At 43.1% G+C, this 72,089-nt stretch overlaps 1 protein-coding gene across 1 annotated transcript; it reads right to left on the bottom strand.

Annotated features, from left to right (window-relative positions):
* Window positions 1-42,333: 42,333 nt before the first annotated feature.
* Window positions 42,334-66,489, bottom strand: LOC115376428 (V-set and immunoglobulin domain-containing protein 1-like). The gene is made up of 4 exons (XM_030076000.1): window positions 66,452-66,489; window positions 43,576-43,628; window positions 42,876-43,238; window positions 42,334-42,527 (listed from the first exon to the last, which is right to left on the bottom strand). Exons 2-4 carry the CDS (start codon window positions 43,619-43,621, stop codon window positions 42,391-42,393), a joined length of 546 nt encoding a protein of 181 aa, XP_029931860.1. The 5' UTR covers window positions 43,622-43,628; window positions 66,452-66,489; the 3' UTR covers window positions 42,334-42,390.
* Window positions 66,490-72,089: the final 5,600 nt, after the last annotated feature.

The following is a 72,089-nucleotide window of genomic DNA, read 5'->3' as shown; positions in this document are numbered from 1 at the left end:
TGATTGCCTGTTTTTCAGTGGCAGGGGATGTGACACAAGTTGCCCGTAAAGAGAACAGCTCAGCTTTGTTCTCATCAATACGTAGATACTCTGGCCAATTCTCAGGAATGGCACTGGATGGCTCAATGCGTCAACAAATTCCCTTCCCTCTCTTGCCACGTTTCAGCCTTCAGTGTTTAGTTAACCAGACAATACCACACACAATTTCCCATCAAGAGAAAAAAAACTCCCTCTAATTGGCTGGCCTCCAGTCCAAGAAAACTCCAAGTCTCAACAAGAACATATCTTCCCTGAAGAATGACTATTCCTTGGAAATCTGGATGAATTGTTTGAGCATGAAAACCAGGCATGTCCACCAGCACTGCCACAAATGGGCAAGCTGAGAACTGGCACCAAGTCGGACTTGGTGGGCTGTTTGATGGACCTGGTTCCTTCACATGAAAATGCATCCATTCCCACTGTCCAGGTCATCATTCCTGATGGAGCTGCGATCATGAACATGCTGCGACCTGGTGCTGCAAAGACATCTTCAGATTATGCACAGCAAGTGTTCTTGCCATACATCCAGTCTCAGCTGGAGCATTTCTGCAGAATCGATGTGTGGGAAGAATATCTCCCTGAAAGGCTGAAGGCTGAAACACGCAGCAAGAGAGGAAAGCTTTATTTTGTACTGTTTAAGTCAGTGAGTTTTTATTTTAGCCTGCTATAATGTCTAGTTGTTAAACTGGAAGCCTGAGTAAAGGAAAACAACATTATCTTGCATGTTTGTATCATAAAACTGGATATTTTTTATACTTTGTCACTTGTTGCATTGACTGAACTCATTTTGAACCAACACTTTCCCCCCTCCAGCTCTTTCTAGTTCGTTAAAATAATTTTGTCTTTCATTGGGGAATCATGTCTCTGTTTTCTTTTGGGAAACAAACTAAAAATCCCAGGGTCTAGAAAGCTGATTTTTTTTTTTTTCTAGCACATTCACTGAGTTTGTTAAGAGTGCAGCCTGTGCTGAATTCTGAAGTCTGTCACGGTATATTCTTCAAAATATGCAATAATAAGGGAATGATACCCAAATGTTTACAAGTCTTTATTCAGACGCTCCAAATGGATCAGTCAAACAGCAAGTCTGCAGTGACATTCAATAACATTCAATATCTTGTCACCAAATTTTATTACTGTTGTAAACATTTTGCGTTTTTCATTGGAAAAGGAACAGGAACGCACATTTATGAAAAGAGAGCTGCACAGAGAGGTTCCTGGCTAGTAACAACATTCTTATAGAAGCTGAACTAGGGAGCACTGGAAATAATATATAAAAAAAATACCAATAGAAGTGTTGAGATTTGAATAGCGCCAGCACAATAAACAATACAAATCAAAACAACACCAGGATTTTCACTCAGCGATCCTGGTGTATGTGGAAAAAACAATAAGGACAAATGAGTGATGTTACATTTCTACGTCCTTCCTCCTAAAGGAAAAGTCCCTGCTGGCAGTTTGCTTAGTCAGGGAGGAGGGGCCAACTTTGAGTGTTGTGTTTACAAACCACAGCTGATAAATCAGACTCATTCTGCCTTAAATATCAGATCAGAATCACATAACCATAACACAAATATGAAGGAGTGTATTAAGAGTAATAAAGTGACAACAGCTGTATGCTGTCAGAGCTGAAGCACTTGACTTGCACTCCAACCTGTCATAGTAATGCTGTCGTTTGGCGGCATCTAATGGCCATTAACTGGTACTAAATTTGATTTTTTTTTTTCTTTTTTTTCTTTTTTTGTTTTTATTTCTCTCCCACCAAGGTCACCCTGATGATATGGTAGATAATGTAGAACTGTCAAATGGTATCTAGCTACTCAGACAACAACAACAACAAAAAAAAAGATTATAATACTTTCTTCTCTGTATCAAGCAAATGATAATAGCTGACGCCCTGTAGCTGACAAAACCTGGGGGCTGTTTCACAGACTCGGGTTCACTGAGTAACCCTGAGTTTGTTAGCCCCCACTTAACAGAAAGCTGGGTTAGCAAACCTGAGGGCTGCTTCACAAAAGAAGAATTAAGAAATTCAGGATAACAGAACAAGTGAGGCTTGACCAAGTCAAGTCAGTCCATCCTGGCTTCGTGTGTTTTCCTGGTCTGGAGCCGGCTAGCTGCCCAGAATAAACCTCCATGGTAACTTACATGCCACTGCTTTTGGGAAACCCAGTCAAGGTGAAATTCAGCCAGGATACCTGAAAAATCTTGCATTAATCCCCTATCTCGGTTTTAAGAAACAGCCCTCTGCAGAGAAAATTTGGCAACCAGCTGTCAATGATTTGGTTCATATTAGTGTCCCTGAAGATTAGGAGCAGTCATCTTTTGGTCACATTCATGAACACTTGTGTGAAAAAAAAGGGTGAGGAAACACAAACATTATTAGAAATAAAATTGGTTAAAAAAAAAAAAAAGTACAAGGTGTCCACAAAGTCTCTTTACAATTTAAAAAATCTATCACAAAAGCAACTAATGAGATATGTTATTCAGATTTGTTCTCTGTACTCAGTGGTTATCAAAGTTTTTAATCACATTGCATTTGTGTATTTCAGGTACCCTGTTGTTGAAATAGGTTCTGTTAAATAAACCCCTAAAAATGGCTCCTCCTCAAGAAAAGGCACAATGTGTATCGTGGTTTAGTGAAACAAAATCAAATATGCAGACTCAGCTACAGGGTTATGTTAAAGATATGGTGTATGGAACAAAGATACGGGACATCAGCGACCTGAAGCAAAAGATCACTGATGCCGTTGCCACCATTGATGAGGCTCTGCTGCAGCGAACATGTCAAGAAATCGAGTCCCGTCTTGATGTGCTTTGTGCAACTAATGGTGCCCATATAGAGGTGTATTAAATGAGGCAATCAAACATCAATATCTACTCCTCATTTTGTAATTCCCACAGATTTGTCTATTCATTTGCTTTTGTAATAAATTTGTTCAATTGTAAAGAGACTTTATGGACACCCTGTATATAGGAAATGTCAACATACTTCCAAGACAATGGGCTCAACAAACTACTACGACTGCTGCTGCTACTACAGCTACTACAGGAAGGAGAACTGCTTGAGCTGCTGGTGCTGCCCCGAAGACAAAAGTCCTTCCACCTTCTGTGGGCTCTGGCTCCTCTGGTGGGAATGTCGCAGCTGTATGGAGAAAACATGACAGATTATATATACATACTGTGTAAAATACACAGTATGTCCACTCAGCAGGGGTGGACAATCACTGGTAGAACATTTACTACAGCAGTACTACAGAAACATATCCATTTAACTATCTATACATATACACGTCTGAGCTGCCCTCTAGTGGATTTATTGCTAAACATCCATTACAATGTGAAGGACGCATGTAGGCATGTTGGCAGTGATGGTTACATCATTTGAAACAGACATTTATTTTTGTACATGAAGGGAACATAAAATAACTTCATCAAATAAACTTTATGACTCTGAAACCTCAAACACAGGTACTAAGATTTCCAGCAAAACACTGAAAAGTGATTTTAAGCACTTTAAGGTTTTGGGATTTTTCTGCTTATCCAATTCCTTCTCACAAAACTATTTCATACATCACTACACGTCTCTGATGTCTGGATTTGATGTGGTAAATGTGGTGCGATATCATCAATCTGAATTTACTGGCGTCTCCACGGTCTCATCTTATCTAACAGTGTGACAGTGATGTGTAAACTGCCCACACCTCCACAGCCACTACAGTGGTTTGGTGACAGGCCCAGCTTGCTGTAGAACTGTAGTTGTAGCCATGGTAACCGACATCCCACAGTAGTACTGCTAGGAATGGGGATCGAGTACAGGTTTCAGTTGAGAACCGGGTCCAGCTGGTTCGATCCATCGACATCATTTGCATTTAATCTTAACGATTCCCGTATCGATGCTTTTGAACAACACGGTCTGGAGAGAGGCAGTCAGCGAGGAAGTAAACATGGCGGACAGTCACAAGAGACAAAAGTGGTTGTAAGTGTGTCTCGAAAAAAGACACTAACAGCGCGACATGCAACATCTGTCCAGCTGTGATTTCGTTCAAGGCTGGATCAAATATCAGGAGTCACGTGTGTCGGACGCTCTTCACCGCCAGTCGACCAGAGCTGCTCTGTGTCAGCACACTGTGTGCCCGTCACTGACTCTGCCTGCAGGTGGCGCACACCTTGTTCAGGGTTCAGAGACTCAATGAAATTTGTTTTGTTGACAGTGGAAACCTGTACAGTCTACTTTCCTCAAAAAGAAAATTCACAGGAAGGGATCAGTAAGGGAGTCTATAAAGAGTCGAATCAATAAGAATCAATAATGGCATTGATATCAATAAAATTTGATGAACTTGATTGATTAATTCCCATCCCTAAGTACTACAGTAGTACGTGTGGTAACAGTACTGTCCAGCAGTGATTCAGTGGTGCAGTTTGAGAGTTACACTGAGTTCTACTTACCAGTGACGTTGAGTGAAGATATGGTGGAGCTGTATCTATTAATTCCATGTCCATCTCTGGTGTGCAATCTGCACCGATATCTGCCTGAGTCGTCAGTCCTCAGGCTGGACAGATGAAGTCTGATGTTTCCTTTTCTCAGCTCGTCTTTGTCCACCTGAACTCGTCCTGTGAACTGCTCAAATTGAGCTTCTGTGTACTGCACACCGTCTCGCAGAAAATATATATGCCACCACTCATTTTCAGATCCCCTTTTTGAAAACCAGATGCTGAGGTAGGTGAGGGGCATGATGGGAGTGAAGGTCCACTCCATGGTGATGTTACTGTTCTCCTCTGCCTGATAGACAGCCTGGCTCACATTCACCTGTAATTCTCCTGCTGAGAGGTAAAGAGACACAGACAGACTGAAATGATTCCTGTGCACGACCATCATCTGATCTTCAACACTCTGCCTATGTCAACTTTTTTCATGGAAACTTGTGGGCGTGTGAAGCCCTTTGACACTGGGCTTTAAATCAAGTTGAAGGTGAACTTTTTGGAGAGTTGTAGTGTCCCATGATGGTCTAAATCTCTTGCATTCTCTTGCTTTTGTAAATCTGCTGATAGCTGTATAACCAATAAGCTATATATCAGGGCAGTGCAGTCACAATATGTGTGTTGTATGTTTTAGTTTGGCTGAAAATGGATTTTGATGGTGTCCAATAAACTGAAGGTGTGAACTCACCACAGACAGAGGCTGTCAGGACAACAAGCAGAAGGATGATGATCATCTCCTCTCTGTGGAAGCAGAGGACAGACAGACCAATTAATCGGTTGGCTAATATCTGACATTTTGAGACAGTTGCACCGGCTGATATCTGCTGTCGTGAGGACGATAAACAAACAAACAAAAAACAAAAAAAACAAACATGTCTGCAGACAGGCAGGCAGCCTATCAGTGTGGCTGCTGCTGTCCCCCTTTCTCTCTGCTGTCTCATTTTTTTCTCATCATTAAAGTGTTGAATTTTATTAGATGCAAAAACAAACAATCCAAATAAGAGCAGAAAACAAAACATGATATCAGCATTAGATATCTGCTCTCTAAATGTTGGCATTGAAAAAGCCACAGGGGTGGAGCAGCTCAGTGAACCCTGTTCAGTGGATGAATAGTGGGGAAACCAGCTTTAGATGCATTTCCTTCATTACATCTCTGGATGGTTTCAAATGCATATGAATATACATTTATGTGTTTGCTGCTTTAAAACACGCCGCATGTTAAGACACATTTCCATGCTCTTGAGCGCTGGCTAACTCAAACTGTCTCATGTTGTGGAGCCCCAAGTTGTCCGTCATTAAGCCCCGGACCTCCACTCCAGACTCTCAAGGACCCCTTATGAGTCCTGGACCCCATTTTGAAAACTCCTGGTCTAATGGCACTTTTCCACTAGTACCTACTCGGCTCGACTCTACTCGGTTTGAGAGCTTTTCCATTACGTGGTAGTACCTGGGACCCATTTTAGGACCTACTCAGCCGGGGTTCCAAGCGAGCTGAGTCGAGCTGAGTCGAGCCAAGAATGTGACGTAAACGCCGCGAAGGACAAAACGAAAAAAAAAAAAAAAAAAAAAAGCAACAGTGACCGTGCGTATTGATCATCGCTGAAGTTGGCAAAGTCAGAAAATGGCAAGCAAACCAATACGGTGGTCAAATGAAGAGGTGGAGACTTTTCTGTACTTGGTGGCGGCCCAAAGAGTCCAGAGGGAGCTGGACGGTGCGCCGCGTTGCTATGACGACTCCACCCACAGTGAGGTGCTACTCAACTGTAATGGAAAACCACCCAAACCGTGTAGAGGCGAGTAGAGTTGAGCCGAGTAGGTGCTAGTGGAAAAGCGCCATAAGTGACTGGTACCTAGGACCATTAATTCAATTCAATTCAAACTTTACTTGTAGAGCACTTTTCATACATGAGATGTAGCAAAAACACCCCCTGCCCCCCACCCCTACCCCACGATTCTCTCTCTCACACACACACACACACACACACACACTTGCAAGCACACACGCACACACACACACACACACACACACACACACGCACATAATGTTGTTTGGCTGAGGACAGAGGAACTAGGTCAGGAAGCGCTGCCCTCTGCGCTGGGGGCTGCCCACGGCCCTTTTACCCTAAATAACTGCAACCCCTTCATATGAGACAGGGGGCAGTGCACACACAAATAAAGAATTCCATGTTTGTTCTTTCATAGTGTTAATGTCTTCAGTACTCATTAGTAATAAAAGTAATAAAAAGTAGTAAAAATAAAGAGAAACCATTGAATGAGAAGTTGTGTCCAGACTTTGGCTGATACTGTGTTTAGACTGCACTCTCGTCTGCTCTCGAGTCAAACTCAAACAGGCCTTGTAGGAAGTTGTGCTTTCTTTGACAACAGAGCAAGAATCTGAGCTGAGGTCTCGCTTTTAAGATCCCCTCATGCACTAAAAAACAAACAAACAAACAAACAAGCAGTTGTTTTCTCATTTCTGCTACTTTCAATTTCAATTAAAAAAACACACACACATTGTTTTTAATATACATTTCAACAGAGAGAGAAAAAGGCAGCTTTCCACATTTTTGGGATGGCATTTAGAGTGCATTTAAAGCCTAACCGAAAAAAGAAAGAATCTCTGTTGAGATTCAATCAACATGCAAACACACATTAAAAACACCTATAACAAACCATATAGAAGCAACCCACAGAATCACATGCCGGAAGAGACAAGAGGGTCTAGCTAAGGATGAAGTTACAATTTCCACAGATTTTTTTTTTTCTCCACAGCATTTGCCTCAGAGAGTGAGTCCACCTCTGGCATATAGAGATGAAATGGTGAGTGAGAGCTTTGCAGCCTGCGATAAAACATTTTTTCCTGACAGCACAGGAACAGCAGCATTTGTTTCTAAAATAAAAACTTACCTCAGGGCTTCAAGTTGTCAGTGTGAGTTTTAAAAGTTAAACGATCATCAGTTAAAACGCCTTGATACTTGGAAAGAGACACCAGTTCAATGTGACTGCTCTGTTAAGAGGAGAAACTGATGTCTGCCTGGCATGAGAACAACAAGTCCAGATTTGGTTTAAGTATTGCTCAGCACAAGTTTCAGATCATGCTAACGGCTGACTTCAGATCCTCAGATGACTGGACAGGGGTGACATCATTTTGTGGTTTTATACTTTGCATAAGGAACATGCTGAGCCCTGTTGTTAACATAGATAGTAAACAAAAGTGGGCCCAAACCAGAACTTTGTGGGACCCCAGCTGTACTGAAGGCTTTAGAGAGATTGATAAAAGGAGTTGCGCAGTTTTTTTGTCACAACAAGTGACAGTGCACTTAAATATGCTTGATAAGGATTTAGTAATAAAATCATCGGCAAGTTTTTAAAAAGAATTATGATCTGGACCAGATTACCTGGACCTGCAGGAGTTTTTGGGTTTCCTGTGAAAGAATGACGTTCAACTGTGTTGCGACACATTCTTGTGTTCACAGTTAAACACCATTTTTGCAAACTATGTCAAAAATGTGTGTGGAAACAACACAGTTCATTGTGTCGCAACACAATTCGCTCCCATTCCCGGACTGGTGAAGTGTGAAAAATCAGCTAAAAAGTCATGTTTGCAGAAATGTCTTTGTAGCCTGTTAAAACATGATGAGAATGGCAATCAACTGTGTTGCAACAAATTCTTGTGGTCACAGTTGACCACCATTTTTGCAAAATGGGCTCAGTCATGCTGGGACAGGAAAGGGCCTTCCTTCCCCAAACTGGTCCCACAAAGCTGGAAGCAAAGAATTGTCCAAAATGTGTCGGTGAGCTGAAGCGTTCAGATTTCCCTTCAGTGGAGCTGAGAGGCCGAGGCCGAGCCCAGAAACACCAGCCCACAGCGTGACCCCTCCTCCAGCAAACTGCACAGTCGGCACAATGCAGTCAAGCAGGGAACGTTCTCCTGGCGTTCCCCAAACCTAGACTGGGAACCTTCTCCTGGTGTTCCCCAAACCCAGACTCGTCCATCAGACCGCCACACAGAGAAGCCTAATTGGTCACTCCACAGAACACGTTTCCACCGCTCCATGCTTTACGCCGCTCCGTCTGCCACTCGGCGTCGTGCTCGGTGACGTGAGGCTGGCGTGCGGGCGCTCGGCCATGAAGCTCCCGGCGCTCAGTTTCTGTGCTGATGTTGATGCCAGAGGAGGTTTGGAGCTCTGCAGGTACTGAGGCGGCAGAGCGTCAGACACTTTTACACACTATGAGCCTCGGCGCTCGGCGACCCCGCTCTGTAACTTTACGTGGTGCTGCCCCCTGGTGGCCGAGTCGCTGTGGTTCCTGAACGCTTCCACTTTGAAATAATCCCACTTCCAGCTGATGGTGGAATATCTAGGAGGGAAGAAACTTGCTGGAACGCTGGAACTCAGTGAGCTCTCCAGCGGCTACGCGCAATATTTTGATGGAATCCTGCACTTTACGATAAATGCATGAAATTTGGCACACTGTTAGAGCTGCCCTAAGGATAATTTTTGGCTAGAGGGCCATCGCAGATTTGTCCCGTGGTAACCGTGGCAACCATTTTTCAAAATGGCTGCCACCTGCTGTGATTTTACCTGTAACTCAGGTTCTAGACCACCTAGGATCTTGATCCTGGTGGCTAATCCTACATTTTCAAGGATGAGGAATACAATGGTACTATTTACAACATGCTGGCAACTACCTAACTACATTTTTCCGGCATTCAGTTAATTAAATAATAGTAAAAAACATCAAAATATGTATTTCGGTAGAGTATACTGTACATGTTTTCTAAGATGTTGACAGATATGCCATGAAATGCATGTGTGTTATGGCAATGGCCAAAGTGGAACTATACAGCAGTACAGAGACAGGATACCATTTAGCCTAAAGGCATTTTTAATAAAGCCAAAGAGGAAGGAAAGTGTGACAACACAAAGTTACGTATGATGACACAGTCCACCACAGTAGCAAAGGGCAGTGCACTGAAATGCTGCCTTGGCACATTTGCATCTTCCACAACACCTTTTTGCAACCACAGTGGAGGAGGTCGCGACATGCCAGGCTCGCTTCTGGTCGTGTGTTCCAGTGAACCTCCCATCCACCTGTCAGAATCAGAATCAACTTTATTGTCACATGACACATTTTACAGGTGTATAAAAATGGGATAAATTATTCATTCATTCATTCGTTCATTCATTCATTCTGTGTCCTTCCTCTTCCACCCCCAGTCACCTGGGGAAGGGAGTTCAGGGACTGCAACCATGGCCTGTCCCCAGCAGTGACCAGCTTGGTATGCTGCCCTCTTTGTATGTAGTGCTGCTTGTGTTGGCGGACTCCATCAATCGTTCTACCTTTTTGGGTGAACAGCTGCTTCTGTGATTCCTGGCTGCTAGTGCAGTCATACAGAAATACCACAAATCACTCAAGAGTCCATCCAGTCATCTACGGTGTCTGGTGTGGTGGCCAAAGCGCAGAAGGCACAAGTCACATCACTGAAGTTCTTCCATGTATCCCATGTCGTCTTCTTGAGCCTGCCTCCAAATGATGACAGTGTCAAAACCAGTAAAAGCAAGAAGCATGATGAGTGTTGATTGCCTGTTTTTCAGTGGCAGGGGATGTGACACAAGTTGCCCGTAAAGAGAACAGCTCAGCTTTGTTCTCATCAATACGTAGATACTCTGGCCAATTCTCAGGAATGGCACTGGATGGCTCAATGCGTCAACAAATTCCCTTCCCTCTCTTGCCACGTTTCAGCCTTCAGTGTTTAGTTAACCAGACAATACCACACACAATTTCCCATCAAGAGAAAAAAAACTCCCTCTAATTGGCTGGCCTCCAGTCCAAGAAAACTCCAAGTCTCAACAAGAACATATCTTCCCTGAAGAATGACTATTCCTTGGAAATCTGGATGAATTCTTTGAGCATGAAAACCAGGTATGTCCACCAGCACTGTCACAAATGGGCAAGCTGAGAACTGGCACCAAGTCGGACTTGGTGGGCTGTTTGATGGACCTGGTTCCTTCACATTAAAATGCATCCATTCCCACTGTCCAAGACATCATTCCTGATGGGGCTGCGATCATGAACATGCTGCGACCTGGTACTGCAAAGACATTTTCAGATTATATTAAGTGTTCTTGCCATACATCCAGTCTCAGCTGGGGCATTTCTGCAGAGTCGATGTTGTGTGGGAAGAATATCTCCCTGAAAGGCTGAGCAAAGGAAAACAACATTATCTTGCATGTTTGTATCATAAAACAGGATATTTTTTATACTTTCTGTCACTTGTAGCATTGACTGAATTTATTTTGAACCGACACTTTCCCCCCTCCAGCTCTTTCTAGTTCCTTAAACTAATTTTGTCTTTCGTTGGGGAATCATGCCTCTGTTTTCCTTTGGGAAACAAACTAAAAATCCCCAACCTTGGGTCATCATAAAAAATCTTATTTTTCAGAGATTTTATACTCCAAACCTTGAAAAAATCATTACACTTAAACAACGGGTCCCAGAACGCTGATGATACAAGTATTGACTCAAATGCTCCAAATGGATCAGTCAAACAGTGAGTCTGCAGTGATATTCAATAACATTCAATATTTTCTCACCAAATTTTATTACATTATTATTAAACAATTTGGATTTCTAATTGGAAAAGGAACAGGAACACACATTTATACAAAGAGAGTTGCACAGGGAGGTTTCTGGCTAGGAACAACATTCTTGTACAAGCTGCATTAAGTAGCATTGAAAATAACATGAAAAAAATACAAAAAGAAGTGTTGAGATTTGAATAGCGCCAGCACAATAAAAAAGTAAAAATCAAAACGACACCAGGATTTTCACTCACTCATCCTGGTGTATGTGGAAAAAACAATAAGGACAAATGAGTGATGTTACATTTCTACGTCCTACCTCCTAAAGGAAAACTCCCTGCTGGCAGTTAGATTAGTCAGGGAGGAGGGGCCAACTTTGAGTGTTGTGTTTACAAACCACAGCTGATAAATCAGACTCATTCTGCCTTAAATATCAGATCAGAATCACATAACCATAACACAAATATGAAGGACTGTATTAAGTGTAATAAAGTGACAACAGCTGTATGCTGACAGAGCTGAAGTGCTTGACTTGCACTCCAACCTGTCATAGTAATGCTGTCGTTTGTCGGCATCTAGTGGCCATTAACTGGTACTATATTTGACTCTTTTTTTTTCCTTTTTCCTTTTTTTTTCTCTCTCCCACCAAGGACACCCTGATGATATGATAGATAATGTAGAGCTGTCAAATGGTATCTAGCTACTTAGACACAACAACAACAAAAAAGATTGTAATACTTTCTTACTGTATCAAGCAAACGATAAGAGCTGACACCCTGTAGCTGATCATTTACACAAACAGGAAGACTGATAAAACCTGAGGGCGATTTCACAGACTCGGGTTCACTGAGTAACCCTGAGTTTGTTAGCCCCCAGTTAACAGAAAGCTGGGTTAGCAAACCTGAGGGCTGTTTCACAAAAGAAGAATGAAGAAATTCAGGATAACAGAACAAGTGAGGCTTGACCAAGTCAAGTCAGTCCATCCTGGCTTAGTGTGTTTTCCTGGTCTGGAGCCGGCTAGCTGCCCAGAATAAACCTCCATGGTAACTTACATGCCACTGCTTTTGTGAAACCCAGTCAAGGTGAAATTCAGCCAGGATACCTGAAAAATCCTGGCTTAATCCTCTATCTAATTTTTATGAAACTGCAGAGAAAATTTGGCAACCAGCTGTCAGTGATTTGGTTGATATTAGTGTCCCTGAAGATTAGGAACAGTCATCTATTGGTCACATTCATGATCACTGGTGGTAAATCCCCAGGGTGGGGATTGTCTGAAAAAAAGGATAGGGAACCACAAACATTATTAGAAATAAAATTGGTTTAAAAAAAAAAAAAAAAGAAAAGAAAAAGAAAAAGTACAGGGTGTCCACAAAGTCTCTTTACAATTTAAAAAATCTATTACAAAAGCAACTAATGAGATATATTAATCAGATTTGTTCTCTGTACTCAGTGGTTATCAAAGTTTTTAATCACATTCCATTTGAGTATTTCAGGTACCCTGTTGTTGAAATAGGTTCTGTTAAATAAACCCCTAAAAAAATGGCTCCTCCGCAAGAAAAGGCACAATGTGTATTGTGGTTTATTGAAACAAAATCGGATATGCAGACTCAGCAAAACTACAGGGTTCTGTTAAAGATATGGTGTATGGAACAAAGATAGGGGACATCAATGACCTGAAGCAAAAGGTCACTGATGCCGTTGCCACCATTGATGAGGCTCTGCTGCAGCGAACATGGCAAGAAATCGAGTACCGTCTTGATGTGCTTTGTGCAACTAACGGTGCCCATATAGAGTTGTATTAAATGAGGCAAACAAACTTCAATATCTACTCCTCATTTTGTAATAATTCCCACAGATTTGTGTATTCATTTGCTTTTGTAATAAATTGGTTAAAAGAGACTTTATGGACACCCTGTATATAGGAAATGTCAAAATACTTCCAAGACAACAGGCTCAACAAACTACAACGACTGCTGCTGCTGCTACAGCTACTACAGGAAGGAGAACTGCTTGAGCTGCTGGTGCTGCTCCATTGAGACCAGTGCTTCCTCTTTTTGGCTCCTCTGGTGGGGGTGTTGCAGCTGTATGGAGAAAACATGACAGATTATATATACATACTGTGTAAAATACACAGTATGTCCACTCAGCAGTGGTTGACGATCACTGGTAGAACATTTACTACAGCAGTACTACAGAAACATATCCATTTAACTATCTATACATATACACGTTTGAGCTGCCCTCTAGTGGATTTATTGTTTAACTTCCATTACAATGTGAAGGACGCATGTATGCATGTTGGCAGTGACGGTTACATCATTTGAAACACACATTTTTATTTTTGCACATGAAGGGAACATAAAATAACTATCAAATAAACTTTATGACTCTGAAACCTCAGACACAGGTACTAAGATTTCCAGCAAAACACTGAAAAGTGGTTTTCATGCACTTTAAGATTTTGAATTTTTCTGCTCACCAATTCCTTATCACAAAACTATTTCATACATCACTACACGTCTCTGATGTCTGGATTTGATGTGGTAAATGTGGTGCGATATCATCAATCTGAATTTACTGGCGTCTCCACGGTCTCATCTTATCTAACTGTGTGACAGTGATGTGTGAACTGCCCACACCTCCACAGCCACTACAGTGGTTTGGTGACAGGCCCAGTTTGCTGTAGAACTGTAGTTGTAGCCATAGTAACTGACATCCCACAGTAGTACTGCTAGGGATGGGGATCGAGAACAGGTTTCAGCTGAGAACCGGTTCCAGCTGGTTTGATCTGCCTCTGCCTGCCTGTCCAGCAGTGATTCAGTGGTGCAGTTTGAGAGTTACACTGAGTTCTACTTACCAGTGACGTTGAGTGAAGATCTGGCGATGATGCTATCTTCATAAACGAAGCCATCTTCATCTATGGTCCACACATCACACCCGTAGCTGCCTGAGTCGTTGGTCCTCAGGCTGGACAGATGAAGTCTGATGTTTCCTTTTCCCAGCTCGTCTTTGTCCACCTGAACTCGTCCTGTGAACTGCTCATGTTGAAAGTCTGGATTCTCAACACCATCTTTCAGATAATATACATACATACAGGTCTCATTTTTAGATCCCCAAAATAAGAAACCGATTCTGAGGTCGATGAGGGGCACGATGGGAGTGAAGGTCCACTCCATGGTGATGTTACTGTTCTCCTCTGCCTGATAGACAGCCTGGCTCGCATTCAGCTGTAATTCTCCTGCTGAGAGGTAATGAGACACAGACAGACTGAAATGATTCCTGTGCACGACCATCATCTGATCTTCAACACTCTGCCTATGTCAACTTTTTTCATGGAAACTTGTGGGCGTGTGAAGCCCTTTGACACTGGGCTTTAAATCAAGTTGAAGGTGAACTTTTTGGAGAGTTGTAGTGTCCCGTGATGGTCTAAATCTCTTGCATTCTCTTGCTTTTTTAAATCTGCTGAGAGCTGTATAACCAATAAGCTATATATCAGGGCAGTGCAGTCACAATATGTGTGTTGTATGTTTTAGTTTGACTTAAAATGTATTTTGATGGTGTCCAATAAACTGAAGGTGTGAACTCACCACAGACAGAGGCTGTCAGGACAACAAGCAGCAGGATGATGATCATCTCCTCCCTGTGGAAGCAGAGGACAGATAGTTAATTGGTTGGCTAATATCTGGCATTTTGAGAGAGTTTGCATTGGCTGATATCTGCAGTCATGCGGCCGATAAACAAACAAAACAAACAAACAAAAAAAAAACATGTCTGCAGACAGGCAGGCATCTGCAGGCAGCCTGTCAGTGCGGCTGCTGCTGTCCCCCTTTCTCTCTGCTGTCTCATTTTTTTCTCATCATTAAAGTGTTGAATTTTATTAGATGCAAAAACAAACAATCCAAAAAAGAGCAGAAAACAAAACATGATATCAGCATTAGATATCGGCCATCGGCCGCCTCGCTCTCTAAATGTTGGTATTAAAAAAGTCACAGGGGTGGAGCAGCTCAGTGAACCCTGTTCAGTGGATGAATAGTGGGGAAACGAGCTTTAGATGCATTTCCTTCATTACATCTCTGGATGGTTTGAAATGCATATGAATATATATTTATGAGTTTGCTGCTGTCATGGATGGAGGTGGTGGATGGACCCAAATGCAGGAATATGGAGGCACGGAGCTCAGCAAACAACAAAATATTTCATAAACTCACAGGGAACACATGGTAGGAAAGACAAGACAAAACAATGGACAGACAAGGAAGAGCACTGAAAACAGGACTTCAATCCACAAGAACTAAAGAGCAAAAGGGACACACCTGGGGAAGGGGCTGGAGCACAAGACAGGAGAACACAGAGGAGAGGCTGAGGGAAACTCTGGGAGGGATCAGAACAACCAGAGCTGAAACACAAGACAGGACAGGTGAGGAACTGGGAGGGGCAAACAAGACTCAGGTGAAATCACTGAAAGGAACCAGGCAAGTTGTCCGTCATTAAGCCCCGGACCCCCACTCCGTCAGCTCTCTGATGTCTTGTGTTTGTTCAGACGCCTTCCACAAACCACAGACAGAGGTTACTGTGAGTTACAGGGACGTTTTCTGAAATTTGTCCAGGACCCCCTGGAAGACCCTCAAGGACCCCTTGTGGGTCCCGCACCCCATTTTGAAAACTCCTGGTCTAACTAAGCAGTAACTAGGACTATCAGGGATCCCCCTCATACCCCTCCATGTGAGAGAGGGGACAAATCATCCACATGGTTTATTAGTTTAGACAAGCCTTGACATGCAACGACAACAGAGCAAGAAGAACTCATTCCTGCTACTTTTGATTTCAATCAAGGCACACACACACACACACACACACACACACACACACACACACACACACGCACACACACACATACACACAAATTTAAAAACACTGAGGAAACGCCCTCTTACACTCGCTACTCTGAAGTGAGGAAACACCAGGGAGAAGATAATCGATACTATAGAGATAAGATGACTGTATAGATTAAAATTCAGTAAATATCTAAAAAAATAAAAGTAATAAAATAAATAAAACTCAGTTAAAGGCCATAAACATAATAAATAAATAAAATTTAGTAAAATAAAATTTCGTTAAAAGCCAGACTAAAAGGGTAGGTCTTGAGTTTGCTTTTAAAAATGTCCACATTCTCTGTTTTCCTCAGGTCCTCAGGCAAACTGTTCCACAAACGTGGGCTGTAATGGTAAAAGGAGGCCTCACCACATGTTCTGGTTCAAACTTTTGGATGAAAGAAAGAAAGATGTGAACAAGAAATAACTTTTTCAAACATTTTCAAACCTCTATCTACAGTTTTTTTGGAGACAGGCCGCTGTGTTACACACTCACCTTTAGCCGCAGCATCAGAAACGTGGCAGAGAAGTTTGACGATGAAAAAGTGTCGCTGACCTCCTTAAAGTCCAGATGCCAACATCTGTGGCGTTAAAACAAAAACCTTGAAAATAAAGCAGAGTGTGTGGAAGCAACGATGCTGCTTTCTCTCCTTCATCCACTTCCTCCTTTGCAGTGGGCACGTCTCAGAATATATAAAAAAATTGTTGGGTGTGACTCATCAGAGCCCCAAATGATTCTTTCATGTGTTTATTTCCCCTTGGCTTGTCATGTAATTAAACAGGTACAAACATGGGCACAGAAACAGAGCAGCAGCAAAACAACAGACTGCAGTGAAACCTCACCAGAGCTTTGAAAAGAAAACCAAAGTGTGACACAGAAGTTCATCTGGTCTCATGTTCAGGGTTCAAATCTGGTTTCTGATTCCAAAAGTGAAGAAAACAAATCTCCAGTGCAGGCTCACTTGATTTATTTTTGGGTTTTTTTGTGCCGAAATGAGGCAGAATAAGGCACCAGAAGAGGGACAGGAAAGGGCCTTCCTTCCCCAAACTGGTCCCACAGAGCTGGAAGCAGAGAATTGTCCAAAATGTGTCGGTGAGCTGAAGCGTTCAGATTTCCCTTCAGTGAAGCTGAGGGGCCGAGGGCGAGCCCAGAAACACCAGCCCACAGCGTTACCCCTCCTCCAGCAAACTGCACAACTATCTGTAAACCAGTGGTGTACCTGCTTCTCTAGTGTATCTCTGCTTGATGGTTCACTGTGTTTTTAGTATTTTGCCTGGAGGCTGGGTGCCACCTGGAGGCGTCAGCCACTTGGGTGAGTTCCCTTCACTGCATGCTGTGGCCAGAAGCACCGGGCGTCATTTATGAGGTTGGGTTTGCTGTGACTGTGTGTTTGACTGTGGTGAGTATTTGCACTGGCCTCTTTAATATCATTCAAAATCAAAGTCAATCACACATAGCCATAATATTAAATCAATTCAATTTATTTCACTTGATACTGAAAAAACCCTACAGTGATCTACGTGCCTCAATCAGGCCCAGGAGAATCAGATGCTTTTTGGAGAGGGTTTGATCAGTGGGAAATCTATTTTTGAGTTTACTGTCAGGGCTGAGACTGACATACAGAACCAAGTCAATTATGTGTCCCTCAGAATGAGTGGGTTCCTGTATGGCCTGAGTGAAGTTACCTGGGCAGCTGCATATACAGTACAGGCCAAAAGTTTGGACACACCTTCTCATTCAATGCGTTTTCTTTATTTTCATGACTATTTACATTGTAGATTCTCACTGAAGGCATCAAAACTATGAATGAACACATGTGGAGTTATGTACTTAACAAAAAAAAGGTGAAATAACTGAAAGCATGTTTTATATTCTAGTTTCTTCAAAATAGCCACCCTTTGCTCTGATTACTGCTTTGCACACTCTTGGCATTCTCTCGATGAGCTTCAAGAGGTAGTCACCTGAAATGGTTTTCACTTCACAGGTGTGCCTTATCAGGGTTAATTAGTGGAATTTCTTGCTTTATCAATGGGGTTGGGACCATCAGTTGTGTTGTGCAGAAGTCAGGTTACTACACAGCCGACAGCCCTATTGGACAACTGTTAAAATTCATATTATGGCAAGAACCAATCAGCTAACTAAAGAAAAACCAGTGGCCATCATTACTTTAAGAAATGAAGGTCAGTCAGTCCGGAAAATTGCAAAAACTTTAAATGTGTCCCCAAGTGGAGTCGCAAAAACCATCAAGCGCTACAACAAAACCTGGCACACATGAGGACCGACCCAGGAAAGGAAGACCAAGAGTCACCTCTGCTTCTGAGGACAAGTTCATCGGAGTCACCAGCCTCAGAAATCGCAAGTTAACAGCAGCTCAGATCAGAGACCAGATAAATGCCACACACAGTTCTAGCAGCAGACCCATCTCTAGAACAACTGTTAAGAGGAGACTGCGCGAATTAGGCCTTCATGGTCAAATAGCTGCTAGGAAACCACTGCTAAGGAGAGGCAACAAGCAGAAGAGATTTGTTTGGGCCAAGAAACACAAGGAATGGACATTAGACCAGTGGAAATCTGTGCTTTGGTCTGATGAGTCCAAATTTGCGATCTTTGGTTCCAACCGCCGTGTCTTTGTGAGACGCAGAAAAGGTGAACGGATGGATTCCACATGCCTGGTTCCCACTGTGAAGCATGGAGGAGGAGGTGTGATGGCGTGGGGGTGTTTTGCTGGTGACACTATCGGGGATTTATTCAAAATTGAAGGCACACTGAACCAGCATGGCTACCACAGCATCCTGCAGCGACATGCCATCCCATCCGGTTTGCCTTTAGTTGGACGATCATTTATTTTTCAACAGGACAATGAGCCCAAACACACCTCCAGGCTGTGTAAGGGCTATTTGACCAAGAAGGAGAGTGATGGAGTGCTGCGGCAGATGACCTGGCCTCCACAGTCACCGGACCTGAACCCAATCCAGATGGTTTGGGGTGAGCTGGACCGCAGAGTGAAGGCAAAGGGGCCAACAAGTGCTAAACACCTCTGGGAACTCCTTCAAGACTGTTGGAAAACCATTTCAGGTGACTACCTCTTGAAGCTCATGGAGAGAATGCCAAGAGTGTGCAAAGCAGTAATCAGAGCAAAGGGTGGCTATTTTGAAGAAACTACAATATAAAACATGTTTTCAGTTATTTCACCTTTTTTTGTTAAGTACATAACTTCACATGTGTTCATTCATAGTTTTGATTCCTTCAGTTAGAATCTACAATGTAAATAGTCATGAAAATAAAGAAAACGCATTGAATGAGAAGGTGTGTCCAAACTTTTGGCCTGTACTGTACATATATTAAAATCTCCTAATTAAGACTGTGATATAAAATAGGATCACTAAAAACACACTAAATGTTTTCCATGTGTAGCGCTGGAAGTAACAAATTCCATTTACTCATGTTATTTAGTTGGTGCACACACACCTTTACTTTGTACTGTTTTAAAGTCAGTGAGTTTTTAGCCTGCAATAATGTCTACTTTTTATATTGGAAGCCTGAGTAAAGGAAAACAACATTATCCTGCATGGTTGGATCATGAAACTCGATATTTTTTTTATACTTTCCGTCACTTGTTGCATTGACTGAATTCATTTTGAACCAACACTTTCCTCCTTCCAGCTCTTTCTAGTTCCTTAAAATAAAGTTTCCTTTTGTTGGGGAATCATGTCTCTGTTGTCCTTTGGGAAACAAACTAAAAATCCCCAAGGTTGGGTCACCATAAAAAAAATCTCATTTTTCAGAGATTTTTCACCAATCCTTGAAAAAAAACAAACAAAAAAAAAACATTGCACTTACACCATGGGTCCCAGAAAGCTGATTTTTTTCCAGCACATTCACTGAGTTTGTTCAGAGTGCAGCCTGTGCTGAATTCAGAAGTCTGTAATGGTATATTCTTCAAAATAGGTAAAAATCAGTGAATGATACAAGTATTGACTCAAATGCTCCAAATGGATCAGTCAAACAGCGAGTCTGCAGTGATATTCAATAACAATCAATATTTTCTCACCAAATTTTATTACATTATTATTAAACAATTTGGGTTTTTAATTGGAAAAGGAACAGGAACGCACATTTATACAAAGAGAGCTGCACAGGGAGGTTTCTGGCTAGTAACAACATTCTTGTACAAGCTGCATTAAGGAGCACTGAAAATAAAAAAATACAAAAATAAGTGTTGAGATTTGAATAGTGCCAGCACAATAAACACCATTGATGAGGCTCTGCTGCAGCCAACATGGCAAGAAATCGAGTCCCATCTTGATGTGCTTTGTGCATCTAATGGTGCCCATATAGAGGTGTATTAAATGAGGCAAACTTCAATATCTACTCCTCATTTTGTAATAATTCCCACAGATTTGTGTATACATTTGTTTTTGTAATAAATGTGTTAAAAGAGACTTTATGGACTCCCTGTATATAGGAAATGTGAACATACTTCCAGGACAACGGGCTCAACAAACTACTATGACTGCTGCTGCTACTACAGCTACTACAGGAAGGAGAACTGCTTGAGCTGCTGGTGCTGCTCCGAAGACAAAAGTCCTTCCACCTTTTGTGGGCTCTGGCTCCTTTGGTGAGAGTGTCGCAGCTGTGTGGAGAAAACATGACACATTAAATATACAAACTGTGTAAAATACACAGTATGTCCACCAGGGCCGGAGTGGGGCTCATTTTCAGCCCTGGAGTTTCATGCCTCAGACCGGCCCACTTTAGATCACAACCTATTATTATTAAAATCAAAATATATAACGGGTCACTACTATCATTTGAGCATAGAAAGTGGTTGTATTGGAACTAATACTTGCTTGTTCACACACTCTGTTACAACAGCTCACCTGTTCCTTCCATACTGACAGGAGTAATCCCCTCATCACTACTGGCTCCTGGCTCTGCTTCTGACACCAAATCACATTTTAAAAATTGTCATAATTCTCAGCACAAATCTCCTCTTTTTACAAAGCCTTCTGATCAATTCAGGTCAGTTTCATTAATGTAGTGCTGAATCATCTAGCATCTTAGGACACTTTTCATATATGGCAGGTCTACACCATACTCTTCATTACATTCATTCTAATAATATTCATTCAATGAGCAATCCTACCTGTCCACTCTGGACTTGTGGGCTCATGGCTGGTGCTTGGTGCTGGATCTTGCTTCTGACTCTGAGGGGCTACAAGACAAAGTTTCCCAGTTATGTGGCGTTGCAGCATACTTTTATTTAAATTATATAGCCTAAGGTTATGTTAAATCACAACGCCACACAACACTGACTTAACCCTCCTGTTATGTTCACATTTTTGAACATCTTTTATGTTTGGGGTCAATTTGACCCCTGCAGTTTAAACTTCCACAAAATTATTATAACTAAAATTGGTATCAAAGTGTTAGCTCCCGATTCTTTTGCTGAAAGCCCAAGAACAGACCGGAGTCAGTCTTCAATTTTCTGATGCAATATTTATTATGGTCACATACAAAGCAAGGCAGCGCTGGGCTCAGTGTGACAGAGCTCCTGCAGGATCTCAGTCAGAAAGAGCCCCGATATCAGGAAATGATACACATTTATGTTCTTTGGCTGGGCCTGCCCCGTACATAGGTTGGACTTAAACGCAACCGAGAGTAATTGGCCAGTTATCCGGACATGGACAGGCCAACCACTGTCCATGCCTTGTTTCTGGAATGTGTGATGCTATGTGTGTGAATGTTGACTGGGCGAGTATCTAATGCAACAGACCTAAATAACAAGATAGAGAAAGTATCTGGCTCCTGCTGTGTCTGTCCTCTGCTTAGCAGCCAAGCTGCCCTGAACTATGTAATACATTGGATAATGCAAGAAACATTGAACTAAACGGCCAATTGTAACAAAAGTTTATGTGTCAGGTACTTTATGTTTCTTTGTTGACGACCTAAATAGCCCTTTAAATAAAACATAACTCCACCCCACCCCCACTTATACATCCAGTATTCCTATTATGCGACAATAGAAGAAATATGCAAATCACCATAAAATCTCACTGATAAATCTGAAATTGGAAAGAAATATTAATTTTTGGAGTTTTAATGGCTCTATGTTATTTCTAAGTACAGATTTTTGTTATTTATAACCGATGCGTTAAAAAGTGTGAACAGAACATTGAAAACATATCATGTGAATTTCATCTTTACCCGGTAGCCTAGTGCCCATTACATTAGGAACACTCATTAAATATGAAGCAAAAAAAATGATGTTAATCATTCATTTAAAGATGTTAAACATTGGCTGGGGTCAAATTGACCCCAAACATAATAGGAGGGTTAATTAATTAACTTGAACGGTGGTTTGCAGGCAAAGTTCAACATCTTGCCTTACCCGTTTCATCGTCCTCATTTGTCGTTTCAAACCGCGAGCTCGTTTTAGTGAAAAAGTCGCCAATTTTAGCACATTTGGCTGCGTCTGTTTCCAGAGCTTTCCTCTTTTTAATTCTTGCCTTCTCCGCGCCACCCTTGCTCTTTCTATTTTCCATCTTTGAAACACCACTGACCGGGTGCACGGACATGTTACGTCAGGGTGCGTCTGCAAAAAAAAAAAAAAAGCTGCCAGTGGAGGCGGAGGCGGCCCAGGGACAGCGGTAAGCACCATAGGTGAAATTTGGTGGAGGGTCCATCATGTTATGGGGCTATGTGGCTAGCACAGGGGCCTATTCCCAGCTGGCATTTTAACATTTATTCAACACTGAATCAACATCATAACTCATGGGTGAATCAATGTTGAATTTGGTTTTGATTTTGCAAAGGGAATCAACGTTGATATTGTAATGTTGTTTCAACATGAGTGAACTAATGTTGAAGGCACAACAGTGAATTAATATAGAAAATTCCCGTTCCCGCTGCCGGGGGGTGCGCGTCTGAATCTCTAAAAATTAATAAGGAGAAACTCTGAACGTGCTTGCCACCTTTGCGACCACGTGGTAGCCCACCAGCCCTATGCTGTTAGTAGGTTGTGGAGTGTTGTCGCTTTTGCCCAGGTGGGGAGTTGAACCCTGGTCTCCTGCATGGCAGGCAGAGAGCCTATCCACTGGACTAAAGCTGCTTGTGCGAGCGGAGTCAGAAATGAGGCTCTATAAAGTGTGTGAGCACACAGCATGAGTGACAGTGGCTCTTGGGAGAAAATCGCCTAAAAGTACTGGTCAAACAAATGCTTTTTTTCCTCAAAGACAGTAAGTCTGAGCAGAAAATAAAAGGTATCATGAGAAAGGTAAGGCCTTGGGCTTTCAAACTGTGTCTTATTTGCCAACTTCCCAAAATACTCGAGATTCGGCGAGTTAAAAAAGTGTGTTTGTCCTTCTCTCCTCAGCTTGTGGGTTCCAGGTATTATGGGAGTCAATGGGGGAGAGAGCTGTCACAAGTGTCACCGTGTAAAAAAGTATACATTGCTTTGCTTTTCTAGTTACATTTTTCAAAGCAGAACTATTTTTCCTACTACTTTCCTAGTGATTCAGACGCGCACCCCCCGGCAGTGGGAACGGGAATTTTCAATATTAATTCACTGTTGTGCCTTCAACATTAGTTCACTCATGTTGAAACAACATTACAATATCAACGTTGATTCCCTTTGCAAAATCAAAACCAAATTCAACATTGATTCACCCATGAGTTATGATGTTGATTCAGTGTTGAATAAATATTAAAATGCCAGCTGGGTGGAAGAGGCCAATAGGTTGAATCAACATACAGATCTTGTTTATATTTCAACGCTGATTTATTGATAGGTTGTCAACGTTTCCGCAATTGTTAGCTATATATATTATTTCAACATTGTTTCAGTGTAGAAACAACAACTGACATGTTTTAAATTATATTTCAATGTTGAACGTCGGTTGAATGCCAGCTGGGTTCCATCAAGCTGGCTAACGGGATAGCCTGGCTTATTTCGATAAGCCTCGCTGTGGCAGTTTCCCCTGCCACTAGTAACACACCACAGCAGCACACCACACCATCACTCACTCCACATGCAACAGGGTAGCCAGGTAGCATGCTTCTGTATAGTTTGGTGGGTGCACACACTGAGCTACATATGACAACAATGCTGTTTCCTGTGCTATTTGTTCATGTTAAGGTTACCACAAACACACACAAACACTTAAGTGAGGTGAGAACTCTTTATTTAAATAATGATAATGATATTTTGAGTTGTTTTCTAATGTGTCCTTGTCCTTACCGCAGTGCTTCCTGGTCCTGGGCAGTGTCAAAGGACCCAAGCACAGTTTCAGGCAGCCTTTTATACTGCCTGATTGATGAGTAGGCAGGTGCTTTGTCCGCTTATACTGCACCATCCCAGTGAATAAAAATATAATGTAACCTGGTAATGGTGTAATATTAATAATGTAATGTGACTGACTGATTTAAGGTACTTCAATCATGTACAGGGGTTTAAATGTTTTTGTTTGTTTGGAAAATAATTGTTCCTATGTTCAATTAAAGGTGGTATGGTCCAGTGGGAGGGGCCTTGCCTTTAAATAGAGGGGATCTACCCCCTCCTAGTCAGTCAGCGAAGGGCTGCCATATGGTGCAGACCTAGTGGTGCCAAGACTGTCTTTTGTAAATAGTGTTTTTTTTTTTTTTCCTGGCTGTATTTTTTTTTGCCTTATTTACTGCTGGTAAGAAAGGACAATAAAACACCTCATTTTCTTCCTTTAAATCGACTTTGCTATCTTTTTTGGAGCATTTTTTTTTTGTTGAATTGCACCTTTTCAGCTAGCCTTTGGCCAAACTGCCCACACTCGAAGGCCGAGTGTGACATTTGGTGGCAGTGGTGGGATGGCCACCCGAAAGGCCCCCAGGGGGGGCCAAAGGAAAATTCAAACCAGGAGCAAGACAGCCAAACTCAAAACAGATCCTGAGTCAGCTGAACCAGATGCAGAGGGTGAGGAATGGGAGACTGATGAGGAGGAGGAGCCGGCCCCTGCAGCGCCGCCGCAGCAGGAGATGGTCGATCTGCTACGCCAGTTTATGGGTGCTCAGAGGGACAGGGAAGAAGCACTCCTAGGGGAACTCAGAGGACTACGGACAGCCATCCAAGCCAGCAGTCAGCCAGCTACACCAGCAGCCAGCTCTAGTCCCAGCATGGGGAGCGCTGCCTCCCTAATAGCACTTCCCACACCTCAACCTCCAGTATGGGCCCCATCCAGAGCAACTCTTCACACCCTGCAGCAGCCATCAGCAACACCAATAATACAGCAGCAGCCACCAGTACCAGCCCCACGGAAGGACCCCAAATTGCTTCCATTCCAGTCTGGTGAGGACATTGAGAATTACCTCCTCCGCTTTGAGCGGATTGCCAAAACTTGGGCGTGGCCAGAGACTGAGTGGGCCTACAGGCTTGTTCCTTTGCTGACGGGGAAGGCATTGGAGGCCTACTCCGCCATGGATGAGGAGCAGTCTGACTCCTACCCAGACCTTAAACAGGCCCTGCTGGCTAAATTTGACATTTCTGCGGAGACTTATCGCCAGCGCTTCAGAGATCCAGCTGTACCCCATGGAGAGACGCCGACTGAAACCTACCAACGCTTGAAAGGCCTGTATCGACGTTGGATCAAGCCAGACCAGTGCAGTGTGGAGGACATCGGGGAAGCCATCGTGTTGGAGCAGCTGCTGAGAGTCTTTCCACCTGACATCCGCACGTGGGTCAAGGAGCGTGAGCCCACCACGGGCTTAGAAGCAGCCAAGCTTGCAACCCAGTATGTCAACGCCCGGAGGCCAGTACAGACCAGGTCCCAACAGCGCCAGCCTAACAGAGGACAAGGGGACAGCCGACAAGAAGGTCAGAAGTTTAAGAACTATGGGACACAGGGGAATGTAGGGGTCAGCAGAGGTGGACAGCAGGCAAGTGCCAGTCAGGGGACTCGGGGGTCTAGTAGATATGGGCAGGATAGTTCCAGCTATGGGGAAATCATTTGTTATTACTGCCAGCAGCCAGGCCACAAGGCCTCAGACTGCCCTCTCAAAAAACCTAAACTGTCTGGTTACTGTTATGTTCCCCACAGAGAAGTGTCTAGAGATCCAGGTAACATGTGCTCAGAAGATGCCTCATTCCATCCAGTTACTGTTAATGGGGTACAAGTGTTGGCTTTGCTTGACAGTGGGAGTTCCATGTCACTGATTAAGAAATGCTATCTGCCAGACACTGGTATTGACTATGGGAACAAAACTGACATTGAATGTGTTCATGGGGACCAGAAACCCTACCCCACATCTGAAGTCACCCTAGGGGTAGATGGGCAGGCATTTTTGCTGCAGGTGGGGGTTATTGACCATTTGTCTGTTGATTGTGTCCTCGGGAGGGATTTGCCAATCTTGCGAGACCTAATTGCAGAAAAACAACAGAAAACTGAAATGTGTGCTATGGTTACAAGGTCTCAGGTTAAAGCTGGCCTGGAGCCCCTCCCAGATCTTGATGGTGATCTGTGTGAGGGTGGTTTCAAAGGCCCAAGAAAACCAAGGCGACAACGTCGCATTGAGAAAATGCAAGGCCCCCTTGATAAGGTAGAAAGTTATCCCGAGCCTGTGAGTGTTAATTGGGACATTCCCAATGACATAAGCCAGTTGCAAATGTCTGATCCTACTCTGTCTGTTTTGTACAAGCAGGTTGAGAATGGGGGGGGCAAACAAGATTGTGGTCCAGGATTTATGGTGGAAAATGACATTCTGTATGCAATGGGGGATGCAGGTAAACGCTTAGTGGTACCAACCAGTTGTAGGCCTCTTGTTTTACATCTGGCACATACAGTACCATGGGCAGGCCATCTAGGGCAGCAGAAAACATACATGAGGTTGGGGTCACGGTTTTACTGGCCAACAATGTTTAATGATGTCAAACATTTCTGCACCACATGCCCAGAGTGTCAGGTCACCACACACATCAAAGCCAAACAGGTTCCATTACACCCACTACCCATTATCAGTACCCCTTTCCGGCGCATAGCCATGGATGTGGTGGGTCCTCTGGAGAAAAGTAGTTCTGGTTACCAGTACATACTTGTGGTCTGTGACTATGCCACCCGGTTCCCAGAAGCTTTTCCTCTCCGTAGCATAAAAACACCAAAGATAATCAGTGCCCTTGTCCAGCTTTTCTCCCGTGTAGGAGTGCCAGATGAGATCATCACAGATCAAGCTACCAGCTTTACCTCTGGCACGATGAAGCAGCTGCAGAAGGAACTGGGAATCAAAGGCATTTGGACGACTCCATACCATCCACAGACTGATGGCTTGGTGGAGCGATTCAACCAAACGCTGAAGCAGATGCTGCGTAAGTTTGTCTCTGATACTGGCCGTGACTGGGACAAGTGGTTACCTTTTGTCTTGTTTGCCTACAGGGAGGTGCCCCAGGCATCAACCGGTTTCTCCCCGTTTGAGCTACTTTATGGATGGCCAGTGCAGGGGCCACTAGATCTCCTGAGGAAGGAGTGGGAGGAAACCAAGAAACCAGCACCAGAAGGTATCCTATCCTATGTACTCCAAATGCGTGAACGCCTTGAGAAGTACCATGAGGAGGCCCAAGCCAACCTGAAGAGGGCGCAGCAGGACCAGAAGTTCTGGTACGACAAAAGGGCTCGGCAGAGGGAGCTGACACCAGGTCAGAAGGTCCTGATCTTACTCCCAACCAGCTGCAACAAGCTGTTAGCCAAATGGCAGGGGCCTTATGAGGTGCTAAGGAAGATGGGACCAGTGACGTACGAGGTGGCTCACCCAGACAAGGGGAAAGCAACCCAGGTCTACCACATCAACCTGCTCAAAGAGTGGAAGGAGCGTGAGCCTGCCAAGGTGCTGCTGGTGCGTCAGGTCAAAGAGGAAGATGGTGAGTCTGACTCTAACCTGCAACAACTTCTCCAGCCAAAAACCCCTCACCTGGAGCACCTGCCCTCACCACACCAGCAGGAGTTGCAGATGCTTTTCCGGGAGATGACTGGTCTTTTCCGAGATGGTCCAGGACGAACGGTACTGATCCAGCACACCATCCGTCTCCAAAAGGCAGACACTCCTCCCATACGTCAGAGGCCGTACCGTGTTCCAGAACGGTTGGTGGGGTGCCTAAAGGATGAGGTCCAGAAGATGCTTGATCTCGGGGTGATCGAGCCATCTGACAGTGAGTGGTCCAGTCCCATGGTGATGGTGCCTAAGAAGGATGGTTCTCAACGGCCCTGTATCGACTTCAGGAAGGTTAATGCCGTGTCCTGCTTTGATGCTTACCCCATGCCTCGCATAGATGACCTGGTCGAGCGTGTGGGAAATGCCAAGTACATAACCACGTTGGACCTCTGCAAAGGTTATTGGCAGATTCCTTTGGAGGAGACCTCAAAACAGTACACTGCCTTCCGTACACCGTCAGGACTGTACCAGTTCACAGTAATGCCGTTTGGACTGCATGGAGCGCCTGCAACATTCCAAAGGTTGATGGATGCGGTTCTCAGAGGGTTCGAATCCTTCAGTGCTGCATACCTTGATGACGTTGTCATCTTCAGCCATTCCTGGGAGGACCATCTCCAACATCTGAGACAGATCCTGACCTGCATTGAGAGGGCCGGCTTGACCCTCAATGCTCAGAAGTGCGAGTGGGCCAAGGGTGAAGTCCAGTATCTGGGGTTTCAGCTTGGAGGGGGCCACATCCGCCCTCTTGTGGACAAGGTTGAAGCCATCCGCAATGCCCAACGCCCACGCACCAAGAAGCAGGTGAGGTCATTCGTAGGCCTTGTAGCATGGTACTCTAACTTTATTCCCCACTACTCCACTATTGCCACCCCTCTGACTAATTTGACCCGAAAAGGGGAACCCAACCCTGTAAGGTGGTCCCCAGAATGTGAGCAGTCCTTTACTGCTCTCAAGAATGCCATGTGTTCCTCACCTGTCCTCTGCAGTCCTGATTTTCAGAAGCGCTTCGTGGTCCAGGCAGATGCTTCTGATGTTGGCATTGGAGCTGTGCTGGCACAAGGGGATGAGGGAGAGGAGAGACCAGTGTTGTATCTCAGCCGTAAGTTGGAGCCTCGGGAGACCAGGTATTCAACAATCGAGAAGGAGGGTTTAGCCATTAAATGGGCTTTGGAGAGTCTGCGCTATTATCTCCTTGGAAGGGAGTTTGACTTGGAAACAGACCACAGAGCTCTATCATGGATCAACACAATGAAGGACCGCAATGCTAGGGTCACACGTTGGTATCTTGACTTGCAACCCTTCAGTTTCAGGATCCGCCACAAATCTGGCAAGAACAATCTGTTGGCAGACTACCTGTCTCGGCTGACCACCACGGCTGCGCCAGGAGAGGGGGGAGGTAATGTGGCAGTTTCCCCTGCCACTAGTAACACACCACAGCAGCACACCACACCATCACTCACTCCACATGCAACAGGGTAGCCAGGTAGCATGCTTCTGTATAGTTTGGTGGGTGCACACACTGAGCTACATATGACAACAATGCTGTTTCCTGTGCTATTTGTTCATGTTAAGGTTACCACAAACACACACAAACACTTAAGTGAGGTGAGAACTCTTTATTTAAATAATGATAATGATATTTTGAGTTGTTTTCTAATGTGTCCTTGTCCTTACCGCAGTGCTTCCTGGTCCTGGGCAGTGTCAAAGGACCCAAGCACAGTTTCAGGCAGCCTTTTGTACTGCCTGATTGATGAGTAGGCAGGTGCTTTGTCCGCTTATACTGCACCATCCCAGTGAATAAAAATATAATGTAACCTGGTAATGGTGTAATATTAATAATGTAATGTGACTGACTGATTTAAGGTACTTCAATCATGTACAGGGGTTTAAATGTTTTTGTTTGTTTGGAAAATAATTGTTCCTATGTTCAATTAAAGGTGGTATGGTCCAGTGGGAGGGGCCTTGCCTTTAAATAGAGGGGATCTACCCCCTCCTAGTCAGTCAGCGAAGGGCTGCCATATGGTGCAGACCTAGTGGTGCCAAGACTGTCTTTTGTAAATAGTGTTTTTTTTTTTTTCCTGGCTGTATTTTTTTTTTTTGCCTTATTTACTGCTGGTAAGAAAGGACAATAAAACACCTCATTTTCTTCCTTTAAATCGACTTTGCTATCTTTTTTGGAGCATTTTTTTTTTGTTGAATTGCACCTTTTCAGCTAGCCTTTGGCCAAACTGCCCACACTCGAAGGCCGAGTGTGACACTCGCTAATTTAAGTGAGAGTTCCGTTCCATCAAAGTGGCTTGTATGAGTTGCAGCTCAGTAACCATGGCAACTTAGTCAGCAGAACTAGCCTGCTCCGTGGCGCCTTACGGTCAAGCTTAGCTCAGCTGCGTGTCAAAGAATGTCCGATGGACGCAAACAGACCCCCAAATGACGGTCCCATCATGTATATTGTTGTTCTGGCATCATATATTCAATTTAATTAAATTCAAATTTAATTATGTAGCACCATGAATATAAGTTCAGACTTAGCCTATTTCCCACAATGTGACCAAGCATGAATGTAGGCCTACGTGTTTACTTAATAAAAATAAACGTAATGAAAATCATGTGTTACCACTGTCAGTCTCTGAATAAACAATCAATTACTCAATCAAATTTTATTCATATAGCACAAGTCATACATCAAATGCAACAACGAGCGTTGAACATAAAAGGGTTGAAAAGAACATGAGGTTAAATAAAAAAGACGTCTTATTTTATTTCCCACCCGCAATTTGCGATGATCCGCCTCTATTCTGCCCGAAGCCAATAGGTTAGTTGACACAGGTGAGGGACGTTTACAGTACACATATTTCAGTTAATCCCAATTGGATTCATGGTCATCCCACTTTTGGAATGATCCCTTTATATTTGGATTTGTACATGTACCTATAATTTCAGAAAGACTGTGCCTAAGTTTTGAAATCATTTAGCCTATTAACCATTAAAAAAAAAAAACAACAAAACAAACTCAATCATCATCATTTTGTTCAAGCTGTGAAGACAAAGAATGAAAGCATTAAATACAGTCCAAACCATGGCTTTCTGTTGTGTTTAAATTTATAGGCTACTTAGCCTACTTCCTTCTCCAGTTTTTTTGATTTCCATATCCCGACGGTGTCGCGCCGGCCAACAATCCCGCTGCTGGCGCCCCTCTGGCCGCTAGCGGCGCCCCTCCAGCAGATGGCGCCCTAGGCAATTGCCTATACCGCCTATGCCAAAAGCTGGCCCTGTTTGTGATAATTTCCCTACATTCTTCATATAGTTCAATCAGCAGTGTCTGCTCCGCCGCTGAAAATGTCGAGGCTTTCCCCCTCCTTTTGAGACATTTTCATAATTTGTATCTTCGTTTCGACAATCGACTGTTCTGGGCTGCCTATGTGCCCCGTGAACGCGCACACTTGAGGCTTGTTCAAACGTGGCAAGAATTAGCTTGACCTGACGCGGCTGAATCGCGTTAGTGGAACGGGTTGAGGCTTTAGTAAAAGTTGACGCTAATTCAAGCCAGGCTATATCACGTAAGCGCAGCTTTCTTTAGCTGCTTTCATGGAATAGCCCTCTGGTACTGGAAACCTTGTTAAAGCTGAGGGCCACATGAATTCCTCTCAGTATCAGCAGATTCTTGACAAGAATGTTCAAGAGTCGGTCACAAAGTTGAAGTTATGCCGGGATTGGATTTTTCAGCAGGACAATGATCTTAAGCACTGTTCAAAATCCACCAAGGAATTCATGCAGAAGCACAAGTACAATGTTCTGGAATGGCCATCCCAGTCCCCTGACCTTAACATCATTGAAAATGTATGGATTGATTTGAAGCAGGCTGTCTACGCACGGAGGCCAAGAAACCTGACTGAACTGGAGGCGTTTTGTATGGAGGAATGGCTCAAAATACCACCTGCCAGACTTCAGGGACTGTCTGTGGCTATAGGAGCCATCTACAGGCTGTTATTACAGCAAAAGGGGGCTCTACTAAATATTAATGGAATTTTTTCTTTGGGGTGCCCAAATTTATGCACATGCCTATTTTTGTTTAAATGCATATAAAAATGTTTCTGTTGGACCAATAAAAATTATTTCACTACTGAGATGTTTCTGTTTCCATAAGGTATAACATATGTTGAAATGAAGTTGCTGCTTCAAAAGCTCAGCAAGTGACAAACTGATGCACTTATTTTCCTAAGGGGTGCCCAAACTTTTTCATACGACTGTATACACGTTTGAGCTGCCCTCTAGTGGATTTATTGCTTAACATCCATTACAATGTGAAGGACGCATGTAGGCATGTTGGCAGTGACGGCTACATCATTTGAAACATAAAACAACTTTATCAAATAAACTTTATGACTCTGAAACCTCAAACACAGGTAATGATTTTTTCCAGCAAAACACTGAAAAGTGATTTTCATGCACTTTAAGGTTTGGGATTTTTCTGCTTATCCAATTCCTTCTCACAAAACTATTTCATACATCACTCCACGTCTCTGATGTCTGGATTTGATGTGGTAAATGTGGTGCGATATCATCAATCTGAATTTACTGGCGTCTCCACGGTCTCATCTTATCTAACAGTGTGACAGTGATGTGTGAACTGCCCACACCTCCACAGCCACTACAGTGGTTTGGTGACAGGCCCAGCTCGCTGTAGAACTGTAGTTGTAGCCATGGTAACCGACATCCCACAGTAGTACTGCTAGGGATGGGGATCGAGAACCGGTTTCAGTTGAGAACCGGTTCCAGCTGGTTCAATCCATCGACATCATTTGCATTTAATATTAACGATTCCCGTATCGATGCTTTTGAACAACACGGTCTGGAGAGAGGCAGTCAGCGAGGAAGTAAACATGGCGGACAGTCACAAGAGACAAAAGTGGTTGAAAGTGTGTCTCAAAAAATGACACTAACAGCGCGACGTGCAACATCTGTCCAGCTGTGATTTCGTTCAAGGCTGGATCAAACATCAGGAGTCACGTGAGTCGGACGCTCTTCACCGCCAGTCGACCAGAGCTGCTCTGTGTCAGCACACTGTGTGCCCGTCACTGACTCTGCCTGCAGGTGGCGCACATCTTGTTCAGGGTTCAGAGACTCAATGAAACTTGTTTTGTTGACACTGAAAACCTGTACAGTCTACTTTCCTCACAAAGAAAATTCACAGGAAGGGATCAATAAGGGAGTCTATAAAGAGTCGAATCAATAAGAATCGATAATAGCATTGATATCAATAAAATTTGATGAAATTGATTGATTAATTCCCATCCCTAATTACTACAGTAGTACGTGTGGTAACAGTACTGTCCAGCAGTGATTCAGTGGTACAGTTTGAGAGTTCTACTTACCAGTGACGTTGAGTGAAGATTTGGTGGCGATAACTTCATCAATAAAGTCAACTTCATCTCTGGTGTACACTCCGCACCCGTAGCTGCCTGAGTCGTTGGTCCTCAGTCTGGACAGATGAAGTCTGATGTTTCCTTTTCTCAGCTCGTCTTTGTCCACCTGAACTCGTCCTGTGAACTGCTCAAATTGAGCTTCTGTGTACTGCACACCGTCTCGCAGAAAATATATATGCCACCACTCATTTTCAGATCCCCTTTTTGAAAACCAGATGCTGAGGCCGGTTAGGGGCATGATGGGAGTGAAGGTCCACTCCATGGTGATGTTACTGTTCTCCTCTGCCTGATAGACAGCCTGGCTCACATTCACCTGTATTTTTCCTGCTGAGAGGTAATGAGACACAGACAGACTGAAATGATTCCTGTGCACGACCATCATCTGATCTTCAACACTCTGCCTATGTCAACTTTTTTCATGGAAACTTGTGGGCGTGTGAAGCCCTTTGACACTGGGCTTTAAATCAAGTTGAAGGTGAACTTTTTGGAGAGTTGTAGTGTCCCATGATGGTCTAAATCTCTTGCATTCTCTTGCTTTTGGAAATCTGCTGATAGCTGTATAACCAATAAGCTATATATCAGGGCAGTGCAGTCACAATATGTGTGTTGTATGTTTTAGTTTGACTGAAAATGTATTTTGATGGTGTCCAATAAACTGAAGGTGTGAACTCACCACAGACAGAGGCTGTCAGGACAACAAGCAGCAGGATGCTGATCATCTCCTCCCTGTGGAAGCAGAGGACAGATAGACCAATTAATCAGTTGGCTAATATCTGACATTTTGAGATAGTTGCACCGGCTGATATCTGCGGTCATGAGGCCGATAAACAAACAAACAAACAAAAAAACATGTTTGCAGACAGGAAGGCATCTGCAGGCAGCCTGTCAGTGCGGCTGCTGCTGTCCCCCTTTCTCTCTGCATTCTCATTTTTTTCTCATCATTAAAGTTTTGAATTTTATTAGATGCAAAAACAAATAATCCAAAAAAGAGCAGAAAACAAAACATGATATCAGCATTAGATATCGGCCATCGGCCACCTCGCTCTCTAAATGTTGGCACTGAAAAAGCCACAGGGGTGGAGCAGCTCAGTGAACCCTGTTCAGTGGATGAATAGTGGGGAAACGAGCTTTAGATGCATTTCCTTCATTACATCTCTGGATGGTTTGAAATGAATATGAATATACATTTATGTGTTTGCTACATTTGAACACGCCACATGTTAAGACACGTTTCCATGCTCCTGAGCGCTGGCTAACTCAAACTGTCTCATGTTGTGGAGCCCCAAGTTGTCCGTCATTAAGCCCCGGACCCCCACTCCGTCAGCTCTCTGATGTCTTGTGTTTGTTCAGACGCCTTCCACAAACCACAGACAGAGGTTACTGTGAGTTACAGGGAAGTTTTCTAAAATTTGTCCAGGACCCCTTATGAGTCCTGGACCTCATTTTGAAAACTCCTGGTCTAATGGCGCTTTTCCACTAGTACCTTCTCGGCTCGACTCTACTCGGTTTGAGAGCTTTTCCATTACGTGGTAGTACCTGGGACCAGGTCCCATTTTAGGACCTACTCAGCCGGGGTTCCAAGCGAGCTGAGTCGAGCTGAGTTGAGCCGAGAATGTGACGTAAATGCCGCGAAGGCCAAAACGAAAACCAAACCCGGCATTTAAAAAAAAAAAAAAAGCAACAGTGACCGTGCGTATTGATCACTGAAGTTGGCAAAGTCAGAAAATGGCAAATGGTGGCAATGGTGGTCAAATGAAGAGATGGAGACTTTTCTGTACTTGGTGGTGGCCCAAAGAATCCAGAGGGAGCTGGACGGTGCGCCGCCTTGCTATGACGACTCCACCCACAGTGAGGTACTACTCAACTGTAATGGAAAACCACCCAAACCGTGTAGAGGCGAGTAGAGTTGAGCCGAGTAGGTGCTAGTGGAAAAGCGCCATAAGTGATTGGTAACTAGGACCATTAATTCAATTCAATTCAAACTTTATTTGTAGAGCACTTTTCATACATGAGATGTAGCACAAAGTGCTTTACATGTTAAAAACACCCCCTGCCCCCCACCCCCACCCCAACCTCTAGACCCCCACCCCACGATTCTCTCTCACACACACAGACTTGCACGCACACACGCACACACACACACACTTGCGCACACACACACACACACGTGCACACACACACACACACACACACACACACATGCACATAATGTTTGTTTGGCTGAGTACAGAGGAACCAGGTCAGGAAGCGCTGCCCTCTACGTTGGGGGCTGCCCACGGCCCAGGCCGGAATGCCACAGCTCAGGGGCCCACCAAGCCACAGGTAGGCAGAGGACCCATGGTGCTGCAGCGGGGCACCGCCACAGAGCCACAGAACCCCCACCCACCCCAGCCGGTGTGCCCCATGAGAAGAGACATCCCAGCCCCAGCCAATAACAGCCCCCAGCACTCCAGCACCCCAGTGAGCGCACACAAATAAAGAATTCCATGTTTGTTCTTTCATAGTGTTAATGTCTTCAGTACTGATTAGTAATAAAAGTAATAAAAAGTAGTAAAAATAAAGAAAAACCAATGAATGAGAAGTTGTGTCCAGACTTCGGCTGATACTGTGTTTAGACTGCACTCTCGTCTGCTCTCGAGTCAAATTCAAACAAGCCTTGTAGGAAGTTGTGCTTTGTTTGACAACAGAGCAAGAATCTGAGCTGAGGTCTCGCTTTTAAGATCCCCTCATGCACTAAAAAAAAAACAAAAAAAAAAAACAAAAAACAAGCAGTTGTTTTCTCATTTCTGCTACTTTCAATTTCGATTAAAAAACACACACACATTGTTTTTAATATACATTTCAACAGAGAGAGAAAAAGGCAGCTTTCCACATTTTTGGGATGGCATTTAGAGTGCGTTTAAAGCCTAACCGAAAAAAGAAAGAATCTCTGTTGAGATTCAATCAACATGCAAACACACATTAAAAACACCTATAACAAACCATATAGAAGCAACTCACAGAATCACATGCCTAAAGAGAGAGACAAGAGGGTCTAGCTAAGGACGAAGTTACAATTTCCACAGATTTTTTTTTTCTCCACAGCATTTGCCTCAGAGAGTGAGTCCACCTCTGGCATACAGAGATGAAATGGTGAGTGAGAGCTTTGCAGCCTGCGATAAATCATTTTTTCTTGGCAGCATAGGAAAAGCAGCATTTGTTTATAAAATAAAAACTTACCTCAGGGCTTCAAGTTGTCAGTGTGAGTTTTAAAAGTTAAACGATCATCAGTTAAAACGCCTTGATACTTGGAAAGAGATACCAGTTCAATGTGACTGCTCTGTTAAGAGGAGAAGCTGATGTCTGCTTGGCATGAGCAAACAACTCCAGATTTGGTTTAAGTGTTGCTCAACACAAGTTTCAGATCATGCTAACGGCTGACTTCAGATCCTCAGATGACTGGACAGGGGTGACATCATTTCATGGTTTTATACTTTGCATAAAGAACATGCTGAGCCCTGTTGTTAACATAGATAGTAAACAAAAGTGGGTCCAAACCAGAACTTTGTGGGACCCCAGCTGTACTGAAGGCTTTAGAGAGATTGATAAAAGGAGTTGCGCAGTTTTTTTTTTGTGACAACAAGTGACAGTGCACTTAAATATGCTTGATAAGGGTTTAGTAATAAAATCATCGGCAAGTTTTTAAAAAGAATTATTATCTGGACCAGATTATCTGGACCTGCAGGAGTTTTTGGGTTTCCTGTGAAAGAATGACGTTCAACTGTGTTGCGACACATTCTTGTGTTCACAGTTAAACACCATTTTTGCAAACTGTGTCAAAAATGTGTGTTGAAACAACACAGTTCATTGTGTCGCAACACAATTCGCTCCCATTCCCGGACTAGTGAAGTGTGAAAAATCAGCTAAAAAGTCATGTTTGCAGAAATGTCAGTGTCTTTGTAGCCTGTTAAAACATGATGAGAATGGCGATCAACTGTGTTGCAACAAATTCTTGTGGTCACAGTTGACCACCATTTTTGCAAAATGGGCTCAGTCATGCTGGGACAGGAAAGGGCCTTCCTTCCCCAAACTGGTCCCACAGAGCTGGAAGCAGAGAATTGTCCAAAATGTGTCGGTGAGCTGAAGCGTTCAGATTTCCCTTCAGTGGAGCTGAGGGGCCGAGGCCGAGCCCAGAAACACCAGCCCACAGCGTGACCCCTCCTCCAGCAAACTGCACAGTCGGCACAATGCGCTCAGGCAGGGAACGTTCTCCTGGAGGCGGGGAACGTTCTCCTGGAGGCAGGGAACGTTCTCCTGGAGGCAGGGAACGTTCTCCTGGCCTTCCCCAAACCCAGACTCGTCCATCAGACCGCCACATAGAGACGCCTGATTGGTCGCTCCACAGAACATGTTTCCACCGCTCCGTGCTTTACGCCGCTCCGTCCGCCATTCGGCGTTGTGCTCTGTGACGTGTGGCTGGCGTGCGGCCGCTCGGCCATGAAGCTCCCGGCGCTCAGTTTCTGTGCTGATGTTGATGCCAGAGGAGGTTTGGAGCTCTGCAGGTACTGAGGTGGCAGAGCGTCAGACACTTTTACACACTATGAGCCTCGGCGCTCGGCGACCCCGCTCTGTAACTTTACATGGTGCCGCCCCCTGGTGGCCGAGTCGCTGTGGTTCCTGAACGCTTCCACTTTGAAATAATCCCACTTCCAGCTGATGGTGGAATATCTAGGAGGGAAGAAACTTGCTGGAACTCAGTGAGCTCCTTATAGTCCAGCAGCTATGCGCAATATTTTGATGGAATCCTGCACTTTACGATACAAGCATGAAATTTGGCACACTGTTAGAGCATGCCCTAAGGATAATTTTTGGCTAGAGGGCCATCGCAGATTTGTCCCGTGGTAACCGTGGCAACCATTTTTCAAAATGGCTGCCACCTGCTGTGATTTTACCTGTAACTCAGGTTCTAGACCACCTAAGATCTTGATCCTGGTGGCTAATACTACATTTTCAAGGATGAGGAATACAGTGGTACTATTTACAACATGCTGGCAACTACCTAACTACATATTTCCGGCATTCAGTTAATTAAATAATAGTAAAATCCGTCAAAATATATATTTCGGTACATGTTTTCTAAGATGTTGACAGATATGCCATGAAATGCATGTGTGTTATGGCAATGGCCAAAGTGGAACTACACAGAAGTACAGAAACAGGATACCATTTAGCCTAAAGGCATTTTTAATAAAGCCAAACAGGAAGGAAAGTGTGACAACACAAAGTTACGTATGATGACACAGTCTACCACAGTAGCAAAGGGCAGCAAAGGGCACATTTGCATCTTCCACAACATCCCTTTTTGCAACCACAGTGGAGGAGGTCGCGACATGCCAGGCTTGCTTCTGGTCGTGTGGTCCAGTGAACTTCCCATCCACCTGTCAGAATCAGAATCAACTTTGTTGTCACATAACACATTTTACAGGTGTATAAAAGTGGGATAAATTATTCATTCATTCATTCATTCATTCTGTGTCCTTCCTCTTCCACCCCCAGCCACCTGGGGAGGGGAGTTCAGGGACTGCAACCATGGCCTGTCCTCAGCAGTGACCAGCTTGGTAGGCTGCCCTCTTTGTATGTAGTGCTGCTTGTGTTGGCGGACTCCATCAATTGTTCTACCTTTTTGGGTGAACAGCTGCTTCTGTGATTCCTGGCTGCTAGTGCGGTCATTCAGCAAAACCACAAATCACTCAAGAGTCCATCCAGTCATCTACGGCGTCTGGTGTGGTGGCCAAGGCACAGAAGGCACAAGTCACATCACTGAAGTTCTTCCATGTATTCCATGTCGTCTTCTTGAACCTTCCTCCAAATGATGACAGTGTCAAAACCAGTAAAAGCAAGAAGCATGATGAGTGTTGATTACCTGTTTCTCAGTGGCAGGGGATGTGACACAAGTTGCCCGTAAAGAGAACAGCTCAGCTTTGTTCTCATCAATACGTAGATACTCTGGCCAATTCTCAGGAATGGCACTGGATGGCTCAATGCGTCAACAAATTCCCTTCCCTCTCTTGCCACATGTTTCAGCCTTCAGTGTTTAGTTAACCAGACAATACCACACACAATTTCCCATCAAGAGAAAAAAAACTCCCTCGAATTGGCTGGCCTCCAGTCCAAGAAAACTCCAAGTCTCAACAAGAACATATCATCCCTGAAGAATGACTATTCCCTGGAAATCTGGATGAATTCTTTGAGCATGAAAACCAGTCATGTCCACCAGCACTGTCACAAATGGGCAAGCTGAGAACTGGCACCAAGTGGGACTTGGTGGGCTGTTTGATGGACCTGGTTCCTTCACATTAAAATGCATCCATTCCCACTGTCCAAGTCATCATTCCTGATGGGGCTGCGATCATGAACATGCTGCGACCTGGTGCTGCAAAGACATTTTCAGATTATGCACAGCAAGTGTTCTTGCCATACATCCAGTCTCAGCTGGAGCATTTCTGCAGAGTCGATGTTGTGTGGGAAGAATATCTCCCTGAAAGGCTGATGGCGGAAACACGCAGCAAGAGAAGAAAGTTTTATTTTGTACTGTTTAAAGTCAGTGAGTTTTTATTTTAGCCTGCTATAATGTCTAGTTGTTAAACTGGAAGCCTGAGCAAAGGAAAACAACATTATCTTGCATGTTTGTATCATAAAACAGGATATTTTTTATACTTTATGTCACTTGTAGCATTGACTGAATTTATTTTGAACCGACACTCCCCCCCCCCCCCCCCCCCCCCCCCCCCCCCCAGCTCTTTCTAGTTCCTTAAACTAATTTTGTCTTTCGTTGGGGAATCATGTCTCTGTTTTCCTTTAGAAAACAAACAAAAAATCCCCAAGCTTGGGTCATCACAAAAAATCTTATTTTTCAGAGATTTCCAAACCTTGAAAAAATCATTACACTTAAACCACGGGTCCCAGAAAGCTGATTTTTTTTCCTGGCTTGTTCAGACTGCAGCCTGTGCTGAATTCAGAAGTCTGTCAAGGTATATTCTTCAAAATATGCAAAAATAAGTGAATGATACAAGTATTGACTCATATGCTCCAAATAGATCAGTCAAACAGTGAGTCTGCAGTGATATTCAATAACATTCAATATTTTCTCACCAAATTTTATTACATTATTATTAAACAATTTGGATTTCTAATTGGAAAAGGAACAGGAACACACATTTATACAAAAAGAGCTGCACAGGGAGGTTTCTGGCTAGTAACAACATTCTTGTACAAGCTGCATTAAGTAGCATTGAAAATAACATGAAAAAAATGTGTTGAAATTTGAATAGCGCCAGCACAATAAACAGTAAAAATCAAAACAACACCAGGATTTTCACTCACCGATCCTGGTGTATGTGGAAAAAACAGTAAGGACAAATGAGTGATGTTACATTTCTACGTCCTACCTCCTAAAGGAAAACTCCCTGCTGGCAGTTTGCTTAGTCAGGGAGGAGGGGCCAACTTTGAGTGTTGTGTTTACAAACCACAGCTGATGAATCAGACTCATTCTGCCTTAAATATCAGATCAGAATCACATAACCATAACACAAATATGAAGGAGTGTATTAAGTGTAATAAAGTGACAACAGCTGTATGCTGTCAGAGCTGAAGTGCTTGACTTGCACTCCAACCTGTCATAGTAATGCTGTCTTTTGGCGGCATCTAGTGGCCATTAACTGGTACTACATTTGACTCTTTTTTTTTTCTTTTTTTTTCTTTCTTTTTTTCTCTCTCCCACCTAGGTCACCCTGATGATATGATAGATAATGTCGACCTGTCAAATGGTATCTAGCTACTTAAACACAACAACAGCAAAAAGATTGTAATACTTTCTTCTCTGTATCAAGCAAACGATAAGAGCTGACGCCCTTTAGCTGATCATTTACGCAAACACGAAGACTGACAACACCTGAGGGCTATTTCACAGACTCGGGTTCACTGAGTAACCCTGAGTTTGTTAGCCCCCAGTTAACAGAAAGCTGGGTTAGCAAACCTGAGGGCTGTTTCACAAAAGAAGAATGAAGAAATTCAGGATAACAGAACAAGTGAGGCTTGACCAAGTCTAGTCAGTCCATCCTGGCTTAGTGTGTTTTCCTGGTCTGGAGCCGGCTAGCTGCCCAGAATAAACCTCCATGGTAACTTTCATGCCACTGCTGTTGTGAAACCCAGTCAAGGTGAAATTCAGCCAGGATACCTGAGAAATCCTGGCTTAATCCCCTATCTAGGTTTTATGAAACAGCCCTCTGCAGAGAAAATTCGGCAACCAGCTGTCAGTGATTTGGTTGACATTAGTGTCCCTGAAGATTAGGAACAGTCATCTATTGGTCACATTCATGATCACTGGTGGTAAATCCCCAGGGTGGGGATTGTGTGAAAAAAGGGTGGGGAAACACAAACATTATTAGAAATAAAATTGGTTAAAAAAATACAGGGTGTACACAAAGTCTCTTTACAATTTAAAAAATCTATTACAAAAGCAACTAATGAGATATGTTATTCAGATTTGTTCTGTGTACTCAGTGGTTATCAAAGTTTTTAATCACATTGCATTTGTGTATTTCAGGTACCCTGTTGATGAAATAGGTTCTGTTAAATAAACCCCTAAAAAAATGGCTACACCTTAAGAAAAGGCACAATGTGTATCGTGGTTTATTGAAACAAAATTGAATATAAAGACTCAGCAAAACTACAGGGTTTTGTTAAAGATATGGGGTATGGAACAAAGATATGGGACATCAACGACCTGAAGCAAAAGGTCACTGATGCCGTTGCCACCATTGATGAGGCTCTGCTGCAGTGAACACGGCAAGAAATCGAGTCCCGTCTTGATGTGCTTTGTGCAACTAACGGTGCCCATATAGAGGTGGATTAAATGAGGCAAACAAACTTCAATATCTACTCCTCATTTTGTAATTCCCACAGATTTGTGTATTCATTTGCTTTTGTAGTAAATTTGTTAAATTGTAAAGAGACTTTATGGACACCCTGTATATAGGAAATGTGAACATACTTCCAAGACAACGGGCTCAACAAACTACTACGACTGCTGCTGCTACTACAGCTACTACAGGAAGGAGAACTGCTTGAGCTGCTGGTGCTGCTCCGAAGACAAAAGCCCTTCCACCTTTTGTGTGCTCTGGCTCCTCTGGTCGGGGTGTCGCAGCTGTATGGAGAAAACATGACAGATTATATATACATACTATGTAAAATACACAGTATGTCCACCCAGCAGTGGTGGACGATCACTGGTTTTATCTAACAGTGTGACAGTGATGTGTGAACTGCCCACACCTCCACAGCCTCACAAAGAAAATTCACAGGATGGGATCAATAAGGGAGTCTATAAAGAGTCGAATCAATAAGAATCGATAATGGCATTGATATCAATTAAATTTGATTAACTTGACTGATGAATTCCCATCCCTGAGTACTACAGTAGCACGTGTGGTAACAGTACTGTCCAGCAGTGATTCAGTGGTGCAGTTTGAAAGTTCCTTTGAGTTCTACTTACCAGTGACGCTGAGTGAAGATTCGGTGGCGATAACTTCATCTCTGGTGAACACATGACAATCATAGCTGCCTGAGTCGCTGGTCCTCAGGCTGGACAGATGAAGTCTGATGTTTCCTTTTCTCAGCTCGTCTTTGTCCACCTGAACTCGTCCTGTGAACTTCTCATCTTGATATTCTCGCTGCTCAACACCATAATGCATTTTATATACAGACGTAAAGTGCTTATATTGAGATTCCCTAAAGGAGATATCGATGCTGAAGTCGGTGAGGGGCATGATGGGAGTGACGGTCCACTCCATGGTGATGTTACTGTTCTCCTCTGCCTGATAGACAGCCTGGCTCACATTCACCTGTATTTTTCCTGCTGAGAGGTAAAGAGACACAGACAGACTGAAATGATTCCTGTGCACGACCATCATCTGATCTTCAACACTCTGCCTATGTCAACTTTGTTCATGGAAACTTGTGTGAAGCCCTTTGACACTGGGCTTTAAATCAAGTTGAAGGTGAACTTTTTGGAGAGTTGTAGTGTCCCATGATGGTCTAAATCTCTTACATTCTCTTGCTTTTGTAAATCTGCTGATAGCTGTATAACCAATAAGCTATATATCAGGGCAGTGCAGTCACAATATGTGTGTTGTATGTTTTAGTTTGGCTGAAAATGGATTTTGATGGTGTCCAATAAACTGAACTGAACTCACCACAGACAGAGGCTGTCAGGACAACAAGCAGCAGGAAGCTGATCATCTCCTCCCTGTGGAAGCAGAGGACAGATAGACCAATTAATTGGTTGGCTAATATCTGACATTTTGAGAAAGTTGCACCGGCTGATATCTGCGGTCATGAGGCCGATTAACAAAAAATAAAATCCCCCCCCCCCTTCCTTTCTTTCTGCTGTGTCATTAAGGTCCAGGCTGCTAAGTTGCCAGGACACTATTGTTTTCCTAGATATTTTCTTTCTTTCTTTCTTTCTTTCTTTCTTTCTTTCTTTCTTTCTTTCTTTCTTTTTCTTCCGAGGAAATCATACTTCCCATTAGTGAAAACTCACCAAACTTTGCACAAAGGTCCAATCCCATGCCAGATTACCTCAGCTGCAAACTCAAGCCAATAGTCCTGATGGTGGCGCTATAGCAAGCCTCTAAATTTAAAAACTTTGAAAATTCATAACAAATCAACCATATGTGCTACAGCTTTGCAACTTTCATGAAACTGTAGCCCCAATATTGAAGAAACTTTTGTGCATTTTTGTGGTCTTTGTGGGCGTGGCTTGTACACGCAACTCAGTCAGTGCGACGTAACGTCCACTGCACAAAGGATTGTGGGTCAGAATGGCCAGAGCAGCATGCTGACATGCATACTGCAAAATCTGACCGGATGTAGTAGAACATCCTGGTACTCTTGGCATACTGAATCTGACATACTATGTATTGGGATATACTAACAATACTCATACGACCATACTAAATAGTATGGTCATATGAGTATTGGAACGCAGGGCAGGTCCCGACCAGGTTACTTTCATGGAGTCTGTTACCGCGGTAACTGACCGAGAGCTTAAGTTCCCTCCCTCTGGGAAACAGGCTAGAGTTACCCCTCTTTCTCTGCTTTGAGTTACCTCCCTTTGTGAAACGGAAAACTCAGAGTTTCCCTCATTTCAGGGTTAACAGACTCCGAGTTTTCACTAAACCTGCTTTGGGAAACAGACCCAAGATCTAAAACACCGAAAACAAACTAACAAACAAACAAGCAAACACAAAAACAGTTGTTTTCTCATTTCTGCTACTTTCAATTTCAATTAAACACACACACACACACACACACACACACACACACACATTGTTTTTACTATTCTTGTGGGGACATTATATTGATTCATTCATTTTCTACAGCCTTTCCTTAATCTTTGTCATAACCACATTATGCCTAACCATAACCCTTACCCTAACCTTAACCCTAACCTCAAACTAACCCTTACCCTAAACTTAAACCTAACCTCAAACTAACCCTTACCCTAACCTTAACACTAACCTTGACCAAGAAGCCAAAGTAGCATGTGAGGACCACCCAAACATGTCCTTTCTTTTTCTTTTTTTCTTTTTTAGAGTCAGGCCGCTGTGTTGCACACTTACCTTGACCCAGGGCAGCAGAAACGTGGCTGAGAAGTTTGACGGTGAAAAATTGTCAACGACCTCCTTAAAGTCCTGTTGTGAACATCTGTAGGGTTAAAAAATAATAATAATAAAAAAAAAAAATAACATGGATTTTTATTTGCTAAAGCAGCAGAGCGTGAGAGAGAGCTCTGCTGCTGTTTTCACTCCCTCCAGTTGTACAAGTGCACTTCCTCTTCTGCACTTCCTCACTTCTGCAGCCTTAGGTTAAAATCCTATCAGTGGTGGCATCCCCAAATGAAAGTCTCCACCCCCTGTTTTTACCTTTAATAGGCAAAATCTACAGGCAAATATATTTTATTTTGGTAGTCTGTAAGAATAAGTTCAACTATTTACAGATCTTCCCACCTCAAATGTATTCTTATTTCTATAATTTCACTGTCGAGGTCCATCACATCTGCTTTGACCCAAGTATTTATAAAGATGGAAAAGTGGTTGAACTCAGTTTCAATGCAGAGCAAACAGACGAAAACATGGATCAGCATTAAAACAAACAAGATTTATGTTCAGATACATATTAATATATCATTTATGATGGTTATTCAAGAGAAATGCAACAGTATAACAGGTGGAAGATCTGTATGCTCACAATTTCCAGTCACACAGTTGCCCTGCGGTTCAAACTGGGCTCTGATACCAGCCACATACATGGGATAAATATCATGTCGTATTTAGAAACCAAAAAAAGAAAGAATCTCAACAGAAAGGCCCTGTTGAGACAGCAGCACAGGAAAAGCAGCATTTGTTTCTGAAATAAAAACCTACCTTAGGGCTTAAAGTTTTCAATGTGAGGTTTAAAAGTTAAACGATCATCAGTTAAAACACCTTGATACACCAATTCTGTGTGACTTCCCTGTTAAAAGGCTGATTGTCATGAGAACAACAACTCCAAATTTAGTTACGGTATTTTGCACAGAGTCACTTCCCATTTTCACATCCCATTCTCCATGAGAACTGTTAGCAATCTGTTAGCAACTCGTGTTGGAAAAAAAAAAAAAAAAAAAAAAAAGTGTGCTGGAGTTGTGAAGTGTCAAAACTCAGGTACAAAGTCATATTAAATGTCAGTGTCTTTGTAGCCTGTTAAAACGTGATGCCAGCCTTCAAATCGTCCAAAAACAGAGTGTCGACCTTTCAAAGCTTTTTTTTTTCTCCAGTTTTGAAACATGGCATGACTGGATTACACTGTACAGCTGGACCGGATAAGGTGGACACTGAGTGGATATGAGTCAAATATTCAAAATCAAAATTAAATATAGAGACCAGTTTCTTGTCAATCTCTTGTTCTCCACTGGATGTTGAGGGAGAAAAAGTTGATAATTAATGAACAAAATTCAAATTAAGAGGAAAAGGCATCCAGAAATAAGATGAAACATGGTGCAAACTGTAGCATAACTGCACTTAACAGCATTTAATAGACTGTACAGTATATACTTTTATATTTTCTGAGCCTTAATCTGTGAAAATATGAATTATTCTTGTCTTGTTGAATAAAAAGATACCATCTTATTTTTCTGTTGTAAAAGAAAGAAAGAAATGGAATCTAGAAACTATAAGGTCAGACTTTGTAACATACTGAGACACAGGACGCAGTCTGTCAGATTGATTGTCAAAATTAATTTAATATTTTTCATGTCGTTTTGGCAATAACTTATTCCAGCAGGAGAGGAGGGGAAACGGTGAGAGGCCTGACTCTCCAGCAGGGGGCAGCACTGACACACACAGCAGGGTCAGGAGCAGCTAGACACACACACACACACACACACACACACACACTACATGAGACAGGTCAGCAAAGATCACATTCTTACAAGGATCAGAACAGAGAAATGCACATGAACACGAGTCAACACGACAAAAACATCAACGTGATGTTTGCACAAGAACAGAAAATAGACAGGATTTGTGTGTAATGTCAGTACATTGCACTGGAATCTTTGAGTCTTCTGAAGTAAGGCTTGTTCACAGCTTGTGTGTGTGTGTGTGTGTGTGTGTGTACAGGTACAGTACAACAGAGAGATGAAACACACCATCAAACACATTTGAATTCAGAGACTCCGCCTCTTCCATGGCTTCATAAACTAATTTGGCCACAAACATTTTATTTTTTAAAATTATTTTCAGCATCAGAATCTCCAAATGTTCCGAGCATTTCCAGGAACTGTTGATCTAAAAATCCATCCAAAGGACAGATAATGTAAAACCGTAAAAATATAAGGGATATACGTGCTGCCCCCTGGTGACCGAGTCGCTGTGGTTCCTAAACACTTCCACTTTGCAATAATCCCACTTCCAGCTGATGGTGGAATATCTAGGAGGGAAGAAACTTGAGCAGCTGACTTGTTGCAGCGGTGGCTTCCTGTTCCATCACTATTCCAGCAGCACGCTGGAACTCAGTGAGCTCTTTAGAACCAGACGCTCTGTCACTGATGTTGGTAAAGTCAGACTGCATGGCTGCTGCTGGAGGTTACACACCTGTGGGGACGGGACTGAGTCAAACACCTGAAGTCAGTGTAAGAAGTGTGGCCCTGTACTTTTCTCTATATAAGGTAGGTGTGATTAGGCAGCAAGTCCACTCACAAACCTGTCTTAGGTTTTGTTTTCAGTGGGCAGCTCCCCTGTGTAACTCCAGCTGTGTGGAGCTCCAGTTTGGTGCAACTTGGTACGAGTCAGCTGAATTTAGGTCAGCTGAAGTAACCGGTTGGTCTTATAGACCCAGAATAACTAGATATTTGTAAGTAGGGTGCTTTGTAGCACCCTACTTACCCTACTCTCATAGTTGTACCCTACTCTCATAGTTGTAGTATTACAGGACAACCTGTTCATTATGTCTGTTTTTCACAGATTGCTTCAGCTGCTGTTTGTCCTCCTGTTTCATATTGTTTGGTATTTAGTCTGTTGGTAGCATTTTTGGCCCTTGTTGCTGGGGTTGTGGCCTCCCAGCTATAGAAGCTGAGGTGGGGCTTCATCATAGAATTAGTTAGAATTGGTTTAGATTATTGTAGATTATTGTAGATTTCTCTTTCCCTCTGAGGTACTATCTACAAACCAGTGGTGTACCTGCGTCTTCAGGCAGCTGGCTTGACCATCAACCCCTCCAAGTGTGTCTTTGCGAAGACAGAGACAGAGTACCTGGGCTTTGTCATCGGCAATGGTATGATAAAACCGCAGGTGCATAAGGTCCATGCCCTAGAGTCCTGCCCCTTGCCTTGCGCCAAGCGACAGCTTAAGTCCCTCTTAGGGATGGCCGGCTTTCACCAGCGGTTTATCCCTCGTCTCTCTACCAGGGCTGCTTGCTTCACAGACATGACCTGTTTGCGGGCGCCCAACCAGCTGCGATGGACAGAGGAAGCGGTGGCCGCTTTTGACGACATCCACCAGTCTCTGAGTTAGTCCCCTGTTTTGTTCAGTCCTGATTTTGAGAAGCCCTTTGTCTTGCAGACTGACGCTTCTGAAAGAGGTATCGGAGCTGTGCTCCTGCAGGGTCCAGGGCCGGCTTTTGGCATAGGCGATATAGGCAATTGTCCGCTAGCGGTAGGCATGGAAGGGATGGAAGGGCGCAAGGGCGTAATTTTGTCTAGAGCGCCAACACAGGTAAAGCCGGCACTGGCAGGGTCCTCCAGATGATCGGCATCCCGTGGCTTACATAAGCCACAAACTGTACCCCAGGGAAGTCCGTTACTCGGCCATCGAGAAGGAAGCACTAGGGGTCAAGTGGGCCGTGGACTCTTTCAAATATTACCTCCTTGGGCGGGAGTTCAGCCTGGGGACAGACCATAAAGCGCTTCAGTGGTTGCAGAGGATGAAGGACACCAATTCACGCAACACCCGCTGGTACCTGGAACCGCAGCTAACTCCCTGCTGGCAGTTTGCTTAGTTAGGGAGGAGGGGCCAACTTTGAGTGTCGTGTTTACAAACCACACCTGATAAATCAGACTCATTCTGCCTTAAATATCAGATCAGAATCACATAACCATAACACAAATAACCGACTATATTAAGTGTAATAAAGTGACAACAGCTGTATGCTGTCAGAGCTGAAGTGCTTGACTTGCACTCCAACCTGTCATAGTAATGCTGTCTTTTGGCGGCATCTAGTGGCCATTTACCGGTACTTCATTTGACTCTTTTTTTCTTTTTTTCAATGTGTTTTCAGTTGATCATTTCTCCCCTGTGATCAGACCAATTGGATTTGTGAGTTATACTGTTGGAATGCCAGTCCCCTTTCCAATAGGCTATAACTGTAAGGATGAGGCAACACAGCTAAACAGGTGGGAAGCACAATAGTTTATTCATTTTCTTATTTTGCCATATGCTGTCAATTAAGTGCCAGTTAGGTACACCTGTGAGTGCAATTTAAATTACCAACAGAAGAACATTGAAGGGAATGTTGATCGACTGAAAACACACTGAATGGGATTTTGCTCCCCTCAAAAAGGGGGGGAGGGGACATGTTTAGCCATGTTGGTCATACCAATCGATTGACAATCCTTACAACTTATTTCTCATTGAAAAGGGGACTAATCAGGCTTTCTAACGGTATGAAAGACAACACCAGGCGGTATTGTTAAATGGGAGAAATGATCAACTGAAAAAATATTGCAAGGGATTTTGTCAAAAAAAAATTGGTCGCTTCCCACACAATTACCGGTGTCACTCATTCCAGAAATGCAGGATCCTTACAGGTTGTATCTCATTGGAAAGAGGACGAATCAGGCTTTACAACGGTATAAGAAACAACACTATTGGGTATAAATAAAGGGGAGAAATTATAGACTGAAAAAGCGGTGCAGAACTTTTTTTTTGCTTAGTATATATCTGTGCCCCAAGAAGGCGTGCAAACGCCGCCACAGCAGAGTCCATATTTCACTCTTTCAGCTGCTGAATATGGAGTCGTAACATTATAAACTTTAGTGAGCAGACGCTTGAGCCAGAAGCTGAAAAGGTGTAAAGAAACAAGTGGGTACTTTCCTTTTGAAGATGCCACTACTGACTGATAAGACTTGAAACTTCGAGAGGCTGCAGAGAACACAAGAAGGAAGTGAAGTGCAGAGAAGGAAGTGCAACAGGCAGCAGAGCAAACTCTCTAACGCTCTGCTGCTTTTTTCAGTTTTTTAACCCTACAGATTTTCACAACGGGACTTTAAGGAGGTCAGCGACGATTTTTCACCGTCAAACTTCCCAGCCACGTTTCTGATGCCCTGGTTGAAGGTAAGTGTGCAACACAGCGGCCTGGCTCTAAAAAAAAAAAAAAAAAAAGAAAAGAAAAGAAAAGAAAGGACATGTTTGGGCGGTCCTCACATGCTACTTTGGCTTCTTGTTCAAGGTTAGTGTTAAAGTTAGAATTAGAGTTAGGGTAAGGTTAGGGTAAGGGTTATGGTTAGGCGTAATTTGGTTATGACAAAGATTAAGGAGGGGCTGTAGAGAATGAATGAATCAATATAACATCCCCACAAGTATAGTAAAAACAATGTGTGTGTGTGTGTGTTTAAATTGAAAGTGGCAGAAACAACATACAACTGTTTTTGTTGTTGTTGTTGTTTGTTTTGTTTTGTTTTTTAGTGCATGAGTAAAACCGAGACCTCGGCTCAGATTCTTGCTCTGTTGTCGCTGCACGCCAAATGAAAGCACAACTTCCTACAAGGCCTGTTTGAGTTTGACTCTGAGCCTCGAGAGCAGACGAGAGTGCAGTCTAAACACAGGATCAGCCAAAGTCTGGACACACCTTCTCATTCAATGGTTTTTCTTCATTTTTATTACTTTTATTACTAATCAGTACTGAAGACATCAAAACTATGAAAGAAAACACATGGAATTATGTAAAAAACCAAAAAAAATGTTAAACCAGAATATGTTTTAAAAATAAAAATCAATAAAAACCATTGAATTGCTGGTACTGTAAATGTAAAAAAAAAAAACATGGTTTTGTCTCCTCGTTCATATGAAGGGGTTTCAGTTATTTAGGGTGAAAGCAGTTTGTGTGATACTGAATAGTTTCCCTAATGGTCCTAGTTACCAATCACTTAGACCAGTGGTTTTCAAAATGGGGTCCAGGACCCACAAGGGGTCCTTGAGAGTCCTCCAGGGGGTCCTGGGCAAATTTTAGAAAACGTCCCTGTAACTCACAGTAACCGCTGTCTGTGGTTTGTGGAAGGCGTCCGAACAAACAGCCCGTTTTTTGAAACTCTCCCTGAAAAACAAGCAAACTGCATTTCCGTAATTGATGATGTCATGAGGACAGTGACTCCGCCCACAATGCCTGCCTTCTGTCCCCAGGCAACCAGCTCACAAGCTAGCCAACTTAGCCAGTCCACCTCAGCTCCCCAGGGCAACAAGCTCAAAACATATTTACAACATATTTAACAAACATAACATCCCATTCTGAAACATCCTGTAATAAACGGATTTGAGGTGGTTCGGTTTCTCCTGCCGTCTGTGGTTCTGGATCAGAGTCGGGCTCAAACACGTACGGTCCTAAACCATCACGCTCAGGGTCCCGGTTTCACGGGTCCTGCAGGGTTTTAGTCCAGATTTGCTCGTCTGTTGGGCTCATTTCAGTTTTATCAACCCGACACAACACAATGCCGGTTTCATCTGTGGTTCTGGATCGGAGTCGGGCTCAAACACTAACGGTTGTATAACATCACGCTCAGCGGTCGCCATGACAACCTTACATAAGATGATAACTCCTGTTTACCAGTGAGCACCACTGAGCTCCGCTGAGCAACGTAGGTTTCAGTTACTTGATTGTGATTGGCCGGACCATATGTCACTCAGAAAACAGTGGAGAGGGGCTGATTCTCTCTTCTGATTGGCTTTGGTTTGCATCGCCTGGTATCTGCGGTCATGAGGCCGATAAACAAAAAAATAAAATCTGCAGACAGCCTGTCAGTGTGGCTGCTGTGGAGCGAAGTTAGTGCTCCCCCTTTCTCTCTGATGTGTCTCTTTTTTTTTCTGATCATTAAAGTGTTGAATTTTATTAGATGAAAAAAACAAATAATACAAAAAAAGAGCAGAAAACAAAACATGATATCAGCATTAGATATCGGCCATCGGCCGCCTCGCTCTCTAAATGTTGGCATTGAAAAAGCCACAGGGGTGGAACAGCTCAGTGAACCCTGTTCAGTGGATGAATAGATATTATTCATCCACAGATATTAGCCAACCGATTAATTGGTCTGTCTGTCCTCTGCTTCCACAGGGAGGAGATGATCAGCTTCCTGCTGCTTGTTGTCCTGACAGCCTCTGTCTGTGGTGAGTTCACACCTTCAGTTTATTGGACACCATCAAAATACATTTTCAGCCAAACTAAAACATACAACACACATATTCTGACTGCACTGCCCTGATATATAGCTTATTGGTTATACAGCTCTCAGCAGATTTACAAAAGCAAGAGAATGCTAGAGATTTAGACCATCATGGGACACTACAACTCTCCAAAAAGTTCACCTTCAACTTGATTTAAAGCCCAGTGTCAAAGGGCTTCACACGCCCACAAGTTTCCATGAAAAAAGTTGACATAGGCAGAGTGTTGAAGATCAGATGATGGTCGTGCACAGGAATCATTTCAGTCTGTCTGTGTCTCATTACCTCTCAGCAGGAAAAATACAGGTGAATGTGAACAAGGATGTCTATCAGGTAGAGGAGAACAGTAACATCACCATGGAGTGGACCTTCACTCCCATCATGCCCCTCACTGACCTCAGAATCTATTTCTCATCTGAATATAAGTGGGTATATTATCTGCGAGACGGTGTTGAGCAGCCAGAATATCGAGATGAGCAGTTCACAGGACGAGTTCAGGTGGACAAAGACGAGCTGAGAAAAGGAAACATCAGACTTCATCTGTCCAGCCTGAGGACCAACGACTCAGGCAGCTATCGGTGTGTAGTGCCCACCAGAGATGGAGTTACCGTCGCCAAATCTTCACTCAAAGTCACTGGTAAGTAGAACTCAATGTAACTCTCTTTACCTGGTTTATTTTAGCTGATTCTCTGTTAAGTAAAACAATATCACTGTATCTCTCATATAGGATTTCTCTGTTGGGGAAGGTCAGCTCCATTTTTCATATTTGTCTTTCTTTGTTGTAATGCTGCTGTGGACAATTTACAAAACCTCAATATACAGGTTATCTCTCTGTTTTGAGTGCTTAAAATCCTGACTGAATCTTAAGGCCACTGATATTAAGACAAGGAAGCTCCTGACAATGCATGGAGGATTTCACCCGAAGTGGAGCACCTTGAGGCTGCACACTAAGAGGAAAGAGGAAGGCCGAGGACTGGTGAGCGTCAAAACCACCATCCAGGATAAAACAGCAAAGATCCAGGAAGATGGCCACCAGTGATGACCTGCTAAGTGACGAGCTCAGGCAGCAGAAGTCCAAATGAGGAGGAGCAGAAGGAGGAGGAGGCAATAGAATAGAATAGGATAGAGTAAGACTTTATTAATCCCCCAGAGTGGAAATTCAAAGTGTGACAGCGGCAAAAGAACAGACACATACAAGACACACCAAATACAGACAGGACACACAATAACAATAACACTGTGGCCTGATAAATAACAACAATAAGGTCGCAGTAACAGTGACCACATGTGCAATCATAATAATAAATCAATAAATAGGTAAAAGCACAAATGTGTCTCTAAAGTACTGGGAACCTGTGTCCCTTTAAATGTGTATGTTTGTGTGTGTGTCTGTGTGTGTGTCAGTGTGTGTGAGGCGGGGGGAGGTTCAGGCACTGTTGTACAGTCTGATGACTGTGGGTACAAAGGAGCACCTGACCCGCTCCGTCCTGCACCTGGGGAGAGTGAGCCTCTGGCTGAAGGTGCTCCCCCTCAGCCACAGCTCCTCATAGAGGGGGTGGGAGGGGTTCTCCAGGATGTTGTTCATTTTGTCTCTTATCCTCCTCTCCACCACCACCTCCAAACTGTCCGGCTGCAGTCCTTCCTCACCAGCTTGTTGACCCTGTGCCGCTCTCCCTCCTTGATCCCTCCTCCCCAGCACACCGCAGCAAAAAACAGAGTGATGGCCTCCATGGACTGATAAAACATAACAGCCTGCTGCATATATTAAAGGACCTGAGCCTCCTCAGGAAGTACATGCGACGATGGCCCTTCCTGTACACAGTGTCCGTGTTGTCCCTCCAGTCCAGCCTGCTGTTGATGTGAACCCCCAGGAACTTGTAGGAGTCCACTATCTCCACCTCCTCCCCCTGGATGGTAATAGGGGTTGGGGGCTTCCTGCTCCTCTGGAGGTCCATCAGCAGCTCTTTGGTTTTGGTGATGTTGAGCTTGAGGTGGTTCTCCTCCGGCCAGCAGACGAAGCTCCCCACCACACGTCTGTACTCCTCCTCATTGTCCTCGCTGATACAACCCACAATGGAGGAGTTGTTGGAGAACTTCTGGAGATGGCACATTCCAGAGTTGTATCTGAAGTCCGAGGTGTAGATGGTGAAGAGGAACGGTGACAGCACTGTTCCCTGGGGGGCACCGGTGCTTCCCATCATGGAGGGACAAGCCCCTGCATGGTATGTGCCACTGACAGATAGCAGAAGCGTCTGATATGGAGAAAAGATCCCAGTGGCTGGAAAAGGCTGGACTGAAAGTCAGCACAGAGGCTCTGATCATGGCAGCACAAGAACAGGCCCTCAGTTCCAGATCCACAGAGGCCGGGCTCCACCAGACCAGGCAGGGGCCCCGTAAAGTTGGTTATTGTAAAGGGCTATAGAAATAAATTTGATTTCAATTTGATTTGATTATTATACACACACACACACACACACACACACACACACAGACACACACCTTATCAAAGACATCAAAACTATGAAAGATATGAAACTTTGTAGACAACAAAATAGTGTTAAACAAACCAGAGTATGTTTTAATGATAAAAAAAAAAAAAAAAGAAAAACCATTGAATGAGAAGGTGTGTCCAAACTTTTGACTGGTTCCATTATCATACATACTATATATATTTTTTGTAAGTATACTTTCTGTCATGTTTTCTCCATACAGCTGTGACACGCCCACCAGAGGAGCCAGAGCCCACAGAAGGTGGAGGGACTGTTGTCGTCGGATCAGTGGCAGCACCTCTAGTGGTTCCTGTTGTAATAGTAGTTTTAGTTTGTCTAGCCTGTTGTCTTGGAAAAAAACAAAGTATGTATTTTTTTTTAACTTTTTTTTTCTAATGATGTTTGTGTTTGAGCCAATGCCAGTGTGCCATGTCTATTTTTATTATTGCTTCTTAACATGTTGCTTGTCATTACAGGTCCAGACAAGAATCAAACTGGCACATCTGTCGTGGAGAGTGGCGAAGAAACTACCTATGAACTTGAGTCTGCTGGGACCTTTATCCCTTCTCACACCTTAATCTCTTAGCCCTGTGCTCCAGTAAGCCCAGGGGTTAAGGTCAGCCTTCAGTCACACCTGTACTGTATTAACCCAGGCCTAACACTTAGCCCCGGGTTAAAGATTCAACCTCAGGCTCAAAGCTCAGGGTTAATGTCTTCTGAACACTTGTAGTTTTGATTGAACAGCAAACTCTCTGGTGCTGCTTTGTTATAACATCGATTCACACTGCACACCTTAACCACGACTTTTACGGTTGCCATTTTGTTGCTGCTTTGTTGTAGCTCCTCTGGGGGTAGTTGTTGTTTTTATTTTCGGAGGGATGGGGGTGGGAACAGGCAGTAAGTGGGGGGTCCTTTGTTTTGGTTGTGGTGGTCTTGTTTGGTTTGAGAGGGATATTCTTTTTTCTTTTTAACTTTTTTTGGGGGGGAGGAGAGTTTTTTATTTTTAGATAAGTTTTTTAAGGTTTATTAGATCATGTTGAGGATTTTGTCTCAGTTTTGTATTCTGGAGGGTGGTTTTGGACTCTCGGTACTGGGTCTCCAAATCCACCTCTGTTTGTTGTTTTGGGTTCCTTATGTGTGAGTTATTTTTGTTGTTGTTGTTGTTGTTGTTGTTGTTGTTGTGGTGGTGGTGGTGGTGGTTCTCCCGGTACTGGATTTACCATCCTTTGCTTTTTGGTTGTTTTTTTTTGTTTTGTTTTGTTTTTTGTTTTAATTCTTAGGGTTAGGGTTAGTTGTTGTTTTTGTTTAGGAGGGATAGGGGTGGAAAAAGACAAAGGCAGTGAGTGGGGGGCCCCTTGTTTTGGTTTTGGTGGTCTTGTTTGCCCCATGCCCCATGGCCTGAAAAATGCAATTTTTTTTTTTTTTTTTTTTTTTTTTTTTTTGTGTGATGGGGAAGGTCTCAGGGCCACATAAATACTGTTCCATGCATTACACCTGTGATAAATGGACAAGTGCACACAGCCCGTTTTTTGAAACTCTCCATGTAAAACGAGCGGATTGCACTTCCGTTAATTGATGATGTCATGAGGACAGTGACTCCGCCCACAGCTCGCCTTCCCTCCCCAGGCAACAAGCTCACAAGCTAGTGAACTTAGCCAGTCCACCTCTGCTCCCCAGGCAACAAGTTCACATCATATTTACAACATATTTAACAAACATAACATCCCATTCTGAAACATCCTGTAATAAACGGATTTGAGGTGGTTCGGTTTCTCCTGCCGTCTGTGGTTCTGGATCGGAGTCGGGCTCAAACACGTACGGTCGTAAACCATCACGCTCAGGGTCCCGGTTTCACGGGTCCCACAGGGTTTTAGTCCAGATTTGCTCGTCTGTTGGGCTCATTTTAGCGCCGACTGTTTTATCAACCCGACACAACACAATGCCGGCTTCGTCTGTGGTTCTGGTTCGGAGTCGGGCTCAAACACTAACGGTTGTATAACATCACGCTCAGCGGTTGCCATGACAACCTTACATAAGATGATAATTCTTATTTACCAGTGAGCACCACTGAGCTCCGTTGAGCAACGTAGGTTTCAGTTACTTGCTTGTGATTGACCCGACCATATGTCACTCAGAAAACAGTCAGCCAATCAGTGGAGAGGGGCTGATTCTCTCTTCTGATTGGCTGCTGCCAGAGCTCCGGGGTAAAGGCAAGAAAGAGGAGCTGTGAAACTGTCTTTAGCAGACCACAGGTTCAAAACCACAAATACATCATGCAGAGAGATCAACAGTTCAAATAAAACCCTGGAAAAGTGTACAGAATGAGGCCTTTAAGAGCCTGTATGGCAGCTCTAAAATACAACTGATCACTTTGGAGAAAGATCAGCACTTGTAAGCACTTTGGATGGTAGCTAAACTTTCAAATGACTGAAAAATGAAAAATGACTGTACAGCTCCCTCATGGCAACTTGTCAAACTCTGATGTGTCTTCGGTGAGTTTTGTGAGAATTTAAGGTGTTTTTATTGCGTTATATCATGCAAATTTGACATATTAAAATGTAAACTAAGATTCAGAAGATACATATCACATACCTGTTGATGTGCAATGTCTTTTTTGTTCGTTTTTTTTTTTTTAATGCACATTGTTTGCATTATATTTGATAGATGCAAAAATTTGCTTCAACTATCTGATATGGTTTAAGTTGACTGATGATTGTTTTGATACATTTGGGGAATAAATGTCAGTATTTATGCAATAATTTACACATGTAGCAATAATTCAACAGTACAATATCCATGTGTATATGGTGTAACTGTACTTATAGTTGTAATAAAAACTGCATTTATTGTTGTAATATTTTTTAGGATCAATGCACATATTGAGACTTTTTAAATGACTTCATACACAGTGCACTGTTTAATTTGAAAAACACATATTTTTATATTTCGTGTTTCTTTTTATTTTCTTATAATTTCATTATTTTCTCTGGAATCTGAACAACAACAGTTGGATTGGATTGGATAAATAAAGTATTTCTGATTCTGATTCTGGATTTCTCATTTCTGTATTTATTGTTGTAATATTTCATAGGATTAATGCACATATTGAGACTTAATGCACATACTTGTTTAAAAGTTTCTAAGGCACATAAGTTTATATGTTGTATTTCTTTCTATTTTCTAATAATTTGATTCTTTTCTTGAGAATCTGAGAGACTGCTATTGACCCAATCTCCCATCGGGAATCAATTAAGTTTTTCTGATTTCTAATTCGGGTCCCTTTCATTTTTTTCAAAGTCGCTCTTGGGTGAAAAAAAAAAAAATGTTGGAGATCCTGATCCAGAGCATCTTTGATCTGCCTCTATTTCTATTTTTAAGCCCCGCCTTTTTAGACTCTGACGATTCTAATTGGACAGTGCTGTCGCTGTCGCTCCTCTGAGCGAGCCGCCGCTCCGCTTCCATTGAAAACAATGGGAATCCTGCCGCTGCCGCTTCCCTGCGCCACCTCTGCCGCCTGCTAGTGGCGGTAGAGCGCCATCAGAGGCAGCCGTGCGGTAAAAGAAGGAGAAGAAGATGGAGAAGGAGATGAGGAAGGGGAGGAAAACAGAAGGAGGGAGACAAACAACAACAGCAGCTGAATAAAAAGTGCGTGTGTGTGTGTCTTCAAAGTGGCGAGTGTAGGAGAGCGTTTCCTCAGTGTTCTTAAATGTGTGTGTGTGTGTGTGTGTGTGTGTGTGTGTGTGTGTGTGTGTGTGTGTGTGTGTGTGTGTGTGTGTGTTTGCTGCTGCAGCGCCGCCTGCCGCCTGTCCGAGCCGCTGCAGCACCGCGGCGGGGAGCAGCTCCGGGTCACATGATGAAGCGTCCAGAAGCGGATAGAAGCAGCCGTGCAGAGCTCCGCTAACACACCGAGGCTGCACACACACACTCACACACACACACACACACTCACACACACACACACACACTCACACACACACACACACACACACACTCACAAACACACACAGCTCCACCTCCACCTTATTGGATTTCGTCTACCAGCAGTCTTTCATCTGTGTGAGCTGAGAACTGCGTGTTCTTTAATGAAGCAATAGGAGAAGATATTCAGTCTCAAAATATCAGTTTATTTATCCGTAGATGAATAAAGCAAACAGAGCTCTGGGTCTCGATCTTCCTATCCCTGACCAACAACAGAGTGTGTCAGTTCACAAAGTCTGACTGACTGTCTTTCCCTGACCCAGTCTGATATACTAAACAGAATGTTGCATAAAGACCTCCACCTGCAGCCGTTAGACTTCAGTTGACATCCACCTGCGATAGCTGCCGTTTCTGAAACCACAGCATGAAACACGCAACACATCCTGTCTCTATACCCCTTTCCGGGGTATAGAGATAAGGTCCTCTTCTAAGAAGACCTTCCTGTTATTGTCAGCTACTTCTCTTATATGGTCATTTCTGCACATCTCTGTCTGTTGCATATCTTCAGTAATTTTCCACTGTCTCTATAACATCCAGGGCGGCACGGTGGTGTAGTGGTTAGCACTGGCGCCTCACAGTAAGAAGGTCTTGGGTTCGATTCCCACCCAGGGTCCTTTGTGTGTGGAGTTTGCATGTTCTCCCCATGTTTGCGGGGGTTTCCGCCGGGCACTAGGACATCCAACATTCAAAGACGTCCATTGGGAGTCAGGTGAACTAGGTGTGAATGTCAGTGTTTGTCTGTCTGCCTTCCGCCCAATGAGCGCTGGGATAGGCTCCAGCAAACCCCCGTGACCCTTGCGAGGATAAGCAGTTTAGAAAATGAATGAATCCACCATATCCTGTTATGCACAGTGTTCTTACAGCAAACTTTATGACTTAAGCATAGCCTTCCTGTGGATTAATAAATGCATTACTTCTGATTAATGCGTTCTACTTATTATTGCTAAGCATCAAACCATTGCATATATCTACAACCTCCACCTGCACCTCCGCATCTCCAGGTGAGTCCTGCTGTCCGGCCGCTGAGCTGATTGAGCATCCGGCTGAAAACACGCTGCAGTATTAACTTCATCTGGTGGAAACTCCCACAGACACACTCCAACATCTGGCAGAAACTCCCACAGACACACTCCAACATCTGGCAGAAAGCCTACCAGAAGAGTGGAAGCTGTTCTGCTGCAAACGACCAACTCCATATTAAAGCCTCTGGATTTAGGATGGGAGGTCAGAGAAGCTCCAGGAGGTGGACCAACACTTTTGTCCATATAATGAGTTTTACTGCACTACTGTCACTGTTCACTTTTAGGTTTATGTTTTTTTCTCTTATATTTTTACAGTTTTATATTATCTGTCAGTCAAATGGATTTTTAGGCCAACAGTTCCTGAAAAAGCTCGGATTTGGAGATTTTGATGCTGAAAATAAAACATCACGTTGATGTTTTTGTCATGTTGACTCGTGTTCATGTGCATTTCTCTGTTCTGATCCTTGTAAGAATGTGATCTTTGCTGACCTGTCTCATGTAGTGTGTGTGTGTGTGTGTGTGTCTAGCTGCTTCTGACCCCGCTGTGTGTGTCAGTGCTGCCCCCTGCTGGAGAGTCAGGCCTCTCACCGTTTCCCCTCCTCTCCTGCTGGGATAAGTTATTGCCAAAATTACATGAAAAATATTAAATTAATTTTGACAATCAATCTGACAGACTGCGTCCTGTGTCTCAGTATGTTACAAAGTCTGACCTTATAGTTTCTAGATTCCATTTCTTTCTTTCTTTTACAACAGAAAAATAAGATGGTATCTTTTTTTATTCAACAAGACAAGAATAATTCATATTTTCACAGATTAAGGCTCAGAAAATATAAAAGTATATACTGTACACTCTATTAAATGCTGTTAAGTGCAGTTATGCCAGTTTGCACCATGTTTCATTTTATTAGGGTCCGGGCAGCCTAAGCTGCCAGGACCCTCTTGTATTTCTGCATGTTCTTCTTTCTTCTTTCTTTCTTTCTTCCGAGGAAGTCCTACTTCCCATGCACGAAAAATCACCAAATTTTGCACAAAGGTCCAGTCCCATGCCAGATTACCTCAGCTGCCAACACAAGCCAATAGTCCTGATGGTGGCGCTATGTTTTTCTAACAGGCTGACAATAATAGAGAGACAAAGAGTTGATAGTTGATTTTAGAAAAAAGGAGGCAAAGACACACAACCCTGTCTACATCAATGGAGCTGAGGTGGAGCAAGTGAGCAGTTTTAAGTTCCTGGGAATCAACATAACAGAGAACCTGACATGGACTTCACATATCTCTGCCCTGGTTAAAAAAGCTCAGAAACGGCTGTATTTCTTAAGGAAACTTAAGAAAGCAAAATTCCCACGCCAAGTTCTTGTCAACTTCTACAAAGGAGCGATTGAAAGCATCCTGACTGGAAACATCACAAACTGGCATGGGATGTGCAAGGCCCAGGACAGGAAGACTCTGCAACGAGTGATTAAAACTGCCCATAACATCATTGGTACCCATCTACCAAGCATCAGTGATATCGGGGAGGTGAGGTGAGATCCTAAAAAACACCCACCCCAGCCACAGCCTGTTCACCCTGCTGCCGTCAGGCAAAAGATACAGAAGTATCCGCTGCCGTACAACCAGACTACAGAGCAGCTTCTTCCCTCAGGCTGTGAGACTACTAAATGCACCATCTGAACTCATTCATTCATTCATTCATTCATCTTCTAAACCGCTTATCCTCACTAGGGTCGCGGGGGGGTGCTGGAGCCTATCCCAGCGCTCATAGGGCAAAGGCAGTGAAACACCCTGGACAGGTCGCCAGTCCATTGCAGGGCAGACAGACAAACACTGACATTCACACCTAGGGGCAATTTAGCTTCTCCAATTCACCTGACCTGCATGTCTTTGGACGGTAGGAGGAAACTGGAGTGCCCGGAGAAAACCCACGCAGACACGGGGTGGGAATCGAACCCAGGACCTTCTCGCTGTGAGGCGACAGTGCTAACCACTGCACCACCATGCCGCCCACCATCTGAACTCCTCCATGTTTAATAATTTTATTTTCTATACAATCAATTAATCAATCAAGATGGAACCACTTTTTAATTTCATCATTCAACCTGTTGTATAATGACCAATAAACTTCCTTGTATCCTTGTATCCTTGTAAGAAGTGTTTGGAACTAAATTTAAGCCATCAAAAGCAGCTATTTTGTCTTTTGTTTATTGAAAAATGTAAAGATTTGTTGGGTCGATATATCGGTTATCGGATTTTTTAAATTCCCTAATATCGGAATCGGCATCGGCCCCAAAAAATCCATATCATTTGGGCCCTAGTATTAAATGAGGCAAACAAAGTTCAATATCTACTCCTCATTTTGTAATAATTCCCACAGATTTGTCTATTCATTTGCTTTTGTAATAAATTTGTTAAATTGTAAAGAGACTTTATGGACACCCTGTATATAGGAAATGTAAACATACTGCCAAGACAACGGGCTCAACAAACGACTACGACTGCTGCTGCTACTACAGCTACTACAGGAAGGAGAACTGCATGAGCTGCTGGTGCTGCTCCGATGAGAAAAGTCCCTCCACCTTTTGGCTCCTCTGGTGGGGGTGTCGCAGCTGTATGGAGAAAACATGACAGATTATATATACAAACTGTGTAAAATACACAGTATGTCCACTCAGCAGTGGTGGACGATCACTGGTAGAACATTTACTACAGCAGTACTACAGAAACATATCCATTTAACTATCTATACATAAACATGTTTGAGCTGCCCTCTAGTGGATTTATTGCTTAACATCCATTACAATGTGAAGGACGCATGTAGGCATGTTGGCAGTGACGGTTACATCATTTGAAACAGACATATTTAGTTTTTGTACATGAAGAGAACATAAAATAACTTTATCAAATAAACTTTATGACTCTGAAACCTCAAACACAGGTACTAATTTTTTTTTCCAGCAAAACACTGAAAAGTGATTTTCAAGGTTTTTAAGGTTTTGTATTTTTCTGCTAATCCAATTCCTTATCACAAAATTAAAAATGGGTTAGCAAACCTGAGGGCTGTTTCACAGACTCGGGTTCACTGAGTAACCCTGAGTTTGTTAGCCCCCAGTTAACAGAAAGCTGGGTTAGCAAACCTGAGGGCTGTTTCACAAAAGAAGAATGAAGAAATTCAGGATAACAGAACAAGTGAGGCTTGACCAAGTCAAGTCAGTCCATCCTGGCTTAGTGTGTTTTCCTGGTCTGGAGCCGGCTAGCTGCCCAGAATAAACCTCCATGGTAACTTACATGCCACTGCTTTTGTGAAACCCAGTCAAGGTGAAATTCAGCCAGGATACCTGAGAAATCCTGGCTCAATCCCCTATCTCGGTTTTATGAAACAGCCCTCTGCAGAGAAAATCTGGTAACCAGCTGTCAGTGATTTGGTTGATATTAGTGTCCCTGAAGATTAGGAACAGTCATCTATTGGTCACATTCATGATCACTGGTAGAAAATCCCCAGGGTGGGGATTGTGTGAAAAAAGGATGGGGAAACACAAACATTATTAGAAAGAAAATTGTTAAAAAAAAAAAAAAAGTACAGGGTGTCCACAAAGTCTCTTTACAATTTAAAGAATCTATTACAAAAGCAACTAATGAGATATGTTAATCAGATTTGTTCTATGTACTCAGTGGTTATCAAAGTTTTTAATCACATTGCATTTGTGCATTTCAGGTACCCTGTTGATGAAATAGGTTCTGTTAAATAAACTCCTAAAAAAATTACTCCTTCTCAATAAAAGGCACAATGTGTATCGTGGTTTATTGAAACAAAATCGAAGATGCAGACTCAGCTACAGGGTTCTGTTAAAGATACGGTGTATGGAACAAAGATACGGGACATCAACGACCTGAAGCAAAAGGTCACTGATGCCGTTGCCACCACTGATGAGGCTCTGCTGCAGCAAACATGGCAAGAAATCGAGTCCTGTCTTGATGTGCTTTGTGCAACTAATGGTGCCCATATAGAGGTGTATTAAATGAGGCAAACAAACTTCAATATCTACTCCTAATTTTGTAATTCCTACAGATTTGTCTATTCATTTGCTTTTGTAATAAATTTGTTAAATTGTAAAGAGACTTTATGGACACCCTGTATATAGGAAATGTCAACATACTTCCAAGACAACGGGCTCAACAAACTACTACGACTGCTGCTACTACAGCTACTACAGGAAGGAGAACTGCTTGAGCTGCTGGTGCTGCTCCGAAGAGAACAGTCCTTCCACCTTCTGTGGGCTCTGGCTCCTCTGGTGGGAATGTCGCAGCTGTATGGAGAAAACATGACAGATTATATATACATACTATGTAAAATACACAGTATGTCCACTCAGCAGTGGTAGACGATCACTGGTAGAACATTTACTACAGCAGTACTACAGAAACATATCCATGTGAAGGACGCATGTAGGCATGTGGGCAGTGATGGTTACATCATTTGAAACAGACATATTTATTTTTGTACATGAAGGGAACATAAAATAACTTCATCAAATAAACTTTATGACTCTGAAACCTCAAACACAGGTACTAAGATTTCCAGCAAAACACTGAAAAGTGATTTTAGGCACTTTAAGGTTTTGTATTTTTCTGCTGATCCAATTCCTTATCACAAAACTATTTCATACATCACTCCACGTCTCTGATGTCTGGATTTGATGTGGTAAATGTGGTGCGATATCATCAATCTGAATTTACTGGCGTCTCCACGGTCTCATCTTATCTAAGTGTGACAGTGATGTGTGAACTGCCCACACCTCCACAGCCACTACAGTGGTTTGGTGACAGGCCCAGCTTGCTGTAGAACTGTAGTTGTAGCCATGGTAACCGACATCCCACAGTAGTACTGCTAGGGATGGAGATCGAGAACTGTTTCTTGTTTTTGTTGACACTGAAAACCTGTGCAGTCTACTTTCCTCACAAAGAAAATTCACAGGAAGGGATCAATAAGGGAGTGTATAAAGAGCTGAATCAATAAGAATCGATAATGGCATTGATATCAATAAAATTTGATGAACTTGATTGATTAATTCCCATCCCTAAGCACTACAGTAGTACGTGTGGTAACAGTACTGTCCAGCAGTGATTCAGTGGTGCAGTTTGAGAGTTAAACTGAGTTCTACTTACCAGTGACGTTGAGTGAAGATTCGGTGAAGCTAATTTCAGTAATTCCATCTTCATCTCCGGTGAACACTCTGCACCAGTATCTGCCTGAGTCGTTGGTCCTCAGTCTGGACAGATGAAGTCTGATGTTTCCTTTTCTCAGCTCGTCTTTGTCCACCTGAACTCGTCCTGTGAACTGCTCATGTCGATATTCTGGCTGCTCAACACCACGCAGCAGCAAATATACAATCTTAAAGTCCTCATTTTCAGGTACCCATAATAATAACTGGATGCTGATGTTGGTGAGGGGCATGATGGGAGTGAAGGTCCACTCCATGGTGATGTTACTGTTCTCCTCTGCCTGATAGACAGCCTGGCTCACATTCTCCTGTAATTTTCCTGTTGAGAGGTAAAGAGACACAGACAGACTGAAATGATTCCTGTGCACGACCATCATCTGATCTTCAACACTCTGCCTATGTCAACTTTTTTCATGGAAACTTGTGGGCGTGTGAAGCCCTTTGATACTGGGCTTTAAATCAAGTTGAAGGTGAACTTTTTGGAGAGTTGTAGTGTCCCATGATGGTCTAAATCTCTTGCATTCTCTTGCTTTTGTAAATCTGCTGATAGCTGTAGAACCAATAAGCTATATATCAGGGCAGTGCAGTCACAATATGTGTGTTGTATGTTTTAGTTTGGCTGAAAATGGATTTTGATGGTGTCCAATAAACTGAAGGTGTGAACTCACCACAGACAGAGGCTGTCAGGACAACAAGCAGCAGGATGATGATCATCTCCTCCCTGTGGAAGCAGAGGACAGATAGACCAATTAATCGGTTGGCTAATATCTGACATTTTGAGAAAGTTGCATCGGCTGATATCTGCGGTCATGAGGCCGATAAACAAACAAACAAACAAACAAACAAAAAAACATGTTTGCAGACAGGCAGGCATCTGCAGGCAGCCTGTCAGTGCGGCTGCTGCTGTCCCACTTTCTCTCTGCTGTCTCATTTTTTTCTCATCATTAAAGTTTGGAATTTTATTACATGCAAAAGACAAATAATCCAAAAAAGAGCAGAAAACAAAACATGATATCAGCATTAGATATTGGCCATCGGCCGCCTCACTCTCTAAATGTTGGCATTGAAAAAGCCACAGGGGTGGAGCAGCTCAGTGAACCCTGTTCAGTGGATGAATAGTGGGGAAACGAGATTTAGATGCATTTCCTTCATTACATCGCTGGATGGTTTCAAATGCATATGAATACACATTTATGTGTTTGCTGCTGTCATGGATGGAGGTGGTGGATGGACCCAAATGCAGGAACATGCAGGCACAGAGCTCAGCAAACAACAAAATATTTAATAAACTCACAGGGAACACATGGTAGGAAAGACAAGACAAAACAATGGACAGACAAGGAAGAGCACTGAAAACAGGACTTCAATCCACAAGAACTAAAGAGCAAAAGGGACACACCTGGGGAAGGGGCTGGAGCACAAGACAGGAGAACACAGAGGAGAGGCAGAGGGAAACTCTGGGAGGGATCAGAACAACCAGAGCTGAAACACAAGACAGGACAGGTGAGGAACTGGGAGGGGCAAACAAGACTCAGGTGAAATCACTGAAAGGAACCAGGCAAGTTGTCCGTCATTAAGCCCCAGACCCCCACTCCGTCAGCTCTCTGATGTCTTGTGTTTGTTCAGACGCCTTCCACAAACCACAGACAGCGGTTACTGTGAGTTGCAGGGAAGTTTTCTAAAATTTGTCCAGAACCCCCTTGGAGGACTCTCAAGGACCCCTTGTGGGTCCCGGACCCCATTTTGAAAACTCCTGGTCTCACTAAGCAGTAACAAGGACTATCAGGGAGATCCCCCTCATACCCCTCCATGTGAGAGAGGGGACAAATCATCAACATGGTTTATTAGTTTAGACAAGCCTTGACATGCAACGACAACAGAGCAAGAAGAACTCATTCCTGCCACTTTTGATTTCAATCAAGGCACACACACACACACACACACACACACACACACACACACACACACATACACACATTTAAAAGGACTGAGGAATTAAGAACACTGAGGAAACGCTCTCCTACACTCGCCGCTTTGAAGTGAGGAAACACCAGAAAGATGATGATCGATACTACAGAGATAAGATGACTGTATAGATTAAAATTCAGTAAATATCTAAAAAATAAAAGTAATAAAATAAATAAAACTCAGTTAAAGGCCAGTCTAAAAAAGTAAAATAAATAAGTAAATAATAAAATAAATAAAATTCAGTTAAGAACCAGACTAAAAGGTTAAAGATATTAAATAAATAATATTTAGTAAAATAAAATTTCGTTAAAAGCCATGACGATGCTGCAGCCATCTATTACTGGACTTGGCTATTCAACTAGCAGGATGCACGATGCTTTCTATTCTCCCCTGCACCGAAAGGACTGAGCCGTAATTTCGTTGCATTATTATACGTATATGATTGTGCAGTGACAATAAAAATCTATCTATCTATCTATCTATCTATGAGACTAAAAAGGTAGGTCTTGAATTTGCTTTTAAAAATGTCCACATTCTCTGTTTTCCTCAGGTCCTCAGGCAAACTGTTCCACAAACGTGGGCTGTAATGGTAAAAGGAGGCCTCACCACATGTTCTGGTTCAAACTTTTGCATGAAAGAGAGAAAGATGTGAACAAGAAGTAACTTTTTCAAACATTTTCAAACCTCTATCTACAGTTTTTTTGGAGACAGGCCGCTGTGTTGCACACTTACCTTCAGCCACAGCAGCAGAAACGTGTCAGGGAAGTTTGACGATGAAAAAGTGTCGCTGACCTCCTTAAAGTCCAGATGCCAACATCTGTGGCGTTAAAACAAAAACCTTGAAAATAAAGCAGAGTGCGTGGAAGCAATGATGCTGCTTTCTCTCCTTTCTCCACTTGCTCTCTGACAGTGGGAACATCTCTTTTTTTCTTTTTGGCTGTGACTCATCAGAGCCCTAACTGTTTCTTTTGTGTCTTTTTTTCCTGATGGCATGCCATGTAACCAAACAGAAAACAACAAGAGCCCAGAAACAGAGCAGCAGCAAAACGACACACTGCAGTGAAACCTCACCCGAACTTTGAAAAGAAAACCAAAGTGTGACACAGAAGTTCATCTGGTCTCATGTTCAGGGTTCAAATCTGGTTTCTGATTCCAAAAGTGAAGAAAAGTAATCTCCAGCGCAGGCTCATTTGATTGATTGATTGATTGATTGATTGATTGATTGATTGATTGATTGATTTTGTGCTGAAATGAGGCAGAATAAGGCCCCGGAAAATCAAGAAAATGACACTTGATACAGGAAAATTCTGGAAACAAGTGGGATTTTCTCATCCAGCTGGCAGATCTTCTTTCTTTCTTTCTTTCTTTCTTTCTTTCTTTCTTTCTTTCTTTATTTCTTTCCTTCTTTCTTTTTTTCTTTCTTTCTTTTGCCTCAGTTGGAGAAAACATGATTGAGCACTGAAGGGGAAACGGTTTGGGTCTGAGGATAAGACTTGAATCAGGATTACATTTGTTTATATGTGTGAGTGAATTTTTGTCCACACACACAGATTAAACACTCTTGGATGTTTTCAGTGCTGGGTGTGATTCGTGAAGCTGGTGTTTTGAAATCATTACCTTAAGGGGATTGTTCTTCATTTTTTGTGTGCATGCAAAGGCAGATCTACTTTCCATAAATAAAAAAAAAAAAATGAAAAAAGTGAAAGAAGGAAAAACACTGGTGTTTTATCTCTGGTTGTTGTTGTTGTAATTTCATTTTTAAACAGGTTGGGGTGCTGTTGGTCTTTCATTAGGACAAGAACAACACTGGCACATGTCTATTCATCAAATATGGACACAAGTCCTGGTCCTCCTCCAGGAGCTTCTCTGACCTCCCATCCTAAATTCAGGGGCTTTAATATGGAGATAAGAGCTTCCACTCTTCTGGGAGGCTTTCTACCAGATGTTGGAGTGTGTCTGTGGGAGTTTCTGCCAGATGTTGGAGTGTCTGTGGGAGTTTCTGCCAGATGTTGGAGTGTCTGTGGGAGTTTCTGCCAGATGTTGGAGTGTCTGTGGGAGTTTCTGCCAGATGTTGGAGTGTCTGTGGGAGTTTGTGCCAGATGTTGGAGTGTGTCTGTAGGAGTTTCTGCCAGATGTTGGAGTGTCTGTGGGAGTTTCTGCCAGATGTTGGAGTGTGTCTGTGGGAGTTTCTGCCAGATGTTGGAGTGTGTCTGTGGGAGTTTCTGCCAGATGTTGGAGTGTCTGTGGGAGTTTGTGCCAGATGTTGGAGTGTGTCTGTAGGAGTTTCTGCCAGATGTTGGAGTGTCTGTGGGAGTTTCTGCCAGATGTTGGAGTGTGTCTGTGGGAGTTTCTGCCAGATGTTGGAGTGTGTCTGTGGGAGTTTCTGCCAGATGTTGGAGTGTCTGTGGGAGTTTTGAGCCTTGGTGAGCTCAGACTCTGATGTTGGACCAGAGGGCCCGGCTCACAGTCTCCGTTCTAGTTGATCCCAAAGGTGTTGGATGGGGTTGAGGTCGGGGCTCTGTGCGGGCCGCTCAACTTCTTCCACCCCAAACTCAGCCGGCCACGCCTTTATGGAGCTGCTCTGTGCACTGGGGCTCAGTCATGCTGGGACAGGAAAGGGCCTTCCTTCCCCAAACTGGTCCCACAGAGCTGGAAGCAGAGAATATTCCAAAATGTGTCGGTGAGCTGAAGCGTTCAGATTTCCCTTCAGTGGAGCTGAGGGGCCGAGACAGTCCAACTGTCTGCTCTCTGTAAAGCAAAGACGAAAATATGTTTTATGCCAAGTACAGTTTGTAGAAGTTGGGAAAAAAACAAAAAACACGAAAGAAAGAAAGAAAACGCTCCAGCACACCTGCACGTTTTAACGTCAATAATTAAAGACTCTGCTGAGGAGATGTGCTCATGTGATCAAAGAAGAAGTCCGTCTCAAAGCTCAGTCAGGAAAAGAGGAAGAAGGAAAAAATAAGAAGGGATGGACACAGAGGAGCGACACCGATAGCACTGTCCAATCAGAATCGTCAGAGTCTAATAAGGTGGGGCTTAACAATAGAACTATTAGAGAGGCGGATCAAAGATGCTCTGGATCAGGATCTCCAACTTTTGTTTTTTCACCCAAGAGCGACTTTGAAAAAAATGAGTGTCCATCAGAAATACTTCAATGATCCCCGATGGGAAATTGGGTCAATTGCAGCAGCTCAGATTCTCAAGAAAAGAATCAAATTATTACAAAATAGAAAGAAATACAACAAAGAAAATTATGTATCTTAGAAACAAGTACGTGCAGTAACTCTAAATATGTGCATTAATCCTATGAAATATTACAACAATAAATACAGAAATGAGGAATCCAGAATCAGAATCAGAAATATTTTATTGATTTGAGGTGAAATCCAGCTGCAATTGTTCAGATTCCAGAGACAATAATTAAATTATAAGAAAATAGAAAGAAATACAACATACGAAATTATTTGCCTGAGAACCTATTTGCTTTGAGTCTCAATAAGTGCGTCAGTCTTACAAAATATTGCAACAATAAATACAGAAATGAGAAACTGAACATATAAGAAAATATACCGACACCATATACACATGGATATGAATTATTGCTGTCAAGTCCTACACGTGTAAATAACAGCATAATTACTGACATTTATTCCCGTATTGTATCAAACCAATCATCAACTTTAAATCCATATCAGATAAATGAAGAGCAATTTTTGCATCTATCAAATATTATCTAAAGCCAATATTGTGCATAAAAAACTAACAAAAGACATTGCAACAGGTATGTGATATGTATCTTCTGAATCCTATTTCACATTTTAATATATTAAATTCACATGATATAATGCAGTAAAAACACCTTAAATTCTCACAAAAATCATAGAAGACACATCAGAGTTTGACAAGTTGCCATGAGGAAGGTGTACAGTCATTTTTCATTTTTCAGTCATTTGAAAGTTTAGCTACCATTCAAAGTGCTTCCAAGTGCTGATCTTTCTCCAAAGTGATCAGTTATATTTTAGAGCTGCCATACAGGCTCTTAAAGGCCCCATTCTGTACACTTTTCCAGGGTTTTATTTTAACTGCTGATCTCTCTGCATGATGTATTTGTGGTTTTGAACCTGTGGTCTGATAAATACAGTTTCACAGCTCCTCTCTCTTGTCTTTCTCCCGGAGCTCTGGCAGCACGGTTACTTTAGCCAATCAGAAGAGAGAATCAGCCCCTCTCCACTGATTGGCTGACTGTTTTCTGAGTGACATATGGTCGGGCCAATCACAAGCAAGTAACTGAAACCTACGTTGCTCAACGGAGCTCAGTTGTGCTCACCGGTAAACAGGAATTATCATCTTATGTAAGGTTGTCATGGCTACCACTGAGCATGATGTTATACGACCGTATGATCCCAAACCACAGACGTCAGGAGAAACCGAACCACCTCAAATCCGTTTATTACAGGATGTTTCAGAATGGGATGTTATGTTTGTTAAATATGTTGTAAATATGTTGTGAGCTTGTTGCCTGGGGAGCAGAGGCGGACTGGCTAAGTTGGCTAGCTTGTGAGCTGGTTGCCTGGGGAGGGAAGGCGGGCTGTGGGCGGAGTCACCGTCCTCATGACATCATCAGTTAACGGAAGTGCAATCCGCTTGTTTTACAGGGAGAGTTTCAAAAACGGGCTGTGTGCACTTCCCCATTTATCACAGGTTTAAAGGCCCCATGGTGTCCACTTTTCCAGGGTTTTATTTTAACTGCTGATCTCCCTGCATGATGTATTTGTGGTTTTGAACCTGTGGTCTGATAAATAGAGTTTCACAGCTCCTCTCTCTTGCCTTTCTCCCGGAGCTCTGGCAGCACGGTTACTTTAGCCAATCAGAAGAGAGAATCAGCCCCTCTCCACTGATTGGCTGACTGTTTTCTGAGTGACATATGGTCGGGCCAATCAACCGACGTCACTGCGCAATGCATTCTGGGACGTAAGCAATAGGGCGAGAGAAAAATGGAGTCAACGAGATACAACAGTAACTATTTGAAAACTTGTCTAAAGCCAGCTATCGTCTTATGTAAGGTT

Source organism: Myripristis murdjan, chromosome 18, assembly GCF_902150065.1.
Source record: "Myripristis murdjan chromosome 18, fMyrMur1.1, whole genome shotgun sequence".
Taxonomy (NCBI): Eukaryota; Metazoa; Chordata; class Actinopteri; order Holocentriformes; family Holocentridae; genus Myripristis; species Myripristis murdjan.
This window is presented reverse-complemented; position numbering and strand designations above follow the sequence as displayed.

Bases quoted from the DNA above. Each gene is read 5' to 3' on its own strand.
- LOC115376428 (XM_030076000.1), bottom strand. From the start codon at position 43,621: ATGATCAGCTTCCTGCTGCTTGTTGTCCTGACAGCCTCTGTCTGTG. The intron at 43,239-43,575 runs GTGAGTTCAGTT...TTTACCTCTCAG, and splicing joins CCTGACAGCCTCTGTCTGTG to CAGGAAAAATACAGGTGAAT. The intron at 42,528-42,875 runs GTAAGTAGAACT...TTCTCCATACAG, and splicing joins ATCTTCACTCAGCGTCACTG to CTGCGACACCCCGACCAGAG.